General features: G+C 40.5%; 3 protein-coding genes and 1 pseudogene across 3 annotated transcripts; all 4 read right to left on the reverse strand.

Moving 5' to 3' along the window:
* Positions 1 to 2,068: 2,068 nt before the first annotated feature.
* LOC113304524 (geraniol 8-hydroxylase-like) lies at positions 2,069 to 4,084 on the reverse strand. Its single transcript, XM_026553657.1, has 2 exons — positions 3,098 to 4,084; positions 2,069 to 2,909 (listed from the first exon to the last, which is right to left on the reverse strand). Exons 1-2 carry the CDS (start codon positions 3,980 to 3,982, stop codon positions 2,301 to 2,303), a joined length of 1,494 nt encoding a protein of 497 aa, XP_026409442.1. The 5' UTR covers positions 3,983 to 4,084; the 3' UTR covers positions 2,069 to 2,300.
* A 10,554-nt stretch (positions 4,085 to 14,638) lies between these two features.
* Positions 14,639 to 16,503, reverse strand: LOC113304523 (geraniol 8-hydroxylase-like). The gene is made up of 2 exons (XM_026553655.1): positions 15,570 to 16,503; positions 14,639 to 15,392 (listed from the first exon to the last, which is right to left on the reverse strand). The coding sequence occupies exons 1-2, from the start codon at positions 16,455 to 16,457 to the stop codon at positions 14,784 to 14,786; spliced, it is 1,497 nt and encodes a 498-aa protein (XP_026409440.1). The 5' UTR covers positions 16,458 to 16,503; the 3' UTR covers positions 14,639 to 14,783.
* A 4,905-nt stretch (positions 16,504 to 21,408) lies between these two features.
* LOC113305845 lies at positions 21,409 to 27,048 on the reverse strand (annotated as a pseudogene).
* Positions 26,900 to 27,832, reverse strand: LOC113305259 (geraniol 8-hydroxylase-like). Its single transcript, XM_026554336.1, has one exon. The coding sequence runs from the start codon at positions 27,830 to 27,832 to the stop codon at positions 26,900 to 26,902; it is 933 nt and encodes a 310-aa protein (XP_026410121.1).
* Positions 27,833 to 72,089: the final 44,257 nt, after the last annotated feature.

Genomic DNA, 72,089 nt, shown 5'->3' on the forward strand with positions numbered 1-72,089 from the left:
GTTAGAAAATTAGAGAATGAGAATGGATCAGGAAACCATTCGGTTCATCTTTTTAGACGTTGGTCTGGAAATTTCATAGTAGTGGGGCGAAATACTAAAGTAGTGGATTCGGTAGATTGAAAAATGGATGCATAACACATTGTCCGCATCTTTGTTATTTTGTGTGAATTGAAAATTGATGCATAATGCATCATGCAGTCGAGAAATGGATGCATAACCTGATATGCATCCAAAATACGGCTGCATAATGCATTATGCATCGAGAAAATTATTGCATAATCTTTTTATGCATCGAGAAAATGGATGCATAACCTGATATGCATCCTTAAGTATGGCTGCATAACGCATTATGTATCAATTTTTCTGTACGCACTAAAATCAACCAAAACAATGGCTACATAACGTGTTGTAGAAGCATAACTTGTTACGCAGTCGAAAAAATGGTTGCATAATTCGTTATGCGTTTGCATAATGTGTTATGCATCTTTTTTGGAGTCTGCATAACGAATATGTAGTCAGTTTTCGAAATTTTTCCCTAAAATGATGATCACCTCCGATTTTTTCGTGAAAAACAAAAATTTGATATTGTTGTTTGTACTCTTGTGTAGCTCTCTTAAAAAGATTTCCAACGATATAAAATTTATAAAATTCCAAGGCGTGGATTCTTAGATATGTTATATCCAAGTTGTGTTGTCAATTATGCCCCTGAAAATTAGGCCGCATAACGAGTTATGTCTGAAAAATAGTATGCATAACGAGTTATGTATTGATTCTTAATAATTTCAAGATAATTTTGGATGTCACGGTATCTAAAATTAATTGTGAGCCTGAGAATAAGAATATTATTTTTATTGGGCCTGCGTCTAATTTTCCCTTATGGAAATATAAAGTTTGCCTTCACTAAGACTCCCCATTAGGGGTGTGCAACGGACGGACGGTTGCGGATTAGGGATCACCCGCAACCAAACCGTCAAAGTTGCGGATTTGAAAAATTGAATCGTAACCGGCCCAATCACCCGCGGATTTGACATCCACGGATTAGCGGGTGATGCGGATCGGATGCGGATTAACCGCGGATTTAGAATTTTTTTTTTTAAAAAAAGTCTGCCTATCTGCGAAAATCCCTTCGTATGGGTAATTGACCTCTCTATTTATGTTAACTCACTGTCTCACTCCCATGATAATAAATTAATAACAATGAAGCAATTGCCAAAGTTTTGTTGCACAACATTATGAGTACAATATATACTTATTAGGTATTAATCTTAATTAACACTGCAACTGATAAGTGTAGTGATCTTTAATCATTTGATGTAGCACCTTGTTTTTGAAAACGAATTTAATTTCTTCTATGAATTGACAAACAACATGATAAATTTCCTGGATTAGTGCTTTAGCAGGATTCTTGTCCACATTAGACCACCTTTGGCGGATAATTAACTGCTACCTTGTTTTGTGTTTATATTCAGTATCAAGAGGAGGGCACAACTTCTTTTTCCAGTAGTTCTCACAACGCACGAAGTGGATCACATGCAAGCATCGAGAAGCTTCAAAACCTTCAGTTTCTTCAAGAAAATTATGCAGATCTTGAAATGTTCTCTGAAGAGGACGAACCTCTTCTTCCTAGTAAATTAAATTAGAGATATCTAGTCTAATCTAAAATCTAAAACTCAATTTTTGCGGGTGCAGGTGAATCCGCGGATTTCAAAGTCCAACCGCAACCAAACCGTTAAACCTTGCGGATTTGAAAACTCAACCATGTCCAATCCATAAACTCTTGCGGATTGATTTTCACCCGCAATTTTGCGGGCGGTTACGGGTGAAAACCGCGGTTTCGGTTTTTCTGCACACCCCTATTCCCCATATTTAAGTACGGAGCATGTAAGGCCCAATTTTGCTGGCTATTTAGTACCAAATAGCGCATAGGAGTACATCCTTGGAGCAGTGACACTGTAAGCCAAATATAATCCCCAAGTGTAAATTGTTGAAATTATTTCCAAAGATAAAAATCATACGAAACTTATAATATTCAAAATGGATTGTAATACTGTATAGATCGGTCAATTATAATGGACTGTAAGGCAGGAATCCGACAAGTTATATACCTTGATTTCTCTGCTGGCTCCTGTTGAATTGATGAAAAAAAAAACAAAAATGCTTGGATGGAGAGGGAGGAATACTAAGAAAAAAAGCAAAAAAAGAAAGAAAGAAGTGAACTAAAGTGTGGTATAATCACAACTATATGACTACTCGATAATACTCCATATTAATGAACTACAATCAGCTACAACTTCCATCATTCATAACCTAATAACTGGAATAGCTCGAAGACCAGTAGCCTTTGCTAATGTAAACCCAAATTCTTCCCCCATATCCAAATCCTCTGCTTTTAACCCATTTTCCAGTTTCCAGTCAAATGATTGTAGAAGCAAACCCACAATTAAGTGTACCATTCTATGTGCTAATGGTAAACCTGGACAAATTCGACGACCCGATCCAAATGGAATAAACTCAAAATCTTGACCTTTATAATCAGTTTTCGAATCCAAAAACCTTTCAGGGCTAAAACAAGTTGGGTCCTTCCACAGATTAGGATCTCGTCCGATTGCCCATACGTTGACTAGTACCTGAGCACCTTTAGGGACAATAAAATCATGAATTTCAACATTGTTCTCTGCTTTGTGAGGAACTAAAAACGGTGCCGGTGGGTGAAGTCGCAACGTTTCTTTGATAATTGCTTGTAAGTACGGTAGTCGAACGATGTCTGATTCCTCAATCAGTCGGTCTTTCTCTAAAATGTCTGAAAGCTCTTGTTGAGCCTTTGTCATCTTAGACGGGTTGTGAAGTAATTCCGCCATTGCCCACTCTATCGTGGCCGAGGTAGTATCTGTACCAGCAGCAAAGAAGTCCTATGGATTCATAAAAGAATCATTTTGTTAAAACAAAAATCGAATGCATTGCCGCACACTGACTAAACACTTCTACTACTTGAGGAAAAATTGGTCAAAAAAATGTATATAGAAAAAAACATTGTCCCAAATTTGGTAAAAGAAAATTAAATTCTTAATAACAGAACACACAGAAGTATAGTACTAACCTTGAGTAAAGATTTGATTTCATGACGTTGAAGCTGGATTCCAATTTCTTGGGATGGATCAAGAATCATATCTAGCAAGTCACTAGTGTTCCCCTCTCTACACTGTAGAGTCAACAATTTCTGTTGTATAATCTTCTCAAAAATCTCATCCAATGCTCCAAAATGCTTACTCATACCGCGCCTCACACCTTGGAGATCCATGAATCTAATCATCGGGAAATAATCAGACAAATTTGGTTTTCCTGCTTCTAACATTAAACCTCTAACAGCGTCTTTAAAGGCACAAGCAGAATCTGAGCCAAAATCATCAGCTAAATCAATTGAAAAGAAACTATTTGACATCAAATTAAGCACAGTAGTAAATGCAGCTTGACCAATATCAATCACAGAACCAGAACTCGCGTTTCGCCGCAGGTAAGAAACAAGTTCCTCTAGCTTTCGGTGCCTCAGGCTTTGATTTAAATCAAGTTTTTGGGTAGTGAAAATATGTGAGTTGGTTAATTTTCTAAGTGCTCTCCACTGAGGAGTAGGAGGTAACCATACTATTGAAGATTTATGGTGATTGGATATTGTAATGGCATCTATAACGGTGCGACTAGAAAATGATTGATCATGTTTTTGTAAGACTTCTTTGGCTATTGTTGAAGAAGAAATGACTATTGTTGTTAAGGAACCAAGTTTTAGTGACATCAAAGGTCCGTAGATTTGAGCCAATTGACTTAGTGACTCGTGAGGCTTCTTTCCGAGTTTGAAAAGATTTCCAAAGATGGGCAATGGAACTGGACCAGGTGGGAGATTTGTGGGTGAAGATTTAGTAATCCATGAAAATACTTTGAGAAGTGTTAAAGGAAGTAGAATTAGCAGAAGAAGATTCAAGTATTCCATTTCTTTTGCTCTCTCTTGAAACCTGCTGATGAAATTTCCAGTAATGCAGATTACATAATATCCTCAAGTGCATTTATTACCTAACCAAAGAAATGGTTAATGTATGGCCTCCATCTTCTTGTTTTTTTCCTCAATAGATATTGTTTCGCAATTAAGATAAGTACAGCGCAGGGCAGCAGCTAGCGTTCATGACAATCACACAAGTCAACAATAAACTAATGATTTGTTTGTCAATTTAGTGGGGAAGAGAGCCATTCAAAGTCGCAAAAGAAGGACCAAGTTTATGAAAATCTATTCTTGCCTATATATGCATTTGTAGGCTAGGTCGGTGTTAATAAACTTGGCCGGTGATTTATTAGGTTTAGAATTAAGAGTTTTGGGATAGCTGTTAGTTGCTTATTTGATCCTAAAGTTTAGGAACTTAATAGCCAAGTTTGGAAACCTTAAACTTATAGGATAAGTAACGGGACTACCATAAAAGGAGGTTTAATCTATGAGTTTTAGTTATGGAGTTCTTAAAGAAATTCACATTAGAGAAGGGTTATGGAGTGGGTGTTCTCATTCAATATGAATGATTATCACTGAATTTGCTCAAATTAAGTGTTATTATGGAGTGAGAACACCCAGTCATTCATCAATAATCACTCATACACTTATTGGGGCCAATGAGTGGGTGAAAGGGGAGACTACGCAGCTAAAAATCAGCCGTTTGGAGAAAAAACACATTGCGCGGCTAAAACTCTATCTCTCAAACCTATTTTTAGAGTTTTATTAATTTAAATCTCTTAGATGTGGGACCCATAATTAGGGTTTTATTACTAAAAAAGAAAAAATACGAGAGGAGGCAAATGTTAAGCCGCTTGGAGAGAATTTTTCTCTCCAAACGGATAAAGATCAGCCGTTCAGTGTCTTTTTTTAAGCTCCCACGGTCAAAAAACACTCTTTCACTCAGTCTCTCACTCAATTTGGCATTGAATGAGTGTTAAAAACACTCATTCTACAACCCTTGCTCTTAGAAATGTGGGTGAAGATTTAGTGGTCCATGAAAATATTTCAAGAAGTGCTAAGAGCAAGGGCTATGGGGGTTGAGAGTCTCTTTCAAAATGAAAGAGTTGATCAAATTTGATCAAATTAGGTCATATTATGGGTAGAGGGTAACCCTCTTTCACCCCAAATTCAATCAGCATCTCGTTCGTTTGAATGACCGAGGGAAAGTCTTCCCTATACGGCCGTTTGATAGAAACTACAAAGGAACATATACGGCAGAAGAAATTCCGTTTGAGAAAAAGATGGAGTATATACGGCTTATGGACCACCGTTTAAATAGCTTTCCTCATTTAAACCTTCGAAACGTATTCCCGCCCATTTTAAACTTTAGTTTGTTCATATCTTACAAATTCAAAAAAAAATTCAGATGGCACTTAATTAGCCGTATAGTATGTGATGTTCTCTATCCCATAAAAACAGTCTATCACATAGACTCTCGTTCATTTCGAAAGAGATGGAATGCTAAAACATTCTACCCATAACCCTTGCTCTCAAGGAAGTAGAATTAACATAAGAAGATTCAATTACTCCGTTTCTTTTGCTCTCTCTTGAAACCTGCTGAAATTTCCAATAATGCAGATTACATAATATCCCGAAGTGCACCTGTAATGTGCATTTATTACATAACCAAGAAAAGATTAATGTATGGCCTCTATCATCTTCTGTAATGTTTTCTTAATAGATACTGTTTTGCAATAAGATACGTAAAAGTGCAACCTTATATCCACCACATACAGATTTCTAGAATCTGGAGTATTATATATCAGTTCTTTGTTGAGGGTAAGCAAAACACGTTAAGCAGGGCAAGTGCCCCACAGGAAAATGATTGATCTAATGCATTTAATTTTGAGTAGAGGGTGAAAACGTCCTGCAAAGGCCAAGTTACTTGGGGTGTCGAACAGGCAGCCATTAACGTCACAGTATAATCCAAAACATAGTTCCAGATCTTGTGCCAAAACTTGATGAGCTTTCACGACAATTACAAAAGTCCAACATTAAACTAATGCTTTTGTTTGTCAATTTAGTGGGAAGAGAGCCATTCACAGTCCCAAGAGACGGACTAAGTTATGAAAATCTTGCCTATGGCCGGGCCAGGCTGGCTATGCGTCGTCTGACACTCTTTTTTAACTTGGGTTTGAAAATGCCATAACAGTTTAATTAAACTAGTGATGTCTTCCGTGGTGGTTGCCACTTGCCGCCTATTTTTTAATTTTCTTACGACTGATTGTGGTGGTTTTCGATCTTATCTGTATCTGGAGGCAGCTGCCTTGATGGCATACTTCAGTGTAACTTACAATTTTTCTTTGAGCACTTCTAAACGAACCGTCAAATTCGTTTTTCTAATACTTTTTTTGGTTTTACCTCCACGTCCGCGTGCAATATGCTTACAGCGAAAAACTAACATGCTTTGATTTGCTCTTTAGTTAATCTAAAAACTTAAAGGCCTAAACAAAAGAAACTCTGAAATTGATGGATGAGGAAATCCTTGTTTTTTATTGGTAGAAACAAGACTTTTCTAAATTTTATGAAATAAGAGTTTTGTTGAGGACATTCGGCAATATATAATTGGTTAGAGAAAAAAAAGAAGAAAAAAAAACCAAATTGAGTAGACAAAACAAAAGAAAAAACTAAGGAAAAAAAAAAAGAACGTGAAAATTTAGAGACGTGACTATATAAGGAACCCAAAAATAAAATAAATTAAACCTAGCTGAAAACGGAAATTAAGCCTTGAAATATTTAAGAAAGGTAAACACCTCCGTTTGGATTCTAGCTAAAAGGTCCGTCAAACTAACCAAAGATTAAACTCACATCTACCAACAAACTCACCGAGAACTAAACTCATCTAATAATATATGACTATTCATGTGGGTGCCCTATGGCTTAGCCTCAGACAATGTAGCTAAAGTATCTCATCCACAAATTATTTGGTTATGAATTATGATTGACATACCTACTTTGGCAAGTAGTCATGCCATCCGTATGTAATATAGACCCAGAAATTATACTAGGCCAGCGATGAAACATTTTTGGTTACCAATGCGGTCAAAAAGGTGCAACAAATTTTTCCAAACTAATTGCATAATTTTTATCGATAACTAAAAATTACTAGATAGATGGACACATAAAAGATTAAACTGAACAAAATCTATAACAAAAAATTGTTGGGACATCATCATGGACGGTTGAATTAGTCGTTTAATAGTGTTAAAGTTTACGGGCATCCAACTGAAAAACCAATTGGCGATAAATGGAGCGGCCCTTCCATATTATATTTTAAGTTCATTATACGGAAACTAGTGATGTGGGATTATTGTCCTTTCACGGATAGGTTGTTTCCTGTGTTTGATGCATTTTGGCAGCTTAATATTTTTCGTGTTCGGTTCTTACAACATTCACCAATGAGTATCTTGATTATATTTTAGTGGATGGTGCACAGGCGGAAGTAGTTCTATTTAGGACAAAGAAAGCTCTCGAAAATGGTAAAATTTCTCATAGTGAAATTGGAAGAGCTTAGTTAGTGTAATTATTAATTTTTATCATTATTTTTGTTAGGAAAATAAAAACATCAATATAACGAAAAAGTATGAGCAATTATTATTTTTTATTTTTTTTGGTAGTGGTATGAGCAATTATTATTTCCCCAAAAAAGATAGTACTTCTTTTGTATTCGAGAAACGATGAGCACAATTGGAATCTATGGATACAAATTTATTTATGGATAAATATGCTTCGTTTGGATCAGAAAGTTCCTGAACAACATCAATATTTTATTAGGAAGAAAATCTTTGAGAACACGTCTTTGATTGACTTTTGAGAGGTTTTGTTTTACAGAAATTCATTGTAGAAGTTTTTAGAATAATATATTCCGCGGATAGATATTAATCTTTAAAAAGTCTATATCGTAGCTTTGGCTCAATTTTCTTGCCAAAAGACTATATCTGGCCAAGTAAACTTCACGGGCATGTCCAACTGATTGTCGCACAAAATTATAACAGTACGTTGTTAAAGAAAAAAAAGAGATTAATTACAAACGCAAGAGGAAAACTTAACTTATCGTGTTTGAAATTTTCTGGAAATTCAAATTCAATTCGGAAGTCAAGTACCTTCCATATTAGGATTCTTTTTTTCCAAATTAATATATACTCGAAAAAATTTATATATTTCATACATATTTTCTGCGTAAGTACAAGGAAAAAATAAATAAAAATCCGCATGTATTTTCTATCTTTTCTCCACCTATCTAATGCATTCGCCCCCACCATACCAAATCAAAAATGTGTCGTCATGGGGAGGAGCGAAGCCCCGCGCATACCAAATCGAAAATGCATCACCATCAAGTTAAAAGGAAAAAATGCCCGGTGCGTAGCACGGGCACAAATCTAGTTTATTTGTAAAGCAAAAATAAGTTTTTCCTGTTACAGGGCCTATGGTCCATGGATGTGCGGTCCAACCACTTACCCTTCTATATGTATATACTGTAACCTATGTAACCTATGTAATAGGATTTACTAATCTCTCTAATACAATGGTTTTTCTCTTGTCTCTACATCTCCTTCCTTCACCCCTGATTCTCCTCAATCACATTATCATGCACGAGCTCTAACCTTGGCGAAAAATAGAACATTTTGTTAGTTATCATCGATTTCTTTTTCATATGTTAAAGGCTTGTTCTGCTTTGTGATTGGCGTGAGGGTATGTGTGATTGTACTATGGACTAATCTGTCTCATATACATCATATAATCAATTGAGTGGAAATCCTTGGAAGAAATTATGTCCGTTTGCATTGGCTTATTAAATCTGTGTACTAATTTGTTCAATTTGATTTGATTCGTCTTATTAAATCTGTGTACTAATTTGTCCAATTTGATTTGATTCGTCCTATTAAATATCTGTACTAATTTATCCTATTAAATCTCTGTCCATTTCTTCTGTTCGGTGGGAGGCGTTCCTGGATAAGAAAGAGAACCAAAGGATGAGAAAGAGAATCAAATCCCCTCTCCATTTTCATCCGTCACTGTCTGTTGTGGGGAAGGAGGAGAAAGAGCGTCCGCTCCATCCAATCCGGGGAGAACGAAGGGTTTCTGTAAACCTTGTCTGAACGCGGAGAAAGTGAAATTCCCCGATTGAACCCGGTCCCAATTCAGATCCCGCTCCAACCAGGTCCCCGATTTCGATCCAACCCGGTTTATTTGGTTTAAAAGTACTTGAACACCATTATTGGATACTTAATATTTTTTCCTCCAAATTTGAATGTTCGGTGGGATGTAATCCACTTGCTGGCATAGTGAAATATGTGCAGAGGGAATATGTGTCATGAGACAAAGATGTACTTTTGTCTTCTGTAGTAATAACACCAACACACAAATATCAACCGAATATGGGATCAGCTAAAAAAGTAATTCTACCTCCCATCATAAATAAAAAAGTTGGAAATGCACCTTGACATAAGTGTTGGTATATACAATGAAATGTGTGTATCATAGTATTAACCAATTTTCACATCAACCTTAATGGCAACAAGAACTTTGCCTGGCCAATTGACTATCTTATTCAATTGAACTATATCCAATGTCTGCACTTATGGAATAAAAACACGAGACATAAATTCTCTAAAGCACTTGAGATATATTGGGTGAAACGTAATATATATCACTCTAAAGTACTTGAGTTGAATCCCACTTTTTTTACGTAATAAGACCACACCACTTATTAAAACTCTCAAGACCCAAATGTCTAATTAACAGTTGTTTTTCTTCCACTAATTTAAGGAATATACACTAGTTGTTGAACTAATTCCTTATAATGTAACTATGATGATTGGATTATCGAGCGAAGCACAACTCATAAATTTGTTGCCAAGAAGGAACAAATATTAAAAGTCACGTAAGCTCTATATGTATTAAGGTCTAGTAACACCTTGTTAAATTCTCAAAGAAACCCATGCAAGTGGATATCATGTGTAAACTCACAGTGATGAGAATGTAATCGACTGCATCTTTTATAGTTTCTAATGCATTTGGAAGAAAATATATTTTAGAAAAACTTATGAGTCAATCTAGTGAAATGTAAATCACTATAGTATTTGGATTATTGAATCCATATCGACTCCGACGATGAAATGTTTGGAATTGACTTATAAAGGCTTTGACATAACCATAAAGGCACTTTGGCTATGACATGATGTTTTGTTTGAAAGGAATCACACTTACATCACTGTGCTTGAGTGGAAGAGACAATGGGAAAAAGATTGACAGAATGATAAGTGACAACATATCTCTGAATAAGTGTTTTCTAAAGTACTAGATGCACAACCCCCCCTCCCATTATTCTTTTAGGTAAGAAAGCATATCACTCATTTTTACAAAGTCTTAAGTAAAATAGGATCTAGACCATCCTAAGATGCAAATGGTAAAAATTCCATATTACAAAGAAACAAAGTGAAATTTAGAAAAAATATTCATGCAGAATGCGGACCATTAAAATGACTGATGGATCTGGTGAATGTTTTAACATTTTGGGATAATTATAGTTCCCAAGAAATTTGCGTTTGAAAACTCCTAGCACATATTACGCAATGCAAAGTGTAAAGGCTCACCATCCTTGTTAATGTTAGAGAATTTACATCAAAAGGACCTGATGAATATTGCATGTTTAATAAGATCAATACAGAACATCTTATACCTAATGGTCTCGCAAAATCTACCATCAAAGGTTATAGATGGTATCTAAGGAATAGGTTATGCGTACCAACCTACCTTTTTATTTCTTTGGGGATATGCAATATTACACGCATATTTACTTAATTCCTTTTTTAACCCAATATTAGTCAACTTTTTATGCGTACCAGTTGGTAACTGGATTTAAGCTTGACATTCGTGTTTTTACGCATTTTTGGTTGCACTATATATGTGACATTACGACTCCACATATCGTACTATGATGGGTTTTCAAAACTGTTAAGTAGTTATATTGGAAACGAGTTCCCAACAATTATCCGCATTTTAAACCTTTTGGCAGGAGATCTTTGCGGGTTGTCACTTTAATGAGACAGTCTTCCCGTCATTCGGGGGAGATAAGAAAAAGTATTTTCTAAGGGAATGACACAATTTGTCGTGGTGTGTTCCTAAATGTATCTTATATTGATTCTTGTACTCCATAAACATAAATGTGAAGTGACAAAGAATAATCGATTTTCAGAATATACACTGATCTCGCTAAGGTGATGAGATCACACATACCAGCTGCAAACCTACCTGCAAGGTTACAAATCCTTAATAAAGCATATACACCATAGACTAAGGTGTTGCAACTACACTTGGTGGAAGTGTAGTTAAGGCCGTGGCTCCACAAAGGAAAATGGAGAGACCACCAGGTTCGATCAATACTCACCTAGAAAGGAAGTAAATGAGTAAGGCACAACCTAATTTGTATCATTAATGAAATCATCTCATTTGATTGTCTCTAACTATGTCCATGAATCAATATTGGAGGACGCTCCGAAGTTTAATGATTTCAGAGAACAATGAAATCGTAAAGGATTATGAGAACACACACGAGTCAATGGAAAGATCGTGCGAGCATATTAATGATTATTTTTATATATAGTTGCTCAAAGAAATAGAGCACGATGAGATCGAACCATGCTTCTTATTGTTCAATAAATAGCATATTTGACCTACACAATCCAGGTAGAACTTAGTTTTTTGGAAAATATACGGGAATTTGGTGTGTTAGTGCTAACCAACCAAGAGTAAAGACTATTGGACATACATAATTATTTTGTCACAAAGAAAAATGAGAAGAAAGTAGTCTTAAAGTACAAAGACTCGCCTTGTGGCGCGAGGTTTCTCACAAAGCTCTGGAATTGTTTTCTTGTAATGAACGTTATACAGTTCCGCTACTTAGTTATCTTGGTAATTTCAATGGGACTTGAAATGCAGCATATGTATGTGGTTGTTACGTATCTCTAAAAGAATCAAGAGATATTAGATATTTGAAAAAGTACTTGATAGAAGTTTTGTTGCCAAAATCAAATGACTCTAAACCACAGAGTTCGTTTACAGTTAGATAGAACACTCACTTATAGATTCAAGTAATCAGGCGGATGTGGTATACCCGTCTAAGTGGCTATTTGATTTGGAGGGGACATACAAGTAAGTTGTTTTTCCTTGCGTATTCATAAGAAAGTTCCCGATTTGGAATTGTATCTATTTATGTTGATGGTACAAACATGATGTGTACTCTTGATGTAATAAGAGACCTTAAAAGCTATTTAAAATCCGAATTTGAGATGAAAAATCTAGGGAAAGATCGATCAAATACTGAGATTGTGGTATATTATTCCACCAGTTTGCATATGTCTAAAGTTGTCAGGCAATTTAACAAAGACATGCATCCTGATAGCACTCCCATGGTTAGTCGAGGTTCAAATATAAGTAAGTAACCATTTCGTCCAAAGGAATATGACGAAGATGTGTTGGGAGATGAATCCTCATATCTAAGTACAATAGACGCATTGTTGTACTTAGTATAATAATGTACTCGATTAAATTTTACATCCTCAGGGAACTTGTTAGCTAGATATAGCTCCGCGCCAACGTAACGTCATTAGAATGGTACAGTGAATGTAATCATGTATTTAAAAGTAACCATTGACATAAATTTGTTTTATCCCTACAAAGACATAAAAAGGAATGCAAATGAAAGTGCAATACAAAAGTTGTTGATTATGAGGGAACAATAATCTCTTCTCCTACAAAAGTAATCAGGGGGACATATGGTAGACTATTTTCTAAGTCATTAGCAATATTCAGTTTCGAAAAATACATGACTAAAGGAACTGTCTGGAACAACTCTGAAAGTAATCAGGGGGAGATGCCGACATTAGAGGGAGGATCCAAGGATATGATGTCGACATATTTTACTTCGAAATTGAAGTTGTGTTGTACTCTTTTTCCCTTCGATCGAGAATAGTTTTTCCCAAAGGGTTTTGTTACTCGACAAGGTTTTTAGTGAGACAACACTAAAAAAATCAAGTATGTTGAACGTTGAAGACATAAATATTACGTTGATATTACTGAAAATATCTGAATCAAAGAAATGAAAAGAGATATTCTATTAAGCAATGTAACTTCCAGAATCAACAATAATGTCTTATAAACATTCAACTCACCAAACTAAAGTGTGATAAACTCCTTTTGACAACATTAGACTAATGAAAATTGTCTGACATCATGAGGAGCATATAATGGTGTGTTCAACTCTTTTCCTTCACCGAGTTTACTTTTTCCCACAGGGTTTTGTGGCTCGACAAGGTTTTTAATGAGACAACAACAAACACCGGGAATGTAATTTCCCAACTAAGGCTATTGTCTTTCCAACGAGGATTTTATTCCTTAAGAGTTGTGAAGCAACTAGTCAACTTTAACGGAGCAAAGTGATCATCTGCAACTGATCGCCTTTACTTGCATCTGTCACGTTGTACTCTTTTCCCTCCGTCAAGGTTTTATCCCACTGGGTTTTCCTTGTCAAGGTTTTAGTGAGGCAACATATTCAAATACTACTATGTTCTAAGTTTTCTTAATATTTTTTTAGTTCAGGTTTTGTCCCTCCGGGTTTTCCTGGCGAAGTTTTAACGAGACAATTAACTTAGACTAGTTGATCCTTGAAGATCGTATTGCATGTGATAAACTACATGTAAAGTACGAGATAACATGTAATGTAATACATGTGAAGAGTTGTACCAAGGTTTTAACCCACCGGGTTTTTACTTGTCAAAGCTTTAATGAGGCGATCAGTGGCGGAACTATGTGTAGACTTGGGCTGGCTTAAGCCAGCCTAAAGTCCATAGAAATACAATTTTGTACCATTGTTTTAAGTTTGGAAAAACAATTTCACGCCTAAATCATAGGTTTAAGCCACCCCCAACCAATCTAATTAGTTTTCAAGCTATCCCAACCTTTATTTTCCAGCTCCGTCACTGGAGACGATTGATTTCGGCACAAACCGTCAAGGAGAGGACGTCATTTGAAGAAATATATTTAAAGCGTTATATGTGAAGCACTATGTATAAAGTTTTGTTATTGAACCGCACAAGGGGGAGTGTTACAGGGCTTATGGCCCATGGATGTGCGGTCCAATCACTTACCCTTTTATATGTATATACTGTAACCTATGTAATAGGATTTACTAATCTCTCTAATACAATGTTTTTTCTCTTATCCCCACATCTCCTTCCTTCATCCCTGATTCTCCTCAATCATTTCCTCATTGTTCTACACATAACTTGACGCTTGGGGAGGGTTTTACGGCCGGTACTAGTTGTGACCATGAGAGAAAAATAAAGTGGTCGTGGACAAATCAGACATTATTGCTGGGGATAACTTGATAAGTTGGTTATTTAGTTCGATGGGTGTTTGTCCTGTGACCATAAAAATTGGATAACATGCATGGACAACAATAATGCTGCTTTACTTCGGCTTTGGTGAATTTTGCCAGAGATAACCTGATTTTTTTTTACCTCTTCAGCAAAGAGGAAAAGAAAAGAAAAGAAAATGAGAGTTCCAAGAGCTGTCTCCTCTGAGAGACGTGAATATTCATGAACAGTCTTTTGAAAATGCAATGCTTATTACCGTAATTTACAATCGCAATATCTAGACGCGAGTTTTCCAGGATAAAAACGAAAAGTTTCTGAATGCAAAATTTTAAACTAAAATTAGATGCTAACTTTGAAATGCCTAAGTGAAATTGAAATTAAAGTTTATTAGTAGGAATTGCTCGAAGACCGGTAGCCTTTGCTAATGTAAATCCAAGTTCTTCTTCCATGTTCAAATCCTCTGGTCTCATCCCATTTTCCAGTTTCCAGTCGAATGATTGTATAAGCAAACCCACAATTAGATGTACCATTCTATGTGCTAGTGGTAAGCCAGGACAACTTCGACGACCAGACCCGAATGGAATCAACTCAAAATCTTGACCTCGATAATCAACTTTGGAATCTAAAAACCTTTCTGGATTAAAATTATTAGGGTCCGTCCATATGGTAGGATCTCGACCCATTGCCCACACATTCATTAATATCTGAGCATCTTTAGGGACAACAAAATTATGCATTTTAACATCGACTACTGCTTTGTGCGGGACCAAGAATGGAGCTGGTGGGTGAAGCCGTAACGTCTCTTTCACGATAGCTTGCAAGTACGGGACTTGGATGATATCTGTCTCATTGATTAATCTGTCTTTGCCTATAATGGTTGAAATCTCCAGTTGAGCCTTTGTCATCTTAGATGGGTCATGAAGTAATTCTGCCATTGCCCATTCCACAGTGGATGAGCTAGTATCTGTCCCGGCTGCGAAGAAGTCCTGCTCGATGAATCATTTTGTTAGGCTTATATGAAAGAATTTCAACCAAAATCAAGAAGAAATTGCACAACCTGCCTAACGTCAGACACTAAATAGTGAATTCCCCAAGCCTTGAGCTTTCTATTGCATTGTTAATGTTGTGTCGAAAATAAAATTGAAAATTATGATAGTACTAACCTTAAGTAGAGCATTTATTTCATGACGTTGAAGCTGGATTCCATTTTCATGGTATGGATCAAGAATCACATCAAGCATGTCACCACCAGACTTGCTACTATTTCCCTCTCCAGACTGTAATACCAACAATTTTTGATCTATAATCTTATTGAAAATCTCATCCAGTATTCGAATGTACTTTCCCGTACGGCGTCTAATACCTTGCAAATCCAAAAATCTTAGAACAGGGAAATAATCCGAAACATTTGGTTTTCCGGCTTCCCACATAATTGCTCTAATAGTATTTTTAAAGGTAGAACCAGAATCTGAATTATAATCCGCTAAATCCACCGAAAAGAAACTACTGGACATCAAATTAAGAACAGTAGTAAAAGCAGCTTGACCAATGTCAACAGCAGAACCCGAACTTGCATTTCGACGCACGTACGAAACAAGCTCATCTAACTTTTGCTGTCTTAGGTTCTGATTTGAATCAAGTTTTTGAGTAGTGAAAAGATGTGAATTTGTCAATTTTCTAAGAGCTCTCCATTGAGGTGAAGCAGGTAACCATATCATTGAGTATTTATGGTCATCATGTATCGTAATTGCATCCAAAACTGTTCGACTAGAAAAAGATTGATCATGTTTCTGAAGAACTTCTTTGGCTATTGTAGGAGAAGAAATGACTACTGTAGTTAAAGAACCGAGTTTTAGTGACATCAACGGACCGTAAACTTTGCCGAGATGAGTCAGTGACTCGTGAGGTTTTTTGCCGAGTTGGAGGAAATTTCCAATAATAGGTAGTGGATATGGACCTGGTGGGAGATTTCTTTTTGCAACTGAATTGATGACCAATCTGAAAAATATACATGAAAGCACAATTAACAGCAGAATATTCATGTAATCCATTTTTTTTCTTCTCTCAAACCTAAAACTTCCAATAAAAGAGTGACAAACTCTGTAAGAGCTTTGGAAGTATAAATATACACTACTAGAAATGGATTGAATTATCTAAAGTTTTTAGTCGTACTTTTTACTGTTTTAGATATTTTTTCCAAGAAGTCTGCTAAAGTGAGAGTGATAATAACTCTAGACCAAAAAGATAAGATAGTACAGCTGTGTGGCCTCGCATTTGACATGTCCAATACAATCTTCCTCAGAGCGTTGAGAGACAGAGAAAAGTAGATGTAATTTTTTTTTGATCCGAAAAGGGAAGATATATTAGAATAATAGAATTTACAGCCGTCTACCGATGATGGCAGAAACAAACAGACGAAAAAAAAGCTATATTACATGAATAAGTTATCCCAATTATTAATCACAGCACTAGAGAAATTCACATGAACTCTATTTCCAGCTGCTGCGGCCCATAGGAGGATAGAAGTCTTAACGTCATTGACCAGATCGTCATCTGTCTTGAAGATATGGTTTGAATCAAAGGTACGGCTGTTGCGCTCTTTCCATAAAGATCAGAAGATTGCTGCCGGTATCAAATTCCAAATATAGTTTCCATTATTTGTAAAGGTTGTATTGTTCCAACAAAGAGCAAGCTGCATAACCGATCCAGGAATTACCCAAGCATATCGAGAGGTAGGCAACAACTGAGACCATACTTTGAAAGCGACTTTACAGTGTAGTAAGAGGTGGCTTTGAGATTCTAAATCATCACCAGAAAGGACACATGAATTATCCAGCTCAATTCCCTTACGCAGGAGGACATCTTTAGTGTTTAACCTGCCGTGAACTAAACTCCAAACAAAGAGGTTGATTTTGGGTGGAACAACGGCCTTCCACACAAAAAGATATGGAAAATTTTCTATTCCATATGATTCGACCATTTTACGATATGAAGTTTCCATCTTCTCGTATCTAGAAGTTGATCTCGAACCGGTGGAATATCACCAATGACAGTGAGGAGAGTGGCGTATTCTCTAGCTTCTGAATTAGTTAGGACACTGATAGACACATTTTTGTGTCCGATTTGTCTCGATTCTATATATTGTTAGGGCTCATTTTTGTACTTATTATGGTGTTTTATTTATTTGTAGGTATTTTTGGCTAATAAACATTTTTGGAAAAAAATTGGCTCGAAAAGTTGTCGGAAAGCACCCGGAGGACATTTGCTATTCAGACTCTCACTTTGGATAAGGGGTAACCTAATTACTAAGGGGCATCCCATTTCCAGGCAGTTGCTAATCGCACCCCTACTCTGGATAAGGGGCAACCATCTTCAACATTCAAAAATCAGGTTTTGGCGGGAAAAAAGTGTAGTTAAAGAGCAGTTTTGGAAATCGTGATTTGGAGGAGTTTGAGGTCGATTAAACCTCTGATTTTCATAGGATAGACTCCTTATGGATCTAGGAATCTGATATAGGTGTTTAAATCGATTAGATTGGGCTCAATCGACGGATTTTTCTCACAACAAGAAAATATGGAAAGTCACGTGTGCGACCTGTTTTAGGGAATTTTAGAGTGATTAAAACGCTGTAAACCTTCCCAAAGATTTGTATCTATCTAAGGAAGAGGTTAGAATAAAAAGGAAAGCTCATAAACGCGTAGAAATCATAAAACAAGAAATTGTCGCAACTTGGCCGTGAAGAGAAGGAAAGAGATTTTGGAAGATTTGGGAGAGATTTAATCGGTATTTTTGATATAAATAGATGTCTTGGGTCATATAGAAGAGGTGTCGAGAGTTTGGGAACCTAAGGAGAGCCAGAGAAGAAGAAATCAGAGCTTTACCGAACTCTGTTTCTGCTGCTGCTGTTGTTGAAGAAGAAGAACAACTGAAGAACACTGACCCTCGGTAGACAGTCGCAGAAAAGTGTCGATGTTTAACAGCTGAAGAACATTAAGCTGTTCAGGGCAGTCTTATTCTAGGGTTTTAAAATCAGCGACAAAGCAACAGTTTTTCTGTAACAGTTCCATTGTAACAGCTGTTTTGCAACACCAATACACTGTTGCAAACAGTCTGTGTTATTACTTTTCACTCTTTTAATCATCTTTTGAGCAACAAACACATATTTTGAGATCATGATTAATATGAGGAGCTAAACCCCAACACTGGGATGACAGAGGAAGCCATATTTCATACGTGTGGTAATTATATTTAATTCTTTTTATGACTTTTTGCATTAATTTAATCGTTTTATGATTTTTCTTAATTAGTTGTGAAGTCGTATGATGATGTATGCTTGGTCTAAGTGCTTTTGATGCATCATGCTAGTGATTTACAGTTAATCTTTTTAAAATCTATCCTGGCAAAGAATTAGAGTCAATAAACAAGAGCTATAATTGTCTAAGAATTGATTTTTGAACCACATGGTATGAAGTTTGGTGGAATCCTGAGTCTCAATAATCTCTCGACATTGTGACAAACCTTGTGTATATATTTTCTTTATTCTTATTGTTTTCTATTATTAAGTCTGAAATTGAGTCTACACAAGTCCAAGTTGAACGAACTTCATTTACCACTTAAAAAACTACATCAGACACGTTTGAAATCAAACCTCCAATTCCCCTCCACAGAAATCAATCCAGAATGCAATTCCGCTTCCTGAATGCAAATAAAGTGTTGAGTTCTCCCTAACTAACACTGCGGAATCTGCAATAACACGCCAACATGAAACTCCATATGTTTGAGTTACTTTTCCAGGGATCCAAAAAGAGAAATAAGTACCGTATTTATCTTCAATTATCCTATACCAGAGTTTATTCTTTTCAACACCATATCTCCACCCCCATTTAGATAGCAATGCTAAATTCATAAGCCTAAGATTGCATACTCCTAATCCACCTCTTTCTTTACTAGCCTGAACCAGGTCCCAATTTACCAAGTGAGATGTTTTAGCATCTTCTTTGTACTCCCACAAAAAATTCCGCATCTTTTTCTCTAGAATCTTGATGACAGATGTAGGGGCCTTGAACAAAGAAACATAATAAGTCGGAAGAGAAGACAAGATGCATTTTAAAAGAGTAAGTTTACCTCCTTTAGATAACAATATCCTTCTCCAAATGGATAGTCTAGCATCAAATTTCTCTATGATAGGGTCCCAAATTCCTTTTGTTCCTGATTTTGCACCGAGTGGCATTCCCAGGTACATAAAAGGTAAGGAATCAGTTGTACACCCAAATTCTTCAGCACATAAAGGTAGTTCAGGAACATCGCCAACCGCAATAAGCCTAGTTTTGGATGTGTTTACCTTTAAAACGGCAATAAACTCAAAACAATGAAGATCTGAGAATAAGTTATGCAACTCCTCCTATTTATGATCTACAAAAAATATAGTATCATCTGCATAGTGGAGATGGTTAACATTAATACTTGTAGGTAAAACAGAAAAGCCACTAAACAAGCATTGATTCGCAGCTCTATCCATGAAACATGAAAAACCCTCCATTGCAATGTTGAACAGAAGAGGGGACACTGGGCATCCTTGTCTTACACCTCTTGTACTTGTGAAATACCCAAAAGGTGACCTGTTGATAATAACCGAGAATGAAGAAGTAGAGTAGCAAAAATTCAACCAATTACACAATTTCCTGCTGAAGCCCATTTGATTTAACAAAAATTCCAGATATTTCCAATTGATTCTATCGAAAGCCTTCTCAAGATCAATTTTGCACACAATACCAGCATTTCCAGACCTGAGTCTAGAGTCTACCAATTCATTGGCAATTAAGGTACCATCAATAATTTGTCTCCCTTCAATATATGCACATTGAATAGGGGAAATAAGCTTATCCATCACAAGTTTTAGCCTTGCAGCCAGAACTTTTGCTATGATCTTGTACATACTAGTTAGAAGACAGATAGGTCTACAATCTTTGATAGTCTTTTTGTGATCCTTCTTAGGCACAAGAGTAATAAAAGTAGAATTATGTTTAGAGTTTATTGTACTTGTTGTGCAAAATTCATTCACCGTACTCATAATATCTTCCTTTATAAAATGCCAACACTTCTGAAAGAAAAGTATTGGGAAGCCATCTGAACCCGGAGATTTATCATTACCTAAATCTCCTATGGCTTGCAAAACTTCTTCTTCGGTGAAATCAGCTTCTAAGATTGTAGCCTCCGTAGAAGTGATGCTATCAAACACAATCCCTTCAAAATCAGGTCTTATAATCTCTTCTTCAATAAACAGAGCTTTATAGAAATCCACTATATGTTTTTGCAATCTTACTCTGTCAGACACCAATTCATTACCGATGTATAATTGCCTAATTCTGTTGTATCGTCTCTTGGCAGAAGCATTACTGATAGAAAAAAGAAGTATTCTTGTCTCCTTTTTGTAACCACTTAGTGTTTGACTTGATTCTCCATGAGGTTCCCTCCATTTTTGTGATCTTCTCAAATTCAGCTTTGTTCTGTAGTTGGGCAATCAACTCATCATCCTTAAGGATGATAGTTTCTGCAAGTCCATCCAAAGTTTGAATATCAGATAGGATATCACTCAGCTTTGTGTTGGTGTGACCAAAAACTTCCTTGTTCCATATTTTCAACTTCTCTTTAAGTGCTTTCAACTTCAGCCAAAGAACAGTGCTGGAAGTACCTGCAAAACAAAAAAAAATCCACCAATCTTCCAATAATTGTAAGAATCCATTCTCCAAGAACCACATTACTTCAAACCTAAAAGGACTAGGTTCCCAAGAAAGGTCGGAAATGTCTAATAGGAGTGGGTTCATTACACGTTATTTATTGAATGCTTCGCCTACTATACGGGCAACCACATTTCAATTCATTGCCAGTGCATTCGGAGGATAAAGTTTAATCATGTCATGGGTACATGCATTGTTACAGTAGAGGCCTATCTCTAGGCATCGAGACGACAAAGATGAAGGGAACAGTTATTGTATATGGATATAGTAGAAACATCCAACACTTTTTATTACATGGAGTAAAGCAAAGCATACAAGCAAAATAGAGATTGCAGTAAAAAGTAAAAACCTAGTCATAGGTGTCATCACGTGATAATTTTACCGTTGTACAACAATGACCACGACATCTTATTATTAGAAATTTATGAACTTACAGAAACAAACTTCAATCTTCATGCATGATACCTAAATGATCGATTTGATTTATAGCTTGATAGGAATTACTCGAAGACCAGTAGCCTTCACTAAGGTAAATCCAGAACCATCTTCCATATTCATATCCTCTGGTTTCATCCCATTTTCCAGCTTCCAGTCAAAAGACTGTAGAAGTAAACCTATCATAAGTGTGTCATTTTGTGTGCTAAAGGTAATCCGGGACAAATTCTGCGACCTGACCCAAATGGAATCAACTCAAAATGGTGGCCTTTATAATCAGTTTTCGAATCTAAAAATCTTTCAGGTTGAAAACCAGTTGGATCTGCCCAAATGGTAGGATCCCTACCGATTGCCCATGCATTGATTAGTACCTGAGTATCTTTAGGAACAACAAAATCATGGATTTTAACGTCCACTTCTGCTTTATGAGGAAGTAAGAATGGAGCTGGTGGGTGAAGGCGTAATGTTTCTTTTACGATTGCTTGCAGATAAGGGAGCCGAATAATATCTGACTCTTCGATTGGTCGGTCTTTACCTATGATGTTTAAAAGCTCTTGTTGCGCCTTCGTCATCTTAGACGGGTTATGAAGTAATTCAGCCAGTGCCCATTCCACGGTGGCTGATATAGTATCTGTCGCGGCCATTAGCAAGCCTGATTCATGAACCATTTTATTAGACTTTCAAAGAGTAATTCTCGTATAAAAGTCACGAACCTTTGATCAGATGCTAGCTATCCAATATTAGATACAATAAAACAAATTAAATATTTTTAGCCAAAGATCATGTGATGCTAACAACAAAATCCCCTTCTGGGGTATTCCGAAAGTCTAACCTAGGCAACGAAAAAGGGGCCCGGAACTTAATCAACAATAGACGAGCGAGCAGTTGGTTCATCAAATCCCGATCCAGCGTCACACCTTCTCCAGGTCCGAAGGGATCCGGTGCCTTTAGATCGACTCCTCCCGGAATTACGTTATCGGAGCCGAATCAGGAATGGCTGTTAATGGACACCGACCACTTTTCACCAGTTAGAGAGGCCCTCTTTAATACATCCGAAAAAGATGTTCACAAGGACTAGAAAGACTCGGTCATAGGAAGTTAGACTACTTACGCGCTGGTAAAACCACCTCGACCGGCGACCTTGAAAGAATTCCACATGCTTTTCATAAAGAAGGGGAGATCTGCTACTTACTGCTCACGGAAGGATCCGACTTATGAATTTGGAACTCGGATCACCTTTGGAATAATTCAAATTATAGGGTAACTTGTCGGTAAGGCAGAGATGCCAAATAAAAACAAGCACTATAAACATGAACGATTTTACTTTTCCTATATTTTTTTTCTGCCATAGTGTATGACATTTTCTTTATTTCCTAGAGTATTTTGAGCCATATAAAATAATTACCCTGACTAATATGGGTAGATATGGGGTGTCTAAGGCTAGTTGAATTACTAAAATGACTTTGATTAATTAATTTGTTCACTCTTCTAAAAAAAATTTATTGTCCTTTTCTGAATTTGAACTTTTTTTTATTTTGTTTAATAATTTAAACAGGATTTATTTTTATTTTTTTAACTTTTAAATTTTTTAATTGTGACGTTTTTATGGCCAAACTGGGGTATACCTAGATTAATTAGGGTATAGTAAATTTAAACCCATCCAAGTTAGTGTACTAAGGGGTGTCTAAAAGGTGTTAAAAGACCAAATTGTCCAAGAAAACAACCATCCGACTAACACCTATCCAAACAGTTTTCAAAACTCTAACTATACATGATAAAATAAAATAAAAAAAAGAATAATCAAAACGAAACAAAAAAAATCGAGAAAAAACTGAAAATTTGGATCATACGGTTTTTGAGATTGTGTATGATTTTGTACCCAATCTCAAATCGCGTATGATTCTACAATTTTATCAAAAGTCGGCAGGGTTTTCTTTTTGTCGACCTTGCCAACTATTAGTATTAGTCGTTATCTTCATAGGTTGAATATTGTGACGACTTTTCATCTCTGAATTTAGCATTTACATGATCGTCACAGTATTCATCCTTATACCTTGACGACTATACTTTAGTAGGCATGTTATGTAATTAATACCTTGGCAACTAATCATGCATTTGTAATCTCCTTTCTCTATATGTCAAAAATCCTATATCGACATTATGATTTATTATTAGCCTGTCGGCTATGATTCCACATTTTTAGCAAAAGTGGGCAGTGTATTTTTTTGTTGACCTTGCTGACTAGTACCTCTATATGTCAAAAATCCTATAGTCGGCATGGTATTTTTTGTCGACCTTGCCGACTAGTATCTCTATGTGTCAAAAATCCTATAGTCGGCAGGATATTTTTTTATCGACCTGGACGACCTTTCATACTTTCTAAATTGAAAGTGTTGATTCCTTCTGTAATTTTGAGTATGAAATCACTCAGCAGCTTTGCAATCCCCTTTGTAAAATTGTTTGGCTAGTGTGGTTTTATTTTCGTTACAAAAAAAAAAAAAAAAACTCAGAAGAAATAAAAAAGTCCTCAAAAATCATAACACATAATCCATGAGTTTAATCCAAATAAAACCTAATTTGAGAATTTTAATTCAACTAATTAACTAACTAAATTAATTAACCTAAACACATTATTACTGTTGAATAAGCAAGGGTAGATTAGGCATTTTGAAAATAACTGGTTAAGAGGTGTTGTGTTTTACTTCATAATGATCCGGGTTTTGTCTTATTAGGTATAGCCCAATTAATCTGAGTATACCCCAATTTGGCCAGGTTTAAAAATAACAAAACTTTAGAAAAATTATTTTTTTTCTTCAAAAAAGTCTAAAACATTAATTATAAAAATAACAAAAATAAGTACGAAATCTAAACACTTAAAGGCCTAGACGATCTCGCTTCTTATTGGCCGAAATAAGTCTTTTTTGCGTTCAGTGAAACGAGCATTTTGACGAGGACACTAGACAATGTATAATTAGTTTAAACATTGGCTCTCCTCTGCCGGACAACTAAGTTTGGATATAATCAACCTTTCCTTATACGACTAAGTTTTGGCGCAAAGAATTTTCGTTTCCTTACGTGATCTAACCGGGTTTCCTATCATGGAAAAAATACCAAAGTTATCTGATTTAGACGTAATAACCTCTTGCTAAAAAAAGTTCCCACTGCAGCACACTGATAAACAAGGTTCCAATGGGTGCTACAGGTCCGCTAGATGTTTACAAGAGTTAAAGTTTTGAGGAGGATATGGACAGGAAGAAGGAGGCGATGTCGCCATCATTCTTTCATCAAAAGAGGTAATCAGTGTTAATGGCCACGTGAATATGACGGCTTTTTGCCATAAAGTTATGGCGGGAAGGCGAAGACACACTCAAGTTATGTTGTACCTACCAGTTAAAAACGGAAAACCTATGTTATATATAGTATGGTTCGTAAGGCTATTATGTATTCAACTTTACAATGAGAGGGGCATCATATTTTGGAAAGATCGGAGGGTATAAAACATATGCTCAACACTCAACCTTTTTAAGTCAAAAAAAAAAAAAAAAACATATGCTCAATATCCAAGATTATTTAATTTGAGTTTGAATAAGGAGGTTATTGTTGGTGATTTTCACAACTCAAATAGTTGGCAGCTGCAATTTAGACGAGCACTTGATCCAGTGGAAAGTAATGATTTGCTTGAGTTGAGACCAAACTGGTGAGGCATTTAGTTTAAACTTCGAGGCTGAAAACGTGTTGGAGGGGTAAGCATTTAGTATTTGCTTCAGGTGGACTGTAACTAAAGACCTATGCGACAGTAACTTGGATAATGTTTTTAAACAAGTGCCTCCTAAAGTTTGCTGCAAAGAATCTTCTTTCATCTTTCGACATCAATAGGAAGGAATTTATTGTTGATATAGGAGGGAGTAATGTTTTTGGTCCAAACGTCTATACGCAATAGTTAAGCAATTTTGGAAGATCAGAATGTATAGTCGAGTTAGTGGAGGTAGATTGAAACTCCACGAAGAACAGTCGATAGTTTTGGTTAACCAAACTCTACATACTCTTAACCCAAACATTAATCACAGCTTACCTAAACGTCGGGTCAATCTTCTAGCCTATTCTAACATGATTTTTAATTAAAAATGACCAACTTTAATGCCATTAAGGGGCCATGGCCGGGGCTATAAACCCCCGGATAATTTAATGTGGGGACTACGATTATGCCCATACTATGCGCAAAACAATAAAAAGAAGAAAAGGAAACCGAAATCAGTTTGTAATTCACGACAAGACAATATTTAGATGAGGTTACTTGAAAACGTACGATTGATTTAAAAATTATAAACTCAAAAGAACAACCTAATTTACCGTGTTTGGAATTTTATGGAAGAAAAAAATTCAATTTGAAAATCGAGTACCCACCATATTAGGATTCTTTTTTAAATTAATATATAAAGGTGAAAATATTTCATAAGGAAAAAATAAATAAATATTTATCCTGCCACACCAAATCAAAAATACATCGCCACGGGGTGGGGAAAAGCCTCGCGCACATCGAATCAAAGATGCTTCGCCACACCAAATAGAAAATGCACCATCACGGGACGGGCTGAACCCCCGCGCACATCAAATCAAAAATGCATCTTTACGGGACGGGGCGGAGTCCCGCGCACATCAAATCAAAAATACATTTCCACGGACAGGGCAAAGCTCCGCGCACACCAAATAAAAAATACATCGTCACGGGGGGGCAAAGCCCCGTGCACACCAAGTTAAAAGAAAAAAATGACCGGTGCATAACACGGGCACAAATCTAATCATAACTAATAAGGACACTACTGTTATTATAAAATTAACGGATAAGAGATTATTAATTTTACTACCTAATTAATGCCTCTATTTTGTGCTTATAGAATATGCCTCAAAAACAGTCTTCTTTATCAACGGATCTTGAGTCATTTTTAAAGAAGTTGGGTTTTGGACATTCGTGGCCGCTGGAGCACAACTCCACTATGACACTATCAGTACGGATTTTAACATGTACTGATGTAGCATGCCATCTACTCTAGAAAGGAGAAAGAAATGCATGGATGTTATTTTCTTTTTACGATTGTTCACTACGAATTATGTGGGAATACTGGTGTTGCTAGCTTTCAGATTCAACAGGCAGCTAACAGATCTGACTGGTCAAGGAAGGCAGCACTTGTTGTTATGCGTTATGGCTCAAACCGCACCAACTTAGAATGAAGTTTTCTCGGCTGGATCAGAACAAAAGTTTTTGAGAGTATGCATGCGTGCTTATAATCATCTGATGCCGACGTTCAACATCCAAATATATATTAAAGCTTATACCAAGTAGATAATAGAGAGAACCAAAAAAGAAAATAAATAAATAGTACCTTAAGTAAAGCTTTGATGTCGTGACGTTGAAGCTCAACACCATCGTCATGGGAAGGACCAAGAATTATATCAAGCAAGTCACTTGAACTACTAATACTCTTTCCCTCTTTAGCAAGCTCCAATTTATGATCCATTATTTTATCAAATGTATAATCCATTATTCTGGCATAATTTCTCATACGCCGTTTAATACCTTGCACATCCATGAAGCTTATTGCCGGTATATAATCAGAGAGATTAGGTTTTCCAGCTTCCAACATTCCTTCTCTAAGCGCAGTTTCAAACATAGAATCTGAATCATAATTAGCTACATCTATAGAAAAGAAACTATTTGAGATCAAGTTAAGAACAGTAGTAAAAGCAGCATGACCAATATCAACCACAGAACTGGAGCTTGCGTTTTGACAAAGGTAGGCGACTAGATCATTTAACTTTTGGCGTCTTATTGAATCGAGTTTTTGAGTGGCGGAGATGTGTGAATTTGTAATTTTTCTAAGATTATGCCATTGGGGAGAAACAGGCAACCATACCATTGAAACTTTATGGTGATCGAATACCGTAATTGCTTCTAAGATGGTCCGACTAGCAAAAGAGTGATCATGCTTTTGAAGAATTTCTTTGGCCATTGCTGGAGATGAAACAACTATTGTTGCTACGGAATCAAGCTTTAATGACATCAAGGGTCCGTAAACTTTGGCTAGCCGAGTCAGTGACTCGTGAGGCTTTTTACATAGTTGCAAAAGATTCCCAATGATTGGCAGAGGTACTGGACCAGGTGAGAGATTTGTAATCGAAGATTTAGTTATCCGTGTAAACATTTTGAAAAATGTACAAGAAAACAAAATTAACAAAGTAACACTCAAGTAATCCATCTATATTTTGTCTCTCAAACGCAAAGTCCCAATTTGTATCGAGTATATAGGGTGACAAACATATGTGCGTATATATAGCCCAAGCTTCTTTGTAATCTTAGAAGGATTGAACTATGATTTTTTATTATTACTTTTTTTTCCGTGGTGATAAATTAATGATCTTAAATATTGTGCTAAACGATAGTGTGGCCTCAGAATTGATCACCAACAGAAAAGTCTGATCCTAGCTTGCACGCAATTTTGTAGGTTTTGTATGCGATTGATTAGATAGTTAGATACTAATTCCCGATCTTTTTTATGTGGTTAATACTAGCTACTACGTGATATGTTTGGAATCGCATACCATGCTTCACTTATAAGTCTCTACTTGTACATTATTGTGTGCACTGTACCACGTTTTACGTTTTATATATGGTACCCCATGTAACTTAGGGCTGCAAGTATTAATGTCGAAGAGATTAAACACGCTAACGAGGTACTATTTATGAGTTTGAGTGTTTGAGAAAAGAAACTTAGATCTGATAAGGAACACCGCAATGTATACTGTATTATTCTCTCTTGGGTTAGGAAGGAACATTTTGTTTTTTCGAAAAGGTGAGCAATATTTTTTGCTTAGATGGTCACTTTCCTAGATGCTTTGGGCTAATAAGCAAAAGATATGTGCTAAAACCTAAAAGCCTCATCCTTTGGAGATTGATTATCAGCTAAAAAAATGAACTTGGTACATCTTTTAAACGTATGAATAACCCCTTGCAGAAAAAGTCTTATTAAGACCCCGATTACGATGTTTATACCCTTAGAATTGGAGATGTTGTTCGAGAAAAGGGTTACGAGAGTTCTACTAACATTTCCACGACCAAAATTAAACTTTCACCAAGGCGCATAAGTTTTTACAGAACTTCAACAACTTTTAAAAATGAGATCGGTTTGTTTTCTGAAATTAGGTCGATGGGAAAGGCATAAAATCTTCCAATTATCTTTATGTTAAAAATCTGATATCAAAGACTTAAAGAAAGAACACATAACTAAACTCGAAAAATACTTCTCTTAATTGATGTAATTCAAACTCATGGATTAACAACCTATTTATATGTTTACAAACTTGACTCTCAAGTAATAAACACTTTCCTAACATAATCAAACTCTAACAAAGACTCTTCTAGAAAATTCTCACGTAAACAACTTCTAAAACAAGTAAAACTTGCAGCTCAAGTTTACTTCATAAACTCCTTACCACTGTGTCAACAATACTTGTTGATTTATTCACATCGTGTCAACTGTACCAGTTGATCCAACCATACTCTGTCAACTCTCATAGTTGATCCATACTGCTTTCTTCATACTGTATCAACAAAACTAGTTGATCCCTTTTATCTTCTTCATAGTATCTTGGTTTATTTTTCAACATCCTCCCTTAAACCAAGATACTCTTTGCTAATCATTCCCAATTTTCCACGCAAGTAAATGAAAGTGTTATACTTAAAAGACTTGGTAAAAATATCTGCCACTTGCTCTTCGCTTTCACAAAACTTCACAACTATCTCCTTGTTATTAACAAGCTCTCTGATGTAATGAAACTTAATATCAATGTGCTTACTTCTTCCATGAAGCACGAGATTATTAATTAGTGAGATTTTTGACTTATTATCACAAACTATTGTTGTAGGTGTCCTCTGTTCTTGAAACAATAACTTCAGAATCATTCTCAACCACACAGCTTCTGTAGCACAGTTTCTAGCAGCTATATACTCAGCTTCTGTTGTAGATAATGCAACAACTTGTTGCTTTTTAGATGACCAATAGAAAAATCTTGTTCCTAACTGAAATCCATTACCAGGTGTGCTCTTCCTTCCTTCTGTATCTCCAGCCCAATCACTGTCAGTGAAACCAACTAATTTTGGATCTTCTGAAACAATGTACAAAATTTCCATGCTAGTTGTTTCTTTAACATATTTCAGAATACGTTTTGCAGCTTGTAAATGTGATTGTCTAGGAGATTCCATAAACCTACTAACCAATCCAACTGCATACATGATATTAGGTCTTGTAGCAATCAAATATCTGAGACATCCAACAAGACACTTAAAGTCTGTTGAATTTACTAGCTCTCATGTTCCATCTTTTGTCAGCTTCAATCTCTCTTCAGCTGGTGTTAAGATTGGATTGCAATTATCCATATTGAAACGCTTTAGTATTCCTTCTGCATATCTATGCTGATTGATAAAAATTCCCCTTTCAATTTGTTGTACTTCTATACATAGAAAATATGACATTAAACCAAGATCTGTCATCTCAAACTCCTTCACCATATCCTCCCTGAATTCATTGATTATCTCAGAACTATTTCCGATAAATATAAGATCATCCACATATAAACAAGCAATAATATAATTGCCAAGATTATCATCTTTCAAATATAAAGTATGTTAATGTGGATATCTTATAAACCCTTTACTAATGAAATAAGAATCTATTCTTGTATAGCAAGAACGTGGTGCTTGTTTCAAACCATACAAAGCTTTGTTTACCTTGTATACTTTGTTCTCCTTCCAATACTCCATTCAAGAATGTTGATTTCACATCCATTTGAAATATCTTCCATTTATTCTGTGCAGCTAAATCCTTACTATATCAAGTCTTGCAACTGGTGCAAATACTTCTTCATAATCTACTCCTTGTTTTTGTCTATATCCCTTAGCAACTAATCTTGCTTTCAGTCTATCTACTTCACCATTCGACTTGTATTTTATTTTTTATACCCACTTAACACCAATAGGTTTCTTTCCTGGTGGAAGTACAGTAAGTTCCCAAGTTTTATTCTTCTCAATTGACTTCAACTCTTCATTCATGGCCTGAATCCAACCCTGCTCTTTAGAAGCTTCTTCACAGGCTACTGGATCACAATCTCCAAATAATACAAAGTTCATCACATCATCATCAATGTCTTCATTATCTTTTGATAAAACATAATCATTCAACCTAGCAGGTATGACATATTTCCTTCTTGGTCATGTAGTTACTTCTTGTGGTATTGCTTCTATTCTTGTTTCTTCATGATGTACTTCAACATTGTCTTGAGTTTGTACTTCTTATTTAACTTCAAGTGGAACTGTTCTGATAGTAGTATGTGGATCAACATTCCTTGTTGATCCAGTATTTGGATCAACATTCTTTGTTGACCCAGAATTTGGATCAACATTGTTTGTTGATCCACTATTCCAATTCCATTGTGAATCTTCATCAAATATCACATCTCTACTTGTGATTATCTTTCCAGTATATGGATTGAACAACTTGTACCCTTTGGTTACTGAACTGTAACTAACAAGAATACACCTCTCACTCTTGTCATCCAACTTCTTCCTAAGTTCTTTAGGTACATGTGCATATTCAATGCATCCAAAAATTCTCAGATGTCTTACACTTGGTCTTGTACCTCTCCAAGCTTCTTCTGGTATCATATTATTCAAACTATTTGTAGGACATATGTTAAGTAAGTACACAGTTGTGTCAACTGCATAACCCCAGAAAGTCTTTGGTAAATCTTTTGTTCTTCTTATAGTTCTTTCCATCTCCATTATGGTTCTATTCTTCCTCTCTGCAACTCCATTATGTTGTGGTGTATATCTTGCAGTTAATTGATGTTGAATACCGTGTTCTTCCATAAAACTGTGAACAACAATATACTCTTTCCCTCTATCAGTTCTTAAAATCATAATGCTGTTACCAATTTGTTTCTCAGCAAAATATTTAAAACTTATAAAATATTGAAAAGCATCACTCCTATGTCTAAGTAGATATACCCATGCTTTTCTAATAAAATCATCAATGAAAGTTATAAAGTAATTGTTACCTCCATGTGATGTTACTTCAATAGGACCACATAAGTCACTATGAACAATCTCCAATTGTTTTTCTACTCTTCTTGCCTTATTCACCGAGAATGGATCTCTGTGCTGCTTGCCAAATATGCAATTCTCACATCTTGATTCAGGAAGCTCAATAAAAGGTAAACCAGATACCATCTCTTTCTTTGCTAAAACTTGTAAACTGTTGAAGTTTACATGACCCATTCTCTTGTACCATAACCAAGAATCAGTATGCACATGAGTACTATAAAAACTTTCTCTCTGATGCTGAATATATAACGGAAACAATCTATTCTTTGTCATTTGTACTCTTGCAATAAGTCTTCTAAAAAGATCACGAATTGAACAAATACCATTGAATATGTTCATAAAATATCCTCTTTCTGATAACTAGCCCATGTTTAAAATATTTTGATGCAAGCCTCGTACATAAAACGCATCCATAAGATATGTTTTAGCACAATTCTTCAGAACTATTCCAATCCTTCCTTTTCCCATAACTGGAATTGTAGAATTATTTCCAAATTTCACAGATAAACGTACTGATTCATTAAGATTGTCAAACAACTCTTTTATTCCACACATATGATTGCTGCAACCTGTATCTAGATACCACTAATGTTGAGGTTGTTATTCAGGTGTATGACAAGCCAACAACATGTTTTCAGCTTTCTTTTCTTCATCATCTTGTTCTTCTTGACTTTCTGCAATATTAGCTTTGAAGTTTTCCTTGTAGTTATCAGCTGTTGTATTTCTAGGTTTCTTACACTCAATAGAAAAGTGTCCAAAATCTCCACTGTTATAATATTGAATCTTTGATCTATCAACTGGTTTGTTTCAGTAGTTTCCATCTGTAATAATTCATACTTTCTCTTCAAGGTTTGTAATCTAACTTTCTTGACCTTGTCAGATCCTTTGTAGTAACTTATCAATCCATCCAATGCTCTTTTAACTTCTTAATGTAGATAACTTTATCCATGAGAGATTCATGAATACCCTGATAAAGAATATATGTAGCTTTAGAATTATTCTTTCTGTTTTCAGTTAATAGAGTTTGCGCAGCTAGCTCCTTCAAGTACTACTCCTTCTGCTGGTTCTACATAACCATCTTTCACTATATCCCATACCTATTGGTATATGAAAATAAACTCCATCTGCAACCTCTAGTGTTCAAAGTTTTTACCTTCAAACAACGGTACCTTAATTGAACTTAAACTCGTCATCTTGTTCAACTTAACAACTCATACCCACAACCCTGGAATATGATACCAGTGCTCTGATACCAGATGAAGAAAATCTGATATCAAAGACTTAATGAAAGAACACATAACTAAACTCGAAAATACTTCTCTTAATTGATGTAATTCAAACTCATGGCTTAACATCCTATTTATATGTTTACAAACTTGTCTCTCAAGTAATAAACACTTTCCTAACATAATCAAACTCTAACAAAGACTCTCCTAGAAAATTCTCACGTAAACAACATCTAAAACAAGTAAAACTTGCAACTCAAGTTTACTTCATAAACTCCGTACCACCGTGTCAACAATACTTGTTGATTCATCCATATCGTGTCAACTGTACCAGTTGATCCAACCATACTCTGGGAACTCTCATAGTTGATCCATACTGCTTTATTCATACTGTTGTTTGAGGGTGAAAACAGTTTCTGTTGATTTCGGTAATTTCGAGTGTGTGGGTGAGAAATGAGTCTAAACCCTAAACAATATACTGCAAGGGAGTACTTTTATTCAAGAGATCAATCTGTACAAATCCGGCCTAAACCAAGAAATGGCCATTCCAGACTTGCTTCGGTCACATAGTGAAGGAGAAGGGTTGGTCTTAGGGAGGAAAGCGAATAGAGTGTTGAGACCAGAATAGTTGATTCTCGAAGAGTAGTTTTTTGACGACTTGTATCAGAAAGTGGAAAGCTAACAGATGGGAAAGCTAACAAGTTGATAGACACATTTTTGTGTCTGATATAATCTCAATTGTATATATTGTTAGTGCTCGATTTTGTATTTATTATGGCTTTTTGTGTCTTTGTAGGTGTTTTTGGAGAAATAAGCTTTTGCGGGAAAATTGGCTCGAAAAAGTGGTATTTGCGCTCGTGGGAGAAAATCACTAAAGTCACCCCTTATTTGGATAAGGGGCACTCAATTACTAAGGGGCATCCACTTGTTATTTACAACAAGGACACCCCAAGTGTTAAAGACACCCGACAGTTGGTTAAGGGGCACTCATCCTCTTTGTTTGAAATCTAAATTTTGGCGGGAAATCAAGTGCAGACACTGACAGGTCTGGACCTGTTTAGCATTAACAGGCCTAAATAAATCCAACTCCGCGATTGAATCTCTCTACAACAGCTCCAAAATTCAAATCCAAACCTGTCAGTGTCTGCACTTCATTTCCCGCCAAAATTTAGATTTCAAAAAAAGAGGATGAGTGCCCCTTTACCAACTGTCGGGTGTCTTTAACACTTGGGGTGTCCTGGTTGTAAATAACAAGTGGATGCCCCTTATTAATTGAGTGCCCCTTATCCAAAGAAGGGGTTCCTTTAGTGATTTTCTCCCACGAGCGCAAATACCACTTTTCGAGCCAATTTTCCCGCAAAAGCTTATTTCTCCAAAAACACCTACAAAGACACAAAAAGCCATAATAAATACAAAATCGAGCACTAACAATATATACAATTGAGATTATATCAGACACAAAAATGTGTCTATCAAATACCCCCAAACTTATTATTTGCTAGTCCTCGAGCAAATCAAATCTAGAAAATAAAATCCTAACTCACTGTCGCAGGCATCGTCGATTGCATTTAGCGTATGCAATAAGCCTTTAAACCCCTAGGTGTCCCTAATGGCGGAGTGTTGTCTCCGGAGGGCTTACCCGAGGTATACCAACTAAAACTTTTTACTTAAGACCCTAGCTATATATATACAGAACCTTGGAAGGCACTAAAGAATCTCCTTGGTTGGCATACTTATTGACTACAGGAGGAAGTACCCTGATTCGAAATTCCAATTGTTGTACACGAGTTTGTACTCAAGCATACTAAAATTCATATGAAGTGACAGAGCTCTACATAGATAGTCGCACTACGGACATCAATATCCGGAGTCAATACTAATCACATGGATAGATCAAGAAGATGGATATAGAAAAACATAGATGGTTTTGATGTTTACTAGGTGAACGGTGTTTCTCATATCTGTCTGAAGGCCTCCGCCAAAATGAACCTATCCTAATGGACTGAGATACTAGTCTGACTAATACCAACACACTGGCATATACAAGGGAACCAGTGATTGATAATCCTAACTCTAGGTCAACACAACTGGCATATACAAGGGTTCCAGTGGTCGACTTTATTAAATTTATTCCAGTTGGTCAGATGGTCTGATCTCTTATTTTTTCAACTGTTTTTTTTTTGTTGTTGTTGGAAAAATAGCTTCCTCTATCGCCTCAACAATGGGGTTTAGCTCCTCATATTAACCAGTTTCTCAAAATAAATGTTTGTTGCTCCAAAGTTGATTAAAAAGAGGAGAAGGTATAAAACAACGTGTTTGTAACAGATATAATTGTTACGAACCACTGTTACAGAGTAACCTAACACAGAACTGTTGCAAACTCTGAATAATTGTTACAGAAATTTTTACAAAGTGACTGAATTTTGAAAGAAAAGGCCACGGATTCTGCGACTGCCTTCGTCTGTCCAATGTTCTTCAGCTTCGTCTTCTTCTTCCTGCTGCTGCAACTTTCTATGCAGTGTGATTTCTTCGCACCAGATCTTCCCTTAAACTACGTAAAGGCCCCAAACTACTCGACCCCCTCTGTTATGACTTCCTCCACCTTTTATATCCACCACAAGCTGAATAAAACTCGGAGAAAACTTCATTTCTTCTCCCGCAGGTCAAGGTATTTATTCCCTTTTTATTCTTTTTTTTCTACGTCAACTGAGTTGGTATCGATTCTTTTAATGATAGAATTAAATCTCCAAGGGAAGATATTCTCCAAATCCACCAGATAACTTCCTAAGATACGCCGAATAACCCGTGATATTCTCCACCTCTGTTTTCTTCCAAGTGACGTTTCTTCCTTTCTTTTTTCGAATCCGAGACAAGTACCTATGCTGTTTTAACCTAACAGGATATTACCCATCGAACTGCGACAAAAAATCCATCTAAATATCTCGAAATTCTCCAACAAAATCTTCCTAAAAATAACTAGAACAACCCGAGTAACTTTACTTCCTTGTTTTCCTTCCAACCGATATCTATCAAAATTTAGTCGAAGTAATGGCTTATACTGGACCTGTTTAGTATTAACAGGCCTAAATAAATCCAACTAGGCGATTGAATCTCTCTACAACAGCTCCCAAATTCAAGTCCAAACCTGTCAGTGTCTACACTTGATTTCCCGCCAAAATTTAGATTTCAAACAAAGAGGATGAGTGCCCCTTAACCAACTGTCGGGTGTCTTTAACACTTGGGATGTCCTGGTTGTAAATAACAAGTTGATGCCCCTTATTAATTGAGTGCCCCTTATCCAAATAAGGGGTGCCTTTAGTGTTTTTCTCCCACAAGCGCAAATACCACTTTTCGAGCCAATTTTCCCGCAAAAGCTTATTTCTCCAAAAACACCTACAAAGACACAAAAAGCCATAATAAATACAAAATCGAGCACTAACAATATATACAATTGAGATTATATCAGACACAAAAATGTGTCTATCAAATACCCCCAAACTTATTATTTGCTAGTCCTCGAGCAAATCAAATCTAGAAAATAAAATCCTAACTCACTGTCGCAGGCATCGTCGATTGCATTTAGCGTATGCAATAAGCCTTTAAACCCCTAGGTGTCCCTAATGGCGGAGTGTTGTCTCCGGAGGGCTTACCAGAGGTATACACACAAAACCTTTTTACTCCAGACCCTAGCTATATATACAAAACCTTGGAAGGCACTAAAGAATCTCCTTGGTTGGCATACTTATTGACTACAGGAGGAAGTACCCTGATTCGAAATTCCAATTGTTGTACACGAGTTTGTACTCAAGCATACTAAAATTCATATGAAGTGACAGAGCTCTACTCAGATAGTCGCACTATGGACATCAATATCCGGAGTCAATACTAATCACATGGATAGATCAAGAAGATGAATATAGAAAAACATAGATGGTTTTGATGTCTACTAGGTGAACGGTGTTTCTCATATCTGTCTGAAGGCCTCCGCCAAAATGAACGTATCCTAATGGACTGAGATACTAGTCTGACTAATATCAACACACTGGCATATACAAGGGAACCAGTGATTGATAATCCTAACTCTAGGTCAACACAACTGGCATATACAAGGGTTCCAGTGGTCGACTTTATTAAATTTATTCCAGTTGGTCAGATGGTCTGATCTCTTTTTTTTTCAACTGTTTTTTTTTTGTTGTTGTTGGAAAAATAGCTTCCTATATCGCCTCAGCAATGGGGTTTAGCTCCTCATATTAACCAATTGCTCAAAATACATGTTTGTTGCTCCAAAGTTGATTAAAAAGAAGAGAAGGTATAAAACAGCGTGTTTGTAACAGATATAATTGTTACGAACCACTGTTACAGAGTAACCTAACACAGAACTGTTGCAAACTCTGAATAATTTTTTCAAAGTGACTGAATTTTGAAAGAAAAGGCCACGGATTCTGCGACTGCCTTCGTCTTCCAATGTTCTTCAGCTTCGTCTTCTTCTTCCTGCTGCTGCAACTTTCTCTGCAGTGTGATTTGTTCGCACCAGATCTTCCCTTAAACTACGTAAAGGCCCCAAACTACTCGACCCCCTCTGTTATGACTTCCTCCACCTTTTATATCCACCACAAGCTGAATAAAACTCGGAGAAAACTTCATTTCTTCTCCCGCAGGTCAAGGTATTTCTTCCCTTTTTATTCTTTTTTTTCTACGTCAACTGAGTTGGTATCGACTCTTTTAATGATAGAATTAAATCTCCAAGGGAAGATATTCTCCAAATCCACTAGATAACTTCCTAAGATACGCCGAATAACCCGTGATATTCTCCACCTCTGTTTTCTTCCAAGTGACGTTTCTTCCTTTCTTTTTTCGAATCCGAGACAAGTACCTATGCTGTTTTAACCTAACATGATATTCCCCATCGAACTGCGACAAAAACTCCATCTAAATATCTCGAAATTCTCCAACAAAATCTTCCTAAAAATAACTCGAACAACCCGAGTAACTTTACTTCCCTGTTTTGCTTCCAACCGATATCTATCCAAATTTAGTCGAAGTAATGGCTTATACTGGACCTGTTTAGCATTAACAGGCCTAAATAAATCCAACTCGACGGTTGAATCTCTCTACAACAGCTCCCAAATTCAAGTCCAAACCTGTCAGTGTCTGCACTTGATTTCCCGCCAAAATTTAGATTTCAAACAAAGAGGATGAGTGCCCCTTAACCAACTGTCGGGTGTCTTTAACACTTGGGGTGTCCTAGTTGTAAATAACAAGTGGATGCCCCTTATTAATTGAGTGCCCCTAATCCAAATAAGGGGTGCCTTTAGTGTTTTTCTCCCACAAGCGCAAATACCACTTTTCGAGCCAATTTTCCCGCAAAAGCTTATTTCTCCAAAAACACCTACAAAGACACAAAAAGCCATAATAAATACAAAATCGAGCACTAACAATATATACAATTGAGATTATATCAGACACAAAAATGTGTCTATCAAATACCCCCAAACTTATTATTTGCTAGTCCTCGAGCAAATCAAATCTAGAAAATAAAATCCTAACTCACTGTCGCAGGCATCGTCGATTGTATTTAGCGTATGCAGTAAGCCTTTAAATCCCTAGGTGTCCCTAGTGGCGGAGTGTTGTCTCCGGAGGGCTTACCAGAGGTATACACACAAAACCTTTTTACTCCAGACCCTAACTATATATACAAAACCTTGGAAGGCACTAAAGAATCTCGTTGGTTGGCATACTTATTGACTACAGGAGGAAGTACCCTGATTCGAAATTCCAATTGTTGTACACGAGTTTGTACTCAAGCATACTAAAATTCATATGAAGTGACAGAGATCTACTCAGATAGTCGCACTATGGACATCAATATCCGGAGTCAATACTAATCACATGGATAGATCAAGAAGATGGATATAGAAAAACATAGATGGTTTTGATGTTTACTAGGTGAACAGTGTTTCTCATATCTGTCTGAAGGCCTCCGCCAAAATGAACCTATCCTAATGGACTGAGATACTAGTCTGACTAATATCAACACACTGGCATATACAAGGGAACCAGTGATTGATAATCCTAACTCTAGGTCAACACAACTGGCATATACAAGGGTTCCAGTGGTCGACTTTATTAAATTTATTCCAGTTGGTCAGATGGTCTGATCTCTTATTTTTTCAACTGTTTTTTTTTGTTGTTGTTGGAAAAATAACTTCCTCTATCGCCTCAACAATGGGGTTTAGCTCCTCATATTAACCAATTGCTCAAAATACATGTTTGTTGCTCCAAAGTTGATTAAAAAGAAGAGAAGGTATAAAACAACGTGTCTGTAACAGATATAATTGTTACGAACCACTGTTACAAAGTAACCTAACACAGAACTGTTGCAAACTCTGAATAATTGTTACAGAAATTGTTACAAAGTGACTTAATTTTGAAAGAAAAGGCCACGGATTCTGCGACTGCCTTCGTCTGTCCAATGTTCTTCAGCTTCGTCTTCTTCTTCCTGCTGCTGCAACTTTCTCTGCAGTGTGATTTCTTAGCACCAGATCTTCCATTAAACTACGTAAAGGCCCCAAACTACTCGACCCCCTATGTTATGACTTCCTCCACCTTTTATATCCACCACAAGCCGAATGAAACTCGGAGAAAACTTCCTTTCTTCTCCCGCAGGTCAAGGTATTTCTTCCCTTTTTATTCTTTTTTTTCTACGTCAACTGAGTTGGTATCGACTCTTTTAATGATAGAATTAAATCTCCAAGGGAAGATATTCTCCAAATCCACTAGATAACTTCCTAAGATACGCCGAATAACCCGTGATATTCTCCACCTCTGTTTTCTTCCAAGTGACGTTTCTTCCTTTCTTTTTTCGAATCCGAGACAAGTACCTATGCTGTTTTAACCTAACATGATATTCCCCATCGAACTGCGACAAAAACTCCATCTAAATATCTCGAAATTCTCCAACAAAATCTTCCTAAAAATAACTCGAACAACCCGAGTAACTTCACTTCCCTGTTTTGCTTCCAACCGATATCTATCCAAATTTAGTCGAAGTAATGGCTTATACTGGACCTGTTTAGCATTAACAGGCCTAAATAAATCCAACTCGGCGATTGATTCTCTCTACAACAGCTCCCAAATTCAAGTCCAAACCTGTCAGTGTATGCACTTGATTTCCCGCCAAAATTTAGATTTCAAACAAAGAGGATGAGTGCCCCTTAACCAACTGTCGGGTGTCTTTAACACTTGGGGTGTCCTGGTTGTAAATAACAAGTGGATGCCCCTTATTAATTGAGTGCCCCTAATCCAAATAAGGGGTGCCTTTAGTGTTTTTCTCCCACAAGCGCAAATACCACTTTTCGAGCCAATTTTCCCGCAAAAGCTTATTTCTCCAAAAACACCTACAAAGACACAAAAAGCCATAATAAATACAAAATCGAGCACTAACAATATATACAATTGAGATTATATCAGACACAAAAATGTGTCTATCAAATACCCCCAAACTTATTATTTGCTAGTCCTCGAGCAAATCAAATCTAGAAAATAAAATCCTAACTCACTGTCGCAGGCATCGTCGATTGTATTTAGCGTATGCAGTAAGCCTTTAAATCCCTAGGTGTCCCTAGTGGCGGAGTGTTGTCTCCGGAGGGCTTACCAGAGGTATACACACAAAACCTTTTTACTCCAGACCCTAAGTATATATACAAAACCTTGGAAGGCACTAAAGAATCTCGTTGGTTGGCATACTTATTGACTACAGGAGGAAGTACCATGATGATAAATTCCAATTGTTGTACACGAGTTTGTACTCAAGCATACTAAAATTCATATGAAGTGACAGAGCTCTACTCAGATAGTCGCACTATGGACATCAATATCCGGAGTCAATACTAATCACATGGATAGATCAAGAAGATGGGTATAGAAAAACATAGATGGTTTTGATGTTTACTAGGTGAACGGTGTTTCTCATATCTGTCTGAAGGCCTCCGCCAAAATGAACCTATTCAAATGGACTGAGATACTAGTCTGAATAATATCAATACACTGGCATATACAAGGGAACCAGTGCTTGATAATCCTAACTCTAGGTCAACACAACTGGCATATACAAGGGTTCCAGTGGTCGACTTTATTAAATTTATTCCAGTTGGTCAGATGGTCTAATCTCTTTTTTTTTTCAACTGTTTTTTTTTTTTGTTGTTGTTGGAAAAATAGCTTCCTCTATCGCCTCAGCAATGTGGTTTAGCTCCTCATATTAACCAGTTGCTCAAAATACATGTTTGTTGCTCCAAAGTTGATTAAAAAGAAGAGAAGGTATAAAAAAGCATGTTTGTAACAGATATAATTGTTACGAACCACTGTTACAGAGTAACCTAACACAGAACTGTTGCAAACTCTGAATAATTGTTACAGAAATTGTTACAAAGTGACTGAATTTTGAAAGAAAAGGCCACGGATTCTGCGACTGCCTTCGTCTGTCCAATGTTCTTCAGCTTCGTCTTCTTCTTCCTGCTGTTGCAACTTTCTCTGCAGTGTGATTTCTTCGCACCAGATCTTCCCTTATACTACGTAAAGGCCCCAAACTACTCGACCCCCTATGTTATGACTTCCTCCACCTTTTATATCCACCACAAGCGAATAAAACTCGGAGAAAACTTCCTTTCTTCTCCCGCAGGTTACGGTATTTCTTCCCTTTTTATTCTTTTTTTCTACGTCAACTGAGTTGGTATCGACTCTTTTAATGATAGAATTAAATCTCCAAGGGAAGATGTTCTCCAAATCCACCAGATAACTTCCTAAGATACGCCGAATAACCCGTGACATTCTGCACCTCTGTTTTCTTCCAAGTGACGTTTCTTCCTTTCTTTTTTCGAATCCGAGACAAGTACCTATGCTGTTTTAACCGAACAGGATATTCCCCATCGAACTGTGACAAAAACTCCATCTAAATCTCTCGAAATTCTCCAACAAAATATTCCTAAAAATAACTCGAACAACCCGAGTAACTTTACTTCCTTGTTTTCCTTCCAACCGATATCTATCCAAATTTAGTCGAAGTAATGGCTTATACAAGACCTGTTTAGCATTAACAGGCCTAAATAAATCCAACTCGGCGATTGAATCTCTCTACAACAGCTCCCAAATTCAAGTCCAAACCTGTCAGTGTCTGCACTTCATTTCCCGCCAAAATTTAGATTTCAAACAAAGAGGATGAGTGCCCCTTAACCAACTGTCGGGTGTAACAAGTGGATTCCCCTTATTAATTAAGCGCCCCTTATCCAAATAAGGGGTGCCTTTAGTTATTTTCTCCCACGAGCGCAAATACCACTTTTTCGAGCCAATTTTCCCGCAAAAGCTTATTTCTCCAAAAACACCTACAAATACACAAAAAACCATAACAAATACAAAATCGAGCACTAACAATATATACAATTGAGATTATATCAGACACAAAAATGTGTCTATCAAATACCCCCAAACTTATTATTTGCTAGTCCTCGAGCAAATCAAATCTAGAAAATAAAATCCTAACTCACTGTCGCAGGAATCGTCGATTGCATTTAGCGTATGCAATAAGCCTTTAAACCCCTAGGTGTCCCTAATGGCGGAGTGTTGTCTCCGGAGGGCATTGGAATATTTTAGGCGTGGCCAAAATTAGGGTTTTTGCAAAACCGGGATGTTTGGCATTGGGCCGCAAGTTTCCATGCGTTAGGTGGCGAACTTAGAAGGCTGAGATCTGCATCTCAGATGGAAGGGTAGCCGTTGATTGTTGCAACCCTTCGTTTGGCAGCCAGCGGCATGTGGTAAGGCCGGCATGGCTTTGGCATATTTTCGGCGCGGCCAAAATTATGGTTTTGTAAATACCGTGATGTTTGTCCTTGGGTCGGAAGTTGTCATGCGTTAGGTGGCGAACTTGGACGGCTGAGACCTGCATATCAGATAGAAGGGTAGTTGTTGATTTTTCCAACCCTTCGTTTGGAAGCCAGCAGCATGTGGTAGGGACGGCACGGCTTTGGAATATTTTAGGCGCGGCCAAAATTAGGGTTTTGGCAAAAACCATGATGTTTGTCCTTGGGACGGAATTTGCCATGCGTTAGGTGGCGAACTTGGACGGTTGAGATCTGTATCTCAGATGGAAGGGTAGTCGTTGATTGTTGCAACCCTTCGTTTGGCCGCCAGCGGCATGTGGAAGGGCCGGCATGGCTTTGGAATATTTTAGGCGCAGCCAAAATTAGGGTTTTTGCAAAACCGTGATGTTTGGCATTGGGCCGGAAGTTTCCATGCGTTAGGTGGCGAACTTAGACGGCTGAGATATGCATCTCAGATTAGAGGGTAGCCGTTGATTGTTGCAACCCTTCGTTTGGCAGCCAGCGGCATGTGGTACGACCGACATGGCTTTGGCATATTTTAGGGTTTTGGAAAAACCGTGATGTTTTGCCTTGGGCCGGAAGTTTCTATACGTTAGGTGGCGAACTTAGAAGGCTGAGATCTGCATCTCAGATGGAAGGGTAGTAGTTGATTGTTGCAACCCTTCGTTTGGCAGCCAGCGGCATGTGGTAGGGCCGGCATGGCTTTGGCTTTAGGCGCGGCCAAAATTAGGGTTTTGGCAAAACCGTGTTGTTTTGCCTTGGGCCGGAAGTTGCCATGCGTTAGGTGGCGAACTGGGATGACTGAGATCCGCATCTCAGATGGAAGGGTAGTCGTTGATTGTTGCAACCCTTCGTTTGGCCGCCATCGGCATGTGGTAGGGCCGGCATGGCTTTGACATATTTTAGGCGCGACCAAAATAAGGGTTTTGGCAAAACCGTGATGTTTGGCCTTGAGCCGGAAGTTTCCATGCGTTAGGTGGCGAACTTGGACGGCTGAGACCTGCATATCAGATGGAACGGTAGCCGTTGATTGTTGCAACCCTTCTTTTGGCAGCCAGCAACATGTGGTAGGGCCGGCATAGCTTTAGCATATTTTAGGCGCGGCCAAAATTAGGGTTTTGGAAAAAACCATGATGTTTGGACTTGGGACGGAAGTTTCCATGCGTTAGGTGGCGAACTTAGACGGCTGAGATCTGCATCTCAGATAGAAGGGTAGCCGTTGATTGTTGCGACCCTTCGTTTGGCAGCCAGCGGCATGTGGTAGGGCCAGCATGGCTTTGGCATATTTTCGGCGCGGCCAAAATTATGGTTTTGTAAAAACCGTGATGTTTGTCCTTGGGTCGGAAGTTTTCATGCGTAAGGTGGCGAACTTGGACGGCTGAGACCTGCATATCAGATAGAAGGGTAGCTGTTGATTGTTGCAACCCTTCTTTTGGAAGCCACCAGCATGTGGTAGGGCCGGCATGGCTTTGGCATATTTTAGGCGCGGCCAAAATTAGGGTTTTGGCAAAAACCATGATGTTTTTCCTTGGGACGGAAGTTTCCATGCGTTAGGTGGCGAACTTGGACGGCAGAGATCTGTATCTCAGATGGAAGGGTAGCCGTTGATTGTTGCAACCCTTCGTTTGGCCGCCATCGGCATGTGGAAGGGCCGGCATGGCTTTGGAATATTTTAGGCGCGGCCAAAATTAGGGTTTTCGCAAAACCGTGATGTTTGGCATTGGGCCGGAAGTTTCCATGCTTTAGATGGAGAACTTAGACGGCTGAGATCTGCATCTCAGATGGAAGGGTAGTAGTTGATTGTTGCAACCCTTCGTTTGGAAGCCAGCGGCATGTGGTAGGGCCGGCATGGCTTTGGCTTTAGGCGCGGCCAAAATTAGGGTTTTGGCAAAACCGTGATGTTTGGCCTTGGGCCGGAAGCTTCCATGCGTTAGGTGGCGAACTGGGATGACTGAGATCCGCATCTCGGATGGAAGGGTAGTGGTTGATTGTTGCAACCCTTCGTTTGGCATCCATCGGCATGTGGTAGGGCCGGCATGGCTTTGGCATATTTTAGGCGCGGGCAAAATAAGGGTTTTGGCAAAACCGTGATGTTTGGCCTTGAGCCGGAAGTTTCCATGCGTTAGGTGGCGAACTTGGACAGCTGAGACCTGCATATCAGATGGAAGGGTAGCCTTTGATTGTTGCAACCCTTCTTTTGGCAGCCAGCAGCATGTGGTAGGGCCGACATAGCTTTAGCATATTTTAGGCGCGGCCAAAATTAGGGTTTTGGCAAAAACCATGATGTTTGGCCTTGGGACGGAAGTTGCCATGCATTAGGTGACGAACTTGGACGGCTGAGATCTGTATCTCAGATGCAAGGGTAGCCGTTGATTGTTGCAACCCTTCGTTTGGCCGCCAGCGGCATGTGATAGGACCGTCCCGGCTTTGGAATATTTTAGGCGCGGCCAAAATTAGGGTTTTTGCAAAACCGTGATGTTTGGAACTGGGCCGGAAGTTTCCATGCGTTAGGTGGCGAACTTAGACGGCTGAGATCTGCATCTCAGATGGAAGGGTAGCCGTTGATTGTTGCAACCCTTCGTTTGGACGCCAGCGGCATGTTGAAGGGCCGTCATGGCTTTGGAATATTTTAGGCGCGGCCAAAATTAGGGTTTTTGCAAAACCGGGATGTTTGGCATTGGGCCGCAAGTTTCCATGCGTTAGGTGGCGAACTTAGACGGCTGAGATCTGCATCTCAGATGGAAGGGTAGCCGTTGATTGTTGCAACCCTTCGTTTGGAAGCCAGCGGCATGTGGTAGGGCCGGCATACTTTGGTATATTTTCGGCGCGGCCAAAATTATGGTTTTGTAAATACCGTGATGTTTGTCCTTGGGTCGGAAGTTGTCATGCGTTAGGTGGCGAACTTGGACGGCTGAGACCTGCATATCAGATAGAAGGGTAGTTGTTGATTTTTTCAACCCCTCGTTTGGAAGCCAGCAGCATGTGGTAGGGCCGGCATGGCTTTGGAATATTTTAGGCGCGGCCAAAATTAGGGTTTTGGAAAAAACCATGATGTTTGTCCTTGGGACGGAATTTGCCATGCGTTAGGTGGTGAGCTTGGACGGCTGAGATCTGTATCTCAGATGGAAGGGTAGCCGTTGATTGTTGCAACCCTTCGTTTGTCCGCCAGCGGCATGTGGAAGGGCCGGCATGGCTTTGGAATATTTTAGGAGCGGCCAAAATTAGGGTTTTTGCAAAACCGTGATGTTTGGCATTGGGCCGAAAGTTTCCATGCGTTAGGTGGCGAACTTAGACGGCTGAGATATGCATCTCAGATTAGAGGGTAGCCGTTGATTGTTGCAACCCTTCGTTTGGCAGCCAGCGGCATGTGGTACGACCGACATGGCTTTGGCATATTTTAGGGTTTTGGAAAAACCGTGATGTTTTGCCTTGGGCCGGAAGTTTCTATACGTTAGGTGGCGAACTTAGACGGCTGAGATCTGCATCTCAGATGGAAGGGTAGTAGTTGATTGTTGCAACCCTTCATTTGGCAGCCAGCGGCATGTGGTAGGGCCGGCATGGCTTTGGCTATAGGCGCGGCCAAAATTAGGGTTTTGGCAAAACCGTGTTTTTTTTGCCTTGGGACGGAAGTTGCCATGCGTTAGGTGGCGAACTGGGATGACTGAGATCCGCATCTCAGATGGAAGGGTAGTCGTTGATTGTTGCAACCCTTCGTTTGGCCGCCATCGGCATGTGGTAGGGCCGGCATGGCTTTGGCATATTTTAGGCGCGGCCAAAATAAGGGTTTTTGCAAAACCGTGATGTTTGGCCTTGGGTCGGAAGTTTTCATGCGTTAGGTGGCGAACTTGGACGGCTGAGACCTGCATATCAGATAGAAGGGTAGATGTTGATTGTTGCAACCCTTCTTTTGGAAGCCAGCAGCATGTGGTAGGGCCGGCATGGCTTTGGTATAATTTTGGGCGCGGCCAAAATTAGGGTTTTGGAAAAAACCATGATGTTTATCCTTGGGACGGAAGTTTCCATGCGTTAGGTGGCGAACTTGGATGACCGAGATCTAAATCTCAGATGGAAGGGTAGCCGTTGATTGTTTCAACCCTTCGTTTGGCCGCCAGCGGCATGTGGAAGGGCCGGCATGGCTTTGGAATATTTTAGGCGCGGCCAAAATTAGGATTTTCGCAAAACCGTGATGTTTGGCATTGGGCCGGAAGTTTCCATGCGTTAGGTGGAGAACTTAGACGGCTGAGATATGCATCTCAGATGGAAGGGTAGTAGTTGATATTTGCAACCCTTCGTTTGGCAGCCAGCGGCATGTGGTAGGGCCGGCATGGCTTTGGCTTTAGGCGCGGCCAAAATTAGGGTTTTGGAAAAACCGTGATGTTTGGCCTTGGGCCGGAAGTTTCCATGCGTTAGGTGGAGAACTGGGATGACTGAGATCCGCATCTCGGATGGAAGGGTAGTGGTTGATTGTTGCAACCCTTCGTTTGGCATCCATCGGCATGTGGTAGGGCCGGCATGGCTTTGGCATATTTTAGGCGCGGGCAAAATAAGGGTTTTTGTAAAACCGTGATGTTTGGCCTTGGGACGGAAGTTTCCATGCTTTAGGTGGCGAACTTGGAAAGCTGAGACCTGCATATCAGATGGAAGGGTAGCCGTTGATTGTTGCAACCCTTCTTTTGGCAGCCAGCAACATGTGGTAGGCCCGGCATACCTTTAGCATATTTTAGGCGCGGCCAAAATTAGGGTTTTGGCAAAAACCATGATGTTTGGCCTTGGGACGGAAGTTGCCATGCGTTAGGTGGCGAACTTGGACGGCTGAGATCTGTATCTCAGATGGAAGGGTAGCCGTTGATTGTTGCAACCCTTCGTTTGGCCGCCAGCGGCATGTGGTAGGACCGGCCCGGCTTTGGAATATTTTAGGCGCGGCCGAAATTAGGGTTTTTGCAAAACCGTGATGTTTGGAACTGGGCCGGAAGTTTCCATGCGTTATGTGGCGAACTTAGACGGCTGAGATCTGCATGTCAGATGGAAGGGTAGCCGTTAATTGTTGCAACCCTTCGTTTGGACGCCAGCGGCATGTGGAAGGACCGGCATGGCTTTGGAATATTTTAGGCGCGGCCAAAATTAGGGTTTTTGCAAAACCGGGATGTTTGGCATTGGGCCGGAAGTTTCCATGCGTTAGGTGGCGAACTTAGACGGCTGAGATCTGCATCTCAGATGGAAGGGTAGCCGTTGATTGTTGCAACCCTTCGTTTGGAAGCCAGCGGCATGTGGTACGATCGAGATGGCTTTGGCATATTTTAGGCGCGACCAAAATTAGGGTTTTGCCAAAACCGTGATGTTTGGCCTTGGGCCGGAAGTTGTCATGCGTTAGGTGGCGAGCTTGGACGGCTGAGATTTGTATCTCAGATGGAAGGGTTGTCGTTGATTGTTGCAAACCTTCGTTTGGCAGCCAGTGACATGTGGTAGGTCCGGCATGGCTTTGGCATATTTTAGGCGCGACCAAAATTAGGGTTTTTGCAAAACCGTGATGTTTGGACTTGGGCCGGAAGTTTCCATGCGTTAGGTGGCGAACTTGGACGGCTGAGATATGCATATCATATGGAAGGGTAGCCGTTGATTGTTGCAACCCTTCTTTTGGCAGCCAGCAGCATGTGGTAGGGCCGGCATGGCTTTGGCATATTTTAGGCGCGGCCAAAATTAGGGTTTTGGCAAAAACCATGATGTTTTTCCTTGGGACGGAAGTTGCCATGCGTTAGGTGGCGAACTTGGAAGGCTGAGATTTGTATCTCAGATGGAAGGGTAGTCGTTAATTGTTGCAACCCTTCGTTTGGCCGCCATCGGCAGGTGGTAGGGCCGGCATGACTTTGGAATATTTTAAGCGCGGCCAAAATTAGGGTTTTTGCAAAACCGTGATGTTTGGCATTGGGCCGGAAGCTTCCATGCGTTAGGTGGCGAACTTAGACCGCTGAGATCTGCATCTCAGATGGAAGGGTAGCCGTTGATTGTTGCAACCCTTCGTTTGGCTGCCAGCGGCATGTGGTAGGGCCGGCATGTCTTTGGCATATTTTAGGGGCGGCCAAAATTAAGGTTTTTGCAAAACCGTGATGTTTGGCATTGGGCCGGAAGTTTCCATGCGTTAGGATGCGAACTTAGACGATTGAGATATGCATCTCAGATAGAAGGGTAGCCGTTGATTGTTGCAACCATTCGTTTGGCAGCTAGCGGCATGTGATAAGGCCGACATGGCTTTGGCATATTTTAGGCGCGGCCAAAATTAGGGTTTTGGAAAAACCGTGATGTTTGTCCTTGAGCCGGAAGTTGCCATGCGTTATGTAGCGAACTTGGACGGCTGAGATCTGCATATAAGATGGAAGGGTAGCTGTTGATTGTTGCAACCCTTCGTTTGATATCCAGTGGCATGTGGTAGGGCCGACATGACTTTGGTATATTTTAGGCACGACCAAAATTAGGGTTTTGGTAAAAACCATGATGTTTGGCCTTAGGTCGGAAGTTTCCATGTGTTAGGTGGCGAACTTGGACGACTGAGATCTGCATCTCAGATGGAAGGGTATCTGTTGATTGTTGCAACCCTTCGTTTGGCAGCCAGCGGCATGTGGTAGGGCCGGCATGGTTTGGAAAATTTTAGGCGCGGCCAAAATTAGGGTTTTGGCAAAACCGTGATGTTTGGCCTTGGGCCGGAAGTTGTCATGCGTTAGGTGGCGAACTTGGACGGCTGAGATTTGTATCTCAGATGGAAGGGTTGTCGTTAATTGTTGCAACCCTTCGTTTGGCAGCCAGCGGCATGTGGTAGGGCTGGCATGCCTTTTGCATATTTTAGGCGCGGCCAAAATTAGGGTTTTGGGAAAACCGTGATGTTTGGCCTTGGACCGGAAGTTTCCATGTGTTAGGTGGCGAACTTTGACGACTGAGATCTGTATATCAGATGGAAGGGTAGCCGTTGATTGTTGCAACCCTTCTTTTGGCAGCCAGCAGCATGTGGTAGGGACGGCATGGCTTTGTCATATTTTAGGCGCGACCAAAATTGGGTTTTGGCAAAAACCATGATGTTTGGCCTTGGGACGGAAGTTCCCATGCGTTAGGTGGCGAACTTGGACTGCTGAGATCTGTATCTCAGATGGAAGGGTAGTCGTTAATTGTTGCAACCCTTCGTTTGGCCGCCATCGGCAGGTGGTAGGGCCGGCACGGCTTTGGAATATTTTAAGCGCGGCCAAAATTAGGGTTTTTGTAAAACCGTGATGTTTTGCATTGGGCCGGAAGCTTCCATGCGTTAGGTGGCGAACTTAGACGATTGAGATATGCATCTCAGATGGAAGGGTAGCCGTTGATTGTTGCAACCATTCGTTTGGCAGCTAGCGGCATGTGATAAGGCCGACATGGCTTTGGCATATTTTAGGCGCGGCCAAAATTAGGGTTTTGGAAAAACCGTGATGTTTGTCCTTGAGCCGGAAGTTGTCATGCGTTATGTAGCGAACTTGGACGGCTGAGATCTGCATATAAGATGGAAGGGTAGCTGTTGATTGTTGCAACCCTTCGTTTGATAGCCAGTGGCATGTGGTAGGGCCGGCATATTTTAGGCACGACCAAAATTAGGGTTTTGGTAAAAACCATGATGTTTGGCCTTGGGTCGGAAGTTTCCATGTGTTAGGTGGCGAACTTGGACGGCTGAGATCTGTATCTCTGATGGAAGGGTATCTGTTGATTGTTTCAACCCTTCGTTTGGCATCCAGCGGCATGTGGTAGGGCCGACATGGTTTGGAAAATTTTAGGCGCGGCCAAAATTAGGGTTTTGGCAAAACCGTGATGTTTGGCCTTGGGCCGGAAGTTGTCATGCGTTAGGTGGCGAACTTGGACGGCTGAGATTTGTATATAAGATGGAAGGGTAGCCGTTGATTGTTGCAACCCTTCTTTTGGCAGCCAGCAGCATGTGGTAGGGACGGCATGGCTTTGTCATATTTTAGGCGCGGCCAAAATTAGGGTTTTGGCAAAAACCATGATGTTTGGCCTTGGGACAGAAGTTGCCAAGCGTTAGGTGGCGAACTTGGACGGCTGAGATCTGTATCTCAGATGGAAGGGTAGTCGTTAATTGTTGCAACCCTTCGTTTGGCCGCCATCGGCAGGTGGTAGGGCCGGCACGGTTTTGGAATATTTTAAGCGCGACCAAAATTTGGGTTTTTGTAAAACCGTGATGTTTTGCATTGGGGCGGAAGCTTCCATGCGTTAGGTGGCGAACTTAGACGGCTGAGATCTGCATCTCGGTTGGAAGGGTAGCCGTTGATTGTTGCAACCCTTCGTTTGGAAGCCAGCGGCATGTGGTAGGGCCGGCATGGCTTTGGCATATTTTCGACGCGGCCAAAATTATGGTTTTGTAAAAACCGTGATGTTTGTCCTTGGGCCGGAAGTTGTCATGCGTTAGGTGGCGAACATGGACGGCTGAGACCTGCATATCAGATAGAAGGGTAGTTGTTGATTGTTGCAACCCTTCGTTTGGCAGCCAGCAGCATGTGGTATGTCCAGCATGGCTTTGGCATATTTTAGGCGCGGCCAAAATTAGGGTTTTGGCAAAAACCATGTTGTTTGGCCTTGGGACGGAAGTTTCCATGCGTTAGGTGGCGAACTTGGACGGCTGAGATCTGTATCTCGGATGGAAGGGTAGCCGTTGATTTTTTGAACCCTTCGTTTGGCAGCCAGGAGCATGTGGTAGGGCCGGCATGGTTTAAGAAATTTTAGGCGCGGCCAAAATTAGGGTTTTGGCAAAACCGTGATGTTTTGCCTTGGGACGGAAGTTGTCATGCCTTAGGTGGCGAACTTGGACGGCTGAGATTTGTATCTCAGATGGAAGGGTAGTAGTTGATTGTTGCAACCCTTCATTTGGCATCCAGCGACATGTGGTAGGGCCGGCATGGCTTTGGAATATTTTAGGCGCGGCCAAAATTAGGGTTTTGGCAAAACCGTGATGTTTTGCCTTGGGCCGGAAGTTTCCATACGTTAGGTGGCGAACTTGGACGGATGAGATCTGCATCTCAGATGGAAGGGTCGTAGCTGATTGTTGCAACCCTTCGTTTGGCAGCCAGCGACATGTGGTAGGGCCGGCATGGCTTTGGCTTTAGGCGCGGCCAAAATTAGGGTTTTGGCAAAACCGTGATGTTTGGCCTTGGGCCGGAAGTTGCCATGCGTTAGGTGGCGAACTGGGATGACTGAGATCCGCATCTCAGTTGGAAGGGTAGTCGTTGATTGTTGCAACCCTTCGTTTGGCATCCAACGGCATGTGGTAGGGCCGGCATGGCTTTGACATATTTTAGGCGCGACCAAAATTAGGGTTTTGGCAAAACCGTTATGTTTGACATTGTGCCGGAATTCGCCATGCGTTAGGTGGCGAACTTGGACGGCTGAGATCTGCATCTCAGGTAGAAGGGTAGCCGTTGATTGTTGCAACCCTTTGTTTGGCTGCCAGCGGCATGTGGTAGGGTCGGCATGTCTTTGGCATATTTTAGGCGCGTCCAAAATTAAGGTTTTTGCAAAATCGTGATGTTTGGCATTGGACCGGAAGTTTCCATGCGTTAGGATGCGAACTTAGACGGCTGAGATATGCATCTTAGATGGAAGGGTAGCCGTTGATTGTTGCAACCCTTCGTTTGGCAGCCAGCGACATGTGATAAGGCCGACATGGTTTTGGCATATTTTAGGCGCGGCCAAAATTAGGGTTTTTGAAAAACCGTGATGTTTGTCCTTGGGCCGGAAGTTGTCATGCGTTATGTGGCGAACTTGGACGGCTGAGATCTGCATATAAGATGGAAGGGTAGCCGTTGATTGTTGCAACCCTTTCTTTGGCTGCCAGCGGCATGTGGTAGGGCCGGCATGTCTTTGGCATATTTTAGGGTTTTGGAAAAACCGTGATGTTTTGCCTTGGGCCGGAAGTTTCTATACGTTAGGTGGCGAACTTAGACGGCTGAGATCTGCATCTCAGATGGAAGGGTAGTAGTTGATTGTTGCAAACCTTCGTTTGGCAGCCAGCGGCATGTGGTAGGGCCGGCATGGCTTTGGCTTTAGGCGCGGCCAAAATTAGGGTTTTGGCAAAACCGTGTTTTTTTGCCTTGGGACGGAAGTTGCCATGCGTTAGGTGGCGAACTGGGATGACTTAGATCCGCATCTCAGATGGAAGGGTAGTCGTTGATTGTTGCAACCCTTCGTTTGGCCGCCATCGACATGTGGTAGGGCCGGCATGGCTTTGGCATATTTTAGGCGCGGCCAAAATAAGGGTTTTTGCAAAACCGTGATGTTTGGCCTTGGGTCGGAAGTTTTCATGCGTTAGGTGGCGAACTTGGACGGCTGAGACCTGCATATCAGATAGAAGGGTAGATGTTGATTGTTGCAACCCTTCTTTTGGAAGCCAGCAACATGTGGTAGGGCCGGCATGGCTTTGGTATAATTTTGGGCGCGGCCAAAATTAGGGTTTTGGCAAAAACCATGATGTTTGTCCTTGGGACGGAAGTTTCCATGCGTTAGGTGGCGAACTTGGACGGCCGAGATCTAAATCTCAGATGGAAGGGTAGCCGTTGATTGTTGCAACCCTTCGTTTGGCCGCCAGCGGCATGTGGAAGGGCCGGCATGGCTTTGGAATATTTTAGGCGCGGCCAAAATTAGGATTTTCGCAAAACCGTGATGTTTGGCATTGGGACGGAAGTTTCCATGCGTTAGGTGGAGAACTTAGACGGCTGAGATCTGCATCTCAGATGAAAGGGTAGTAGTTGATTTTTGCAACCCTTCGTTTGGCAGCCAGCGGCATGTGGTAGGGCCGGCATGGCTTTGGCTTTAGGCGCGGCCAAAATTAGGGTTTTGGCAAAACCGTGATGTTTGGCCTTGGGCCGGAAGTTTCCATGCGTTAGGTGGCGAACTGGGATGACTGAGATCCGCATCTCGGATGGAAGGGTAGTGGTTGATTGTTGCAACCCTTCGTTTGGCATCCATCGGCATGTGGTAGGGCCGGCATGGCTTTGGCATATTTTAGACGCGGGCAAAATAAGGGTTTTGGCAAAACCGTGATGTTTGGCCTTGGGACGGAAGTTTCCATGCGTTAGGTGGCGAACTTGGAAAGCTGAGACCTGCATATCAGATGGAAGGGTAGCCGTTGATTGTTGCAACCCTTCTTTCGGCAGCCAGCAGCATGTGGTAGGCCCGGCATATCTTTAGCATATTTTAGGCGCGGCCAAAATTAGGGTTTTGGCAAAAACCATGATGTTTGGCCTTGGGACAGAAGTTGCCATGCGTTAGGTGGCGAACTTGGACGGCTGAGATCTGTATCTCAGATGGAAGGGGAGCCGTTGATTGTTGCAACCCTTCGTTTGGCCGCCAGCGGCATGTGGTAGGACCGGCCCGGCTTTGGAATATTTTAGGCGCGACTGAAATTAGGGTTTTTGCAAAACCGTGATGTTTGGAACTGGGCCGGAAGTTTCCATGCGTTATGTGGCGAACTTAGACGGCTGAGATCTGCATGTCAGATGGAAGGGTAGCCGTTAATTGTTGCAACCCTTCGTTTGGACGCCAGCGGCATGTGGAAGGACCGGTATGGCTTTGGAATATTTTAGGCGCGGCCAAAATTAGGGTTTTTGCAAAACCGGGATGTTTTGCATTGGGCCGGAAGTTTCCTTGCGTTAGGTGGCGAACTTAGACGGCTGAGATCTGCATCTAAGATGGAAGGGTAGCCGTTGATTGTTGCAACCCTTCGTTTGGAAGCCAGCGGCATGTGGTACGACCGAGATGGCTTTGGCATATTTTAGGCGCGACCAAAATTAGGGTTTTGCCAAAACCGTGATGTTTGGCCTTGGGCCGGAAGTTGTCATGCGTTAGGTGGCAAGCTTGGACGGCTGAGATTTGTATCTCAGATGGAAGGGTTGTCGTTAATTGTTGCAACCCTTCGTTTGGCCGCCATCGGCAGGTGGTAGGGCCGGCATGACTTTGGAATATTTTAAGCGCGGCCAAAATTAGGGTTTTTGCAAAACCGTGATGTTTGGCATTGGGCCGGAAGATTCCATGCGTTAGGTGGCGAACTTAGACGGCTGAGATCTGCATCTCAGATGGAAGGGTAGCCGTTGATTGTTGCAACCCTTCGTTTGGCTGCCAGCGGCATGTGGTAGGGCCGGCATGTCTTTGACATATTTTAGGGGCGGCCAAAATTAAGGTTTTTGCAAAACCGTGATGTTTGGCATTGGGCCGGAAGTTTCCATGCGTTAGGATGCGAACATAGACGATTGAGATATGCATCTCAGATAGAAGGGTAGCAGTTGATTGTTGCAACCATTCGTTTGGCAGCTAGCGGCATGTGATAAGGCCGACATGGCTTTGGCATATTTTAGGCGCGGCCAAAATTAGGGTTTTGGAAAAACCGTGATGTTTGTCCTTGAGCCGGAAGTTGCCATGCGTTATGTAGCGAACTTGGACGGCTGAGATCTGCATATAAGATGGAAGGGTAGCTGTTGATTGTTGCAACCCTTCGTTTGATATCCAGTGGCATGTCGTAGGGCCGGCATGACTTTGGTATATTTTAGGCACGACCAAAATTAGGGTTTTGGTAAAAACCATGATGTTTGGCCTTGGGTCGGAAGTTTCCATGTGTTAGGTGGCGAACTTGGACGGCTGAGATCTGCATCTCAGATGGAAGGGTATCTGTTGATTGTTGCAACCCTTCGTTTGGCAGCCAGCGGCATGTGGTAGGGCCGGCATGGTTTGGAAAATTTTAGGCGCGGCCAAAATTAGGGTTTTGGCAAAACCGTGATGTTTGGCCTTGGGCCGGAAGTTGTCATGCGTTAGGTGGCGAACTTGGACGGCTGAGATTTGTATCTCAGATGGAAGGGTTGTCGTTAATTGTTGCCACCCTTCGTTTGGCAGCCAGCGGCATGTGGTAGGGACGGCATGCCTTTTGCATATTTTAGGCGCGGCCAAAATTAGGGTTTTGGGAAAACCGTGATGTTTGGCCTTGGACCAGAAGTTTCCATGTGTTAGGTGGCGAACTTTGACGACTGAGATCTGTATATCAGATGGAAGGGTAGACGTTATTGTTGCAACCCTTCTTTTGGCAGCCAGCAGATGATGAGTGCCAAATATTGTATATATTTATCCCTTTTTGTTGGCATTTAACTCATCTTTTATGCATTAATTCTACATTTTATCCCATATTCTGTATTTTCATTGTTTTCAAGAATGAATATTTTTATTAATTAATTTTGCATTTTTAGGTAATAAATAAAGTCTGGATGACTTGCGGAGCAAAAAGAGCAGAAAAGTAGTGAAAAGCCGGGAGAAATTACGCAAGGAAGCCGCAAAGAATGGAGTGCACGTCCAAAAAGATGGAAATGGGCTCAAGAAGAAGAAAGTTGTTCTTAAAGAAGAAGTGGGCTCAAGGTTTTCCAAGCCCAAACTCATTTCCCAAACCCATATTCTATACCCAAAAGCCTAAAACCCAAATCCATACCCGCTTGCGTCTTCAGCCGTCAGATCAGTTCTCAGAAGCATCCGACGGTCGCTCCCTTGCTGTGCATCGAAGTTTGATATCTCCGCCTTACACTACAGTACCTAACTCCATCAAGTACCGTTCGTTTCGTTGTATCTCTGCATCCTACGGTCGCTCATCGCCTGCCTCCGCATCGCCGTCAGATCCACCTACCATCTTCCCATCCATCGGTCCAGCTTCGCGAAACATCAAAATCCTCTACACCTGCTCAACACCCTAGTACCTAATACCTATACCCATCGCCAAACACACCCTTCCTCAAACCCCATCGACACCATCTTCCCCCCCCCCCCCCCTCTCTGCAACAGTACCACCATGTCCGTCCCATCACCACCATCTTCTCCCCAAATCACTCCACCATCTACGCCACCAAACCAACCCTAAACCTAAGCCATCATCACCATCACGTGCTATATCTTTATCAACCACTAATTTCTCCAATTTCTCATCTCTCTGCTCACTGAAACCCTAGGTGAGAAATTGGGGATATAAGTGATGTTAAAGCAACAATTGGAGCATGAGAGGAACGAGAAGAAGTAATTGGAGAGTGGGTCGACGAGATGGAGTGAGTATCTCATCAAAATTAGGTAAACCAAATTTACCTGATTTTCTGTTTTTGGGGAAAAGGGGCTGTGAACCCTAAACTGATAATTGGGGGGTATAAATTGGTATTATGTGGTGTGTGTGAAGAACACTGTGTATCTCTCTGGACTAGCCAGGAGAGAATTAGAACAATTTTAATTTTGCAATTCCAATTTCTGATTTTTGCATCACTGTTGACAGTTGAAATTTGCATATGTTTTTAGTTATCTTAAATGTTGCTAATTGTGTCTAAATTATCACATATGATGAATGTTATTGCTTTATCCATGGTTAGCATGAGCTAAACAGCATCAGGCCAAGGCTCAGCTGAAGCCTTGTGCACTGTCAAGTGACTAGAAGCTAGGATAGTTACTTCCATGCCCTGTTTTGCTTGAGCAAATGGGAGATACCAATGCTCATAACGCCTGTGATTGGCTGTGCTGTCAAAAGACAGCCAATGCTAGGGGAAAACTATTGAGCAATTTAGTATTCTTCTATTTCTAGATGTATGCATAGGATCAAACTCAACCTAGAAACATGTTATTTGATTAGGACACAAGGTGGATCCTAAGCCTTGGCTTAACCACCAATCCCTTTGCAGTCACCTCTATTCAGTTCTATTTTGCTTCCTGATCAGTTATTCTCCTTGCCTGTTTTTCTTGTTTAAATTCCTGCAATTTGTAGCTGTTGTGCACTGAAATCAGTGCATAATCCTCACCTTTCCCTTGGCTTATAGCCTTGGTTCCCTGCTATTGTTATTCTGCTGTGCTGCTTTGTTGTGTAACTGTTTTAGTTCTTCGAATCTGCCACATTACCTTGCTTTGATCACTTCCATAGTGCCCTGTCTTGATTGCTAGCTTAGGAAACTCTCTAGTTTGCTCCCACTCCCTGTGGACTTTCCCCTGCTTACCTTCTATATCATAACTTGGCCTTGTATACTTGCAAGCTTCTGTGTGTCTTTGCCTGTCACACCAAGTTTTTGGCGCCGCTGCCGGGGAGTGGTACTGCCATCTGCTGTTACCTGAGCTGCTGCTGCAAAGCCTGCTGCTGCTGTTGCCTTCTCTGCCAAGCTGTGCTGTTGCTGTTGCTGCTGAGCTGCTGCTGCTGCTGTTGCTGCTGCCAAGCCAAAGTCTGTTGCTGCTGCTGTTGCTGCTGCCAAGCTGCTGCTGCTGCTGTTGCTGCCAAGCCTGCTGCCAAGCCAACTGGGCTGCCAACTGAAGCTGTCAACTGGGCTTGTGCACCCTCTGCTGCTGGGCTCTGATCCAACCTTTGTTGCTGGGCTTGAACCAACTGAGCTGGGCTTAGTAACTTCATTCTCTGCTGGGCTTCGCTGCAAATTCTGCTGGGCTTGTGTTGCTGAGTCACTTCAATTGCTGCTGGGCTTGAGCGTGAGCTTAGGACGATCCTAAAGCCCAACTGGGCTGTGCAACTAAAAGGGGACTAAAAAGCCTATTTTTTGGGCTTCCCTCCAAAACCAAGTAAGCCTAACCCATGAGTTAACCCACTTGGGCCTCATTAAATTCAAATTCGGGCTTGTAATAATTAATTTAATTATTTATTTGGGATTGTTAATAATTTTTATTATTTTCTTTTTCTTTTTTATATTGGGACTGTAATTATTTATTTTTTTTGTTTTCTTGTTTTTTTTATTTTTTTCTTTTATTTTTCTTTTTTTCTTTTATGGGCTTGTCTTAATTATTATCATTGTTTTTATTTTCTTTATGAGTTGTGCTAATTTATGCCTAGGTTTAGTTCAAAAAAAAAAAAAAAATTTTTTTTTCCAAAGCCCAATTTTAAACCAAAACCAAAATCCCTTGTTAGTCCAACACCCATTCAAAACCAAATCTTCATAACCCTTGTGGCCAAATTGTTTCCGATTGCTCTGTCTGACCAACATGTTAGTTAAGGTACCTACTAGGACATGATTGTGACCTACAGAGACCAGACAAACAGACTTGTTAGAATTACCCAGACGAACCTATCGAAATTCTAAGTTCTGAGGGAGACAGTCCAGATCAACCAAACAATGGGAGAACCCCGTACCCTCAAGGATTATGTACCCAACTAGAGCCAGTCAACCTTCTTGTATTGTGCTAAACCCGAGGCTAATGGCCATTATGAGCTGAAATCAGCACAATACAGATGCTTCCTATTTTTAGAGGTGTTGAGAATGAAAACCCGTACCACCACGTGAGAGAATTCGAGGAAATTTGTGGAACTCTGCGTTTCACTCAAATGTCCGACGAAACCCTGAAGTTAAGGCTTTTTCCTTTCTCCCCTGAAAGATAAGGCAAAGGCCTGGCTCTATGCTTTACAGCCTCAATCCATCATGACATGGGATGACCTCATAAAGGAATTTTCAAAAGTTTTTCCCGAACCACAGACTGCGACATTCGTCAAAGTCTGAATAGCTTTGTGCAATTAGAAGGTGAGACCTTAGCTAGTACTTGGAGAGAATCAATGAATTATTGCTCCAATGTCTCCATCATGGTTTTGAAAAATGGAGACTTGTGCAAATTTTGTATGAAGGTCTAGATGTGTCCACCCGAACAACGGTTGAGTCGATGTGTAATGGTCTATTCGTAGATAAAACTGCTGACGCGTCTTGGGACTTCTTGATTGAAGTAGCTGAAAAGACGCAACAGTGGGAATCCATCCGTGAAACCAGAAAGACTACATCCGAAGCAAAGGCTTTTAGGATTGAAGCGGATTTTGAGGGAAGAGCAAACATGGCATCAATAGTTAGGAGATTAGAAGAGTTAGAACTACATAAAAATTCAAAACCTTCCACCACTACTCTCCGAGAACATGTCGCTTCGTCTGTTTGTGCTGCTTGTAACGACCCCAACCATCAATTCCAAAATTGTCCAGATTTGCTTGCAGTCCAGGAATCTAGGCTTGAACAGGCACATGCCATGTTTCAAAAACCAGAGCATAACCCTTATTCACAGACCTACAATCCAGGATGGAGAAACCACCCTAACTTTTCATGGTCAAAAGGACCCACTCAAGGAGGACCATCTCAACCCAATCAGAGCTATCAAAACAATCAGGGATATCAGAACAATCAAGGTTATCAACACCCGAGAAACCCTCAACAACAATCAAACTCTCAACAACAATCATATCCTCAACACAATACCGACAAGAGATTATCCACCCTAGAGGAAATGTTCCAGAGTTTGATGCAAAGTCAGAAAAATCTAGATCAAAAGATGGATCAAATGTGTGAGAGAGAAAAGGGTAAACTTCCGAGCCAACCCCAACAAAATCCAAAGAGGATATTTCAAACAGGCACAACATCCTGCACTGAAACCTCACCTGATCAAATCCATGCCATTACCACCCTCCGAAGTGGTAAAGTCATCGAGAACAACGTGGGCGAACCTAATGAATCTGATACAAATTCCACGCTGTCTCCACAACCCCAGAAAACCAAAGAACTGAGCAAGTTGGAAAATCTGACAATTCTACTGCTGTGAATGTCCCTTTGCCAACTCATCTCCTGTTGCCCCATTTCCTCAAAGATTGATCTATCAACAGAAAAGTACCCATTACAATGAGATGTTAGATCTGTTCAAGAGAGTCAACATCAACATTCCTTTTCTTGAAGCAATCAAGCAAATCCCTGCTTATGCCAAATTCCTCAAAGACTTGTGTACTCAAAAGCGCAAGCTCAATGTGCAAAAACGTGCTTTCTTAGCTGAGCAGGTAGTTCCATCATTCTGAACAAAACTCCACCCAAGTTTAGGGATCCAGGATGTCCAACAATTTCTTGCACTATAGGAGAACACACGGTCAATAAAGCGTTATTAGACCTAGGTGCAAGTGTTAACCTACTGCCATATTCTGTTTATGAGCAGTTAGGTCTTGGGGAGTTGAAACCAACATCTATCACTCTACAACTGGCAGACCGATCTGTCAAGATTCCTCGTGGAGTGGTCGAAGACGTTTTGATCAAGGTTGACAAATTCTATTTTCCCGTAGACTTCATTGTCTTAGACACTCAACCTGTACAAAACCCAGACTGTCACATTCCTGTCATCTTAGGACGTCCTTTCTTGGCTACGTCCAACGCGATCATCAATGTCGGAATGGAGTGTTAAAACTGTCTTTTGGTAACATGACGGTAGAATTGAATGTGTTCGATATTAGTCAACAACCTGTGAATCTTGATGATGATGATGTGCATGAAGTTAATATGATGAAGGATTAATGCAAGATTCGTTGACTAACATTCTATCCGTCGACCCCTTTCAAGCATGTATGGAGAACTTTAACCCAGATTCCTATGATGATGCATACTGTAGTGACGTCCTATCTCTGCTCGAATCTGTACCTCAAATGGACGTCACTGAAAGGAAATATGAAGTGGAACCACCCCTACTCTCTGATTCCAAGCTTATTCCATCCATTGTTGAGCCACCCAAGCTTGAATTGAAAACATTGCCTAGTACGTTGAAGTACGCATTCCTAGGTTCTTCTGATACTTTACCTGTCATTATTTCATCATGTTTAGACACGGAACAGGAAAGTAAGCTTTTAGAAGTACTTAAGGAACACAAAGAGGCCTTAGGATGGACCATCTCAGATCTCAAAGGAATTAGTCCCACCATTTGCATGCACCACATTAACCTTGAAGAGAATGCCAAACCATCGAGGGAAATGCAAAGGAGACTTAATCCTAACATGAGAGATGTAGTCAAAGGAGAGATCCTGAAACTACTTGATGCGGGTATCATATACCCAATTCCCGATAGCAAATGGGTTAGTCCCATTCAAGTTGTGCCTAAGAAGTCAGGCATTACTGTAGTTCAGAACGACAAGAATGAATTAGTCCCTACTCGTACAACCACAGGATGGCGAGTATGCATCGACTACAGGAAGTTGAACACAGTAACAAGGAAGGATCACTTCCCGCTACCTTTCATTGACCAAATGCTAGAACGTGTGTCTGGACACAGTCACTACTGTTTTCTAGATGGCTTTTCCGGTTATAACCAAATTCACATTGCTCCAAAGATCAGGAAAAAACTACATTCACGTGTCCATTTGGGACGTTTGCTTATAGACGTATGCCCTTCGGGTTGTGTAATGCACCTGCTACTTTTCAGCGTTGCATGATGAGCATTTTTTCTGACATGATAGATAGTTTTCTCGAGATCTTTATGGATGATTTCTCTGTTTTTGGTTCCTCGTTTGACGAATGTTTGAAGCATCTTGCCCTCGTGATATCCAGATGTAAAGAAAAGAACCTTGTTCTAAATTGGGAAAAATGCCATTTTATGGTGAATTCAGGAATAGTTCTAGGACACATCATCTCAGAAAAAGGAATTGAAGTGGATAAAGCTAAAGTTGACCTCATTCAACATCTACCACAACCTTGCTCTGTGAAGGAGATCAGATCATTTCTAGGTCATGCTGGTTTTTACCGGCGATTCATCAAAGATTTCAGCAAAATCTCCAGACCTCTGTGCAGTCTTCTCTCCAAAGATGTTGCCTTCAATTTCGATGCTGCTTGTGTGAAGGCATGGGAGGAATTAAAAACCCTTCTCACCACCGCTCCTATAGTCCGACCACCCGATTGGAAGCTTCCGTTCGAACTTATGTGTGATGCCTCTGATTATGCTGTTGGTGCTGTTTTAGGACAGCGAGTTGATAGACTACCATATGTGATATACTATGCTAGCAAAACCCTTAATGATGCCCAACTCAATTATTCAACTACCGAGAAGGAATTGCTTGCCGTCGTTTTCGCATTAGACAAGTTTAGATCTTATCTGATAGGGTCTAAGATCATCATATACACAGACCATGCGGCTTTGAAGTATCTTCTTTCCAAGAAGGATGCTAAAGCTCGCCTTATTCGATGGATACTCTTATTACAGGAATTCGATCTCGAAATCCGTGATAAGAAAGGTTGTGAGAATGTGGTTGCTGATCATTTGTCTAGATTAACTTTAGAGTCTATTGATGAATGTGAGCTGATTAGAGAATCATTCCCAGATGAACAGCTGATGTCTATCTCAGACCTTCCTTGGTTTGCTGATATTGTTAACTACCCTCGCTACAGGTAGGATGCCCTCACGTTGGTCGAGACAAGACCGCTCTAAATTCCTGGCTGAAGTCAAACATTTCCTTTGGGATGACCCATATTTGTTTAAGTACTGCCCAGACCAAATCATTAGGAGATGTGTCCCCAACACTGAACAGAAAGATGTGATATCTTTCTGTCATGACCAAGCATGTGGAGGCCATTTCAGTGCCAAGAAAACCGCTGCAAAGATCTTGCAGTGTGGATTCTATTGGCCATCATTGTTCAAGGATTGCCATGATTATTGTGTTGCTTGTGAACGCTGTCAAAAGCTAGGAAGCATTTCGAGGAGAAACATGATGCCATTGAACCCCATTTTGATTGTGGAGATTTTTGATGTTTGGGGGATAGACTTCATGGGTCCATTTCCCATGTCTGACAGCAAGTTGTACATCCTAGTCGCAGTTGATTACGTTTCTAAGTGGGTAGAAGCCATAGCAACCAGAACAAATGACCACAAGGTGGTACTTTCATTTCTAAAGGAAACATATTTGCACGTTTTGGTACCCCTAGAGCTATCATCAGTGACGGCGGTTCACATTTTCGTAACAAGTACTTTGAGTCTTTAGTACGCAAGTATGGCATAACTCACAAGGTTGCTACTCCGTACCACCCTCAGACTAGTGGACAAGTGGAAGTGTCTAATAGGGAAATTAAGCACATTCTGGAGAAGACGGTCAACCCGTCCAGGAAAGATTGGTCATTGAGATTGAATGATGCTTTGTGGGCCTATAGAACAGCTTATAAGACACCAATTGGCATGTCCCCCTATCGTCTAGTGTATGGAAAGCCGTGCCATCTACCTGTGGAATTAGAACATCGTGCCTACTGGGCAATCAAAGAGCTGAACTTTCTCTGGACGAAGCTGGAATTCAAAGGAAACTTCAACTCAACGAGTTGGAAGAATTGAGAAATGAGGCTTATGACAGTGCCAAGGTATAAGCAGAAGATGAAGATGTTTCATGACAAGCGTATTCTGCAAATCCTTCACTCCTGGTCAGAAAGTCTTGCTGTATGACTCCCGATTACATCTTTTTCCAGGAAAACTGCGTTCCAGATGGAAGGGTCCGTACCTAGTACGCACAGTTTTTCCTCATGGAGCTGTAGAGCTGGAGGATGTCTCCAACAAGAACGTTTTCAAAGTCAACGGGCAGAGATTAAAGCCATTCCTTGAGCCATTTCCACCCGACATTGAAACAACCAACCTGGAGGACCCAGTCTATGTGGACTAAACTGGTCCACTCTTTCCCTAAATAACCAAAAAGTTTTCCAAATCTTTCCCTAAAAACCAAAATTTTCGTTTTCCCATCAAAACCAAATGTTTCACAACAAAACCAAATTTTTTCCAAAAAGTCCAATCCCATTAAAAACCAAATTTTCTTGTAGATAATGTGTTAGTTAAATTTCCTTTTGTGTATATTTTGTGCTCATCCATTGTGACTCCTAATATGATGGATTTTTGCCTTGAATAACGGAGTTTTAATCGAGCTGCGCCGTACAATCGGGTATTCTCTCTCCTTTTTCTACTCAGCATGTTCCTCTTCATATATTGTTTTATATTCTTTCCATATTTTGAAACATTGAGGACAATGTTTAGTTTAGGTTTGGGGGTATAGAGTAGATACCATGATAATTTGCCATAATTGAAAACGAACTCCTTCTTCTTTTTGAAAAAAAAAAAAAAAAAAAAAAAATTGAAAAATTCAAAAAAAAAAAAAAAATTAAAAAAATAAAAAATGGGAGCTCATTTACCTTGAAATGTTGACTCTTGTGCAAATATGTATTATTAGGAGTCTTAGTCTAGATATTTAGGCACCCTGATTCTAGCACAATTCACATAGTGATAAGAAATTTGCACGCGCACGATCTACCAATACATGTATGGCCTCGATCTTCAAGGTGTTTGATAGGAAGTTACGATTGCCAATCACTTTAGAATACTGAACGAAACTTGACTAGCTTGTTCTTTGGTTGGTTGGGATAGAAGGTGGAGGTTACATTAAGAAAGACAACCATCGAATTTAACTGGGTGCATCAAAAAGGGCTACCTCTTGCAAAGTGTCATGTAATTTTTGTTTCCTTTTGTATATGTATCAAAAGTGTTTCCTTCAAAAAAAAAAAAAAAAAAATGTATATATTCAAAAAAAAAAAAAAAAAAAAATATCAGAAAAATACAAAAAATCAAGTATTTATCAATTCCATCATCTCTTGTTCCAAAAATAAAAGAGAATAGTCAATGTAAATAAGAGTCATGTAAAGTCATTTTGTTGTTTTTGTAATAAGCAAGGAGGGTGTATGCCATTGATGTACAACGCGAGTAATTGTGAAATACCTCCAACTCATTCACAATTCTCGTAAAGTCCGGACAGCTAGCTAGATTTCGACCTCAGTTCTTAGCCTGAGAAACTATCTCTTGGTGATTAGTAGTCATAACTTCAGATCTTTCTTTACACATGTGTAGATACACTTTACACTCTTATCACATGTCTTTTTTTTGTCAGTGCTAGGATTGTGCCTTCGATAGCTAGATTGACATCTCCATTTTGCTGTGAGCTTAAACTGTTTTGCACATGTCACATTTGATGGAATCTGAGCTTATATTTTGACCTAGAACTTTGTAGGTACGTTCTAAGCAAACCTTCACGAGACTTCAACTCGTCCACTAGGGACACTTAGTGGTTTAAAAGGCTTAGTGCATACGCTAAATGCATTCGAGAGACCAGCGACAGTGGTATAGTTAGGATTTCCTTAGTTTTGTTTTACTTGAGGACAAGTAAAATTCAGGTTTGGGGGTATTTGATGAGTGCCAAATATGTATATATTTATCCCTTTTTGTTGGCATTTAACTCATCTTTTATGCATTAATTCTACATTTTATCCCATATTCTGTATTTTCATTGTTTTCAAGAATAAATATTTTTTTACTTAATTTTGCATTTTTAGGTAATAAATAAAGTTGGATGAGTTGCGGAGCAAAAAGAGCAGAAAAGTGGTGAAAAGCCGGGAGAATTACGCAAGGAAGCCGCAAAGAATGGAGCGCACGTCCAAAAAGCTGGAAATGGGCTCAAGAAGAAGAAAGTTGTTCTTAAAGAAGAAGTGGGCTCAAGGTTTTCCAAGCCCAAACTCATTTCCCAAACCCATATTCTATACCCAAAAGCCTAAAACCCAAATCCATACCCGCTTGCGTCTTCAGCCGTCAGATCAGTTCTCAGAAGCATCCGACGGTCGCTCCCTTGCTGTGCATCGAAGTTTGATATCTCCGCCTTACACTACAGTACCTAACTCCATCAAGTACCGTTCGTTTCGTTGTATCTCTTCATCCGACGGTCGCTCATCGCCTGCCTCCGCATCGCCGTCAGATCCACCTACCATCTTCCCATCCATCGGTCCAGCTTCGCGAAACATCAAAATCCTCTACACCTGCTCAACACCCTAGTACCTAATACCTATACCCATCGCCAAACACACCCTTCCTCAAACCCCATCGACACCATCTTCCCCCCCCCTCTCTCTGCAACAGTACCACCATGTCCGTCTCCATCACCACCATCTTCTCCCCAAATCACTCCACCATCTACGCCACCAAACCAACCCTAAACCTAAGCCCATCATCACCATCACGTGCTATCTCTTTATCAACCACTAATTTCTCCAATTTCTCATCTCTCTGCTCACTGAAACCCTAGGTGAGAAATTGGGGATATAAGTGATGTTAAAGCAACAATTGGAGCATGAGAGGAACGAGAAGAAGTAATTGGAGAGTGGGTCGACGATATGGAGCGAGTATCTCATCAAAATTAGGTAAACCAAATTTACCTGATTTTCTGTTTTTGGGGAAAAGGGGCTGTGAACCCTAAACTGATAATTGGGGGGTATAAATTGGTATTATGTGGTGTGTGTGAAGAACACTGTGTATCTCTCTGGACTAGCCAGGAGAGAATTAGAACAATTTTAATTTTGCAATTCCAATTTCTGATTTTTGCATCACTGTTGACAGTTGAAAGTTGCATATGTTTTTAGTTATCTTAAATGTTGCTAATTGTATCTAAATTATCACATATGATGAATGTTATTGCTTTATCCATGGTTAGCATGAGCTAAACAGCATCAGGCCAAGGCTCAGCTGAAGCCTTGTGCACTGTCAAGTGACTAGAAGCTAGGATAGTTACTTCCATGCCCTGTTTTGCTTGAGCAAATGGGAGATACCAATGCTCATAGCGCCTGTGATTGGCTGTGCTGTCAAAAGACAGCCAATGCTAGGGGCAAACTATTGAGCAATTTAGTATTTTTCTATTTCTAGATGTATGCATAGGATCAAACTCAACCTAGAAACATGTTATTTGATTAGGACACAAGGTGGATCCTAAGCCTTGGCTTAACCACCAATCCCTTTGCAGTCACCTCTATTCAGTTTTATTTTGCTTCCTGATCAGTTATTCTCCTTGCCTGTTTTTCTTGTTTAAATTCCTGCAATTTGTAGCTGTTGTGCACTGAAATCAGTGCACAATCCTCACCTTGCCCTTGGCTTATAGCCTTGGTTCCCTGCTATTGTTATTCTGCTGTGCTGCTTTGTTGTGTAACTGTTTTAGTTCTTCGAATCTGCCACATTACCTTGCTTTGCTCACTGCCATAGTGCCCTGTCTTGATTGCTAGCTTAGGAAACTCTCTAGTTTTCTCCCACTCCCTGTGGACTTTCCCCTGCTTACCTTCTATATCATAACTTGGCCTTGTATACTCGCAAGCTTCTGTGTGTCTTTGCCTGTCACACCAGCAGCATGTGGTAGGGACGGCATGGCTTTGTCATATTTTAGGCGCGACCAAAATTGGGTTTTGGCAAAAACCATGATGTTTGGCCTTGGGACGAAAGTTGCCATGCGTTAGGTGGCGAACTTGGACGGCTGAGATCTGTATCTCAGATGGAAGGGTTGTCGTTGATTGTTGCAAACCTTCGTTTGGCAGCCAGCGACATGTGGTAGGTCCGGCATGGATTTGGCATATTTTAGGCGCGGCCAAAATTAGGGTTTTTGCAAAACCGTGATGTTTGGCCTTGGGCCGGAAGTTTCCATGCGTTAGGTGGCGAACTTGGACGGCTGAGATATGCATATCATATGGAAGGGTAGCCGTTGATTGTTGCAACCCTTCTTTTGGCAGCCAGCAACATGTGGTAGGGCCGGCATGGCTTTGGCATATTTTAGGCGCGGCCAAAATTAGGGTTTTGGCAAAAACCATGATGTTTTTCCTTGGGACGGAAGTTTCCATGCGTTAGGTGGCGAACTTGGAAGGCTGAGATTTGTATCTCAGATGGAAGGGTAGTCGTTAATTGTTGCAACCCTTAGTTTGGCCGCCATCGGCAGGTGGTAGGGCCGGCATGACTTTGGAATATTTTAAGCGCGGCCAAAATTAGGGTTTTTGCAAAACCGTGATGTTTGGCATTGGGCCGGAAGTTTCCATGCGTTAGGATGCGAACTTAGACGATTGAGATATGCATCTCAGATAGAAGGGTAGCTGTTGATTGTTGCAACCATTCGTTTGGCAGCTAGCGGCATGTGATAAGGCCGACATGGGTTTGGCATATTTTAGGCGCGGCCAAAATTAGGGTTTTGGAAAAACCGTGATGTTTGTCCTTGAGCCGGAAGTTGCCATGCGTTATGTAGCGAACTTGGACGGCTGAGATCTGCATATAAGATGGAAGGGTAGCTGTTGATTGTTGCAACCCTTCGTTTGATATCAAGTGGCATGTGGTAGGGCCGGCATGACTTTGGTATATTTTAGGCACGACCAAAATTAGGGTTTTGGTAAAAACCATGATGTTTGGCCTTGGGTCGGAAGTTTCCATGTGTTAGGTGGCGAACTTGGACGGCTGAGATCTGCATCTCAGATAGAAGGGTATCTGTTGATTGTTGCAACCCTTCGTTTGGCAGCCAGCGGCATGTGGTAGGGCCGGCATGGTTTGGAAAATTTTAGGCGCGGCCAAAATTAGGGTTTTGGCAAAATCGTGATGTTTGGCCTTGGGCCGGAAGTTGTCATGCGTTAGGTGGCGAACTTGGACGGCTGAGATTTGTATCTCAGATGGAAGGGTTGTCGTTAATTGTTGCAACCCTTCGTTTGGCAGCCAGCGGCATGTGGTAGGGCCGGCATGGCTTTGGCATATTTTAGGCGCGGCCAAAATTAGGGTTTTGGCAAAAACCATGATGTTTTTCCTTGGGACGGAAGTTTCCATGCGTTAGGTGGCGAACTTGGAAGGCTGAGATTTGTATCTCAGATGGAAGGGTAGTCGTTAATTGTTGCAACCCTTAGTTTGGCCGCCATCGGCAGGTGGTAGGGCCGGCATGACTTTGGAATATTTTAAGCGCGGCCAAAATTAGGGTTTTTGCAAAACCGTGATGTTTGGCATTGGGCCGGAAGTTTCCATGCGTTAGGATGCGAACTTAGACGATTGAGATATGCATCTCAGATAGAAGGGTAGCTGTTGATTGTTGCAACCATTCGTTTGGCAGCTAGCGGCATGTGATAAGGCCGACATGGGTTTGGCATATTTTAGGCGCGGCCAAAATTAGGGTTTTGGAAAAACCGTGATGTTTGTCCTTGAGCCGGAAGTTGCCATGCGTTATGTAGCGAACTTGGACGGCTGAGATCTGCATATAAGATGGAAGGGTAGCTGTTGATTGTTGCAACCCTTCGTTTGATATCAAGTGGCATGTGGTAGGGCCGGCATGACTTTGGTATATTTTAGGCACGACCAAAATTAGGGTTTTGGTAAAAACCATGATGTTTGGCCTTGGGTCGGAAGTTTCCATGTGTTAGGTGGCGAACTTGGACGGCTGAGATCTGCATCTCAGATAGAAGGGTATCTGTTGATTGTTGCAACCCTTCGTTTGGCAGCCAGCGGCATGTGGTAGGGCCGGCATGGTTTGGAAAATTTTAGGCGCGGCCAAAATTAGGGTTTTGGCAAAATCGTGATGTTTGGCCTTGGGCCGGAAGTTGTCATGCGTTAGGTGGCGAACTTGGACGGCTGAGATTTGTATCTCAGATGGAAGGGTTGTCGTTAATTGTTGCAACCCTTCGTTTGGCAGCCAGCGGCATGTGGTAGGGCCGGCATGGCTTTGGCATATTTTAGGCGCGGCCAAAATTAGGGTTTTGGCAAAAACCATGATGTTTTTCCTTGGGACGGAAGTTTCCATGCGTTAGGTGGCGAACTTGGAAGGCTGAGATTTGTATCTCAGATGGAAGGGTAGTCGTTAATTGTTGCAACCCTTAGTTTGGCCGCCATCGGCAGGTGGTAGGGCCGGCATGACTTTGGAATATTTTAAGCGCGGCCAAAATTAGGGTTTTTGCAAAACCGTGATGTTTGGCATTGGGCCGGAAGTTTCCATGCGTTAGGATGCGAACTTAGACGATTGAGATATGCATCTCAGATAGAAGGGTAGCTGTTGATTGTTGCAACCCTTCGTTTGGCCGCCATCGGCAGGTGGTAGGGCCGGCACGGCTTTGGAATATTTTAAGCGCGGCCAAATTAGGGTTTTTGTAAAACCGTGATGTTTTGCATTGGGCCGGAAGCTTCCATGCGTTAGGTGGCGAACTTAGACGATTGAGATATGCATCTCAGATGGAAGGGTAGCCGTTGATTGTTGCAACCATTCGTTTGGCAGCTAGCGGCATGATAAGGCCGACATGGTTTGGCATATTTTAGGCGCGGCCAAAATTAGGGTTTTGGAAAAACCGTGATGTTTGTCCTTGAGCCGGAAGTTGTCATGCGTTATGTAGCGAACTTGGACGGCTGAGATCTGCATATAAGATGGAAGGGTAGCTGTTGATTGTTGCAACCCTTCGTTTGATAGCCAGTGGCATGTGGTAGGGCCGGCATGACTTTGGCATATTTTAGGCACGACCAAAATTAGGGTTTTGGTAAAAACCATGATGTTTGGCCTTGGGTCGGAAGTTTCCATGTGTTAGGTGGCGAACTTGGACGGCTGAGATCTGCATCTCAGATGGAAGGGTATCTGTTGATTGTTTCAACCTTTCGTTTGGCAGCCAGCGGCATGTGGTAGGGCCGACATGGTTTGGAAAATTTTAGGCGCGGCCAAAATTAGGGTTTTGGCAAAACCGTGATGTTTGGCCTTGGGCCGGAAGTTTCCATGTGTTAGGTGGCGAACTTTGACGACTGAGATCTGTATATCAGATGGAAGGGTAGCCGTTGATTGTTGCAACCCTTCTTTTGGCAGCCAGCAGCATGTGGTAGGGACGGCATGGCTTTGTCATATTTTAGGCGCGACCAAAATTGGGTTTTGGCAAAAACCATGATGTTTGGCCTTGGGACGGAAGTTGCCATGCGTTAGGTGGCAAACTTAGACGGCTGAGATCTGCATCTCGGATGGAAGGGTAGCCGTTGATTTTTTGAACCCTTCGTTTGGCAGCTAGCGGCATGTGGTAGGGCCGGCATGGTTTAAGAAATTTTAGGCGCGGCCAAAATTAGGGTTTTGGCAAAACCGTGATGTTTTTCCTTGGGACGGAAGTTGTCATGCCTTAGGTGGCGAACTTGGACGGCTGAGATTTGTATCTCAGATGGAAGGGTAGTAGCTGATTGTTGCAACCCTTCGTTTGCCAGCCAGCGACATGTGGTAGGGCCGGCATGGCTTTGGAATATTTTAGGCGCGGCCAAAATTAGGGTTTTGGCAAAACCGTGATGTTTTGCCTTGGGCCGGAAGTTTCCATACGTTAGGTGGCGAACTTGGACGGCTGAGATCTGCATCTCAGATGGAAGGGTCGTAGCTGATTGTTGCAACCCTTCGTTTGGCAGCCAGCGACATGTGGTAGGGCCGGCATGGCTTTGGCTTTAGGCGCGGCCAAAATTAGGGTTTTGGCAAAACCGTGATGTTTGGCCTTGGGCCGGAAGTTGCCATGCGTTAGGTGGCGAACTGGGATGACTGAGATCCGCATCTCAGATGGAAGGGTAGTCGTTGATTGTTGCAACCCTTCGTTTGGCATCCAACGGCATGTGGTAGGGCCGGCATGGCTTTGACATATTTTAGGCGCGACCAAATTTAGGGTTTTGGCAAAAC

This window comes from Papaver somniferum, chromosome 8 (assembly GCF_003573695.1).
Source record: "Papaver somniferum cultivar HN1 chromosome 8, ASM357369v1, whole genome shotgun sequence".
Lineage (NCBI taxonomy): Eukaryota > Viridiplantae > Streptophyta > Magnoliopsida > Ranunculales > Papaveraceae > Papaver > Papaver somniferum.

Excerpts from the sequence above, each read along its gene's own strand:
- LOC113305259 (XM_026554336.1), bottom strand. The coding sequence starts at position 27,832 with ATGGATTACTTGAGTGTTACTTTGTTAATTTTGTTTTCTTGTACATTT.
- LOC113304523 (XM_026553655.1), bottom strand. The coding sequence starts at position 16,457 with ATGGATTACATGAATATTCTGCTGTTAATTGTGCTTTCATGTATATTT. Across the intron at positions 15,393-15,569 it reads AAATAAATGCTCTACTTAAG|GACTTCTTCGCAGCCGGGAC; the intron begins GTTAGTACTATC and ends TTCATCGAGCAG.
- LOC113304524 (XM_026553657.1), bottom strand. The coding sequence starts at position 3,982 with ATGGAATACTTGAATCTTCTTCTGCTAATTCTACTTCCTTTAACACTT. Across the intron at positions 2,910-3,097 it reads AAATCAAATCTTTACTCAAG|GACTTCTTTGCTGCTGGTAC; the intron begins GTTAGTACTATA and ends ATGAATCCATAG.